This window comes from Nerophis ophidion, linkage group LG09 (assembly GCF_033978795.1).
Source record: "Nerophis ophidion isolate RoL-2023_Sa linkage group LG09, RoL_Noph_v1.0, whole genome shotgun sequence".
NCBI classification, from domain to species: domain Eukaryota; kingdom Metazoa; phylum Chordata; class Actinopteri; order Syngnathiformes; family Syngnathidae; genus Nerophis; species Nerophis ophidion.
Window position 1 is genome coordinate 35,303,759 of NC_084619.1, and position 72,089 is coordinate 35,375,847.

Here is a 72,089-nt window from a genome sequence, read left to right on the forward strand (position 1 = left end):
AAGAGGTCACTTTAAGTTTATGATTACTTTTATTTGTAAAAATCTTAATTTATAATTGAATCACTTGTTTATTTTTCCACAAATTTTTAGTTATTCTTATATCTTTTTTTTTCCAAATAGTTCAAGAAAGACCACTACAAATGAGCATTATTTTGCACTGTTATACAAACCCCGTTTCCATATGAGTTGGGAAAGAGTGTTAGATGTAAATATAAACGGAATACAATAATTTGCAAATCATTTTCAACCCATATTCAGTTGAATATTTGATGTTCAAACTGATCAACTTTTTTTTTTTTGCGAATAATCATTAACTTTAGAATTTGATGCCAGCAACACATGACAAAGAAGTTGGGAAAGGTGGCAATAAATACTGATAAGGTTGACGAATGCTTATCAAACACTTATATGGAACATCCCACAGGTGTGCAGGCTAATTGGGAACAGGTGGGTGCCATGATTAGGTATAAAAGCAGCTTCCATGAAATGCTAAGTAATTCACAGACAAAGATGGGGTGAGGGTCACCAGTTTATAAGCAAATTGTCAAACAGTTTTAGAACAACATTTCTCAACGAGCTATTGCAAGGAATTTAGGGATTTTGCCATCTACGGTCCTTAAAATCATCAAAAAGTTCAGAGAATCTGGAGAAATCCCTGCACGTAAGCGAGGATATTATGGACTTTTGATCCTTCATGCGGTATTGCATCAAAAACTGACATCAGTGTGTAAAGGATATCACCACACGGGCTTAGGAACACTTCATAAAACCACTGTCAGTAACTACAGTTGGTGGCTACATCTGTAAGTGCAAGTTAAAACTCTGCTATGCAAAGCCAAACCCATTTATCATCAATATCATGAAATGCCGCCGGCTTGGCTGGGCCCGAGCTCACCTAAGATGGACTGATGCAAAGTGGAATGGTGTTCTGTGGTCTGACGAGTCCACATTTCAAATTATATTTGGAAACAGAGGACATGGTATCCTCCAGAACAAAGAGGAAAACAAGCATTCGGATTGTTATAGGCGCAAAGTTCAAAAGCCAGCATCTGTGATGGTATGGGGGTGTATTAGTGCCCAAGGCATGGGTAACTTACACATTTGTGAAGGCACCAACAATGCTGAAAGGTCCGTACAGGTTTTGGAGCAACATCCAAGCAACGTTATGATGGACGTCCCTGCTTATTTCAGCAAAACAAGTGTTACAACAGCGTGGCTTCGTAGAAAAAAGAGTGCAGGTACTTTCCTGGCCCGCCTGCAGTCCAGACCTGTCTCCCATCGAAAATGTGTGGCGCATTATGAAGCGTAAAATACAACAATGGAGATCCCGGACTGTTGAACGACTGAAGCTCTACATTAAACAAGAATTAGAAAGAATTCCACTTTCAAAGCTTCAACAATTAGTTTCCTCAGTTCCCAAACGTTTATTGAGTGTTGTTAAAAAAAAAGGTGATACAACACAGTGGTGAACATGCCCTTTCCCAACTACTTTGGCACGTGTTGCAGCCATGAAATTCTAAGTTAATTATTATTTCCCAAAAAAAAAAAAGTTTTTGAGTTTGAAAACTAAATATATTGTCTTTGTAGTGCATTCAATTGAATATGGGTTGAAAAGGATTTGCAAATCATTGTATTCCGTTTATATTTACATCTAACACAATTTCCTAAAACATATAAAAACGTGGTTTGTTAGTGCTGTATTTTACTTCTTTATCTCTTTTTTCCATAATTGCCTCAAATTTCTGGCGTTTTGAGTCAGGGTTGCGTGTATTTTCAATGTACGTACAGGGTTAAGAATGAAACAAATTGTGAAGGTGTGCGCACGAAGCAACATTCGTGTTGATTGTCATCCAAGGTATACTTGATCAACAGCCATACAGGTCAAACTGAGGGTGTTCGTATAAACAATTTTAACACTGTTACAAATATACGCCACACTGTGAACCCACACCAAACAAGAATGACAAACACATTTCGGAAAAACATCCGCACCGTAACTCAACAGAACAAATATCCAGAAATCCTTGCAATGCTGAGTCTTCCGGGATGCTACAATATACACCCCCTGCTACCTCCTATTCCCCCGCCCCACCTCAACCCCGATTACGACAAATCAAATATTCCACTTTGAAAAATATTTTTGGTGGAAGATTTTGCATATTTTGTGTGTTTGCCATAAAAAACATAGTTTTGTTTGACAAAAAAGGGCGGAAAACAAACAAACAAAAAAACAACATAAAAAAACTAAAACATTTTGAAATGAGGATTAGATCGGAAGTTGATGTCGACTCCAGAGATTTAAGCATTAAATATAAAATGTATGTATGCCCTGGCACACCATTATCCTCATTTCATTACCGAAGCAAAACACTTTTTACACTTTTATACTGAAATAAAAACATAGAGATACATAGGCATTCAAATTTGTCATTTTTTATATATATATATATATATATATTTTTTTTTTATGAATTAAGTAACGTTTATGTCAACCTTTTTCCAAAACACAGTATATAATGTGAACTATAACAGGACAATGCATACGTTTATAATATGTTTTCAAAATGCTTACAAAAAAGTAGGACCCCATTTTTATGACTTGATGGGGTCCATGGTCCACTGCTGTCAACAAAGGAGAAAAAATTCTTTATTCAAATAAATATATTATTTATAAAGCAAGTTCGAGTATCATTGGCAAATTCTTACCGAGTCCCGGCCTTGGCATGCATATATGTGTCCTCTTTTTGGGATTTCACAATATGGTCAGCCTACTGTAGTCGTCATAAACTAATCTGACAAGAAGATGCCTCCTTTATGGCCTATCCCTTCCTGCTGACTCAATGCTTGCCATGAGGCGACTTTGCTCTCACAGAAATCTAACTGAGGGTATGATTATGAAACACATGAAAGGACACTGAGCCAAACCTCATTTACGAAATATGAGTGGGCAAGGTGGGGTCGAGGAGGGACAGTCCAGGTGAGTATCGCTAAACGGTGGGATCAAGTGATCTTTCAAGGGTGTATGGCTCAGCTCACATTAAATATAATATCCTGTTCAACACCACTATTGCTTTTAAAGGAGCATGCATGCTTGAGGGTTGGTGGAGGCACAGCCTAAAATTCATGCAAATCTAGTGCTTTTCCCGTTTATCCATCCATCCATCCATCTATTTTCTACCGCTTATTCCCTTTGGGGTGGCGGGGGGGCGCTGGTGCCTATCTCAGCTACAATCTGGCGGGAGGCGCTGTACACCCTGGACAAGTCGCCACTTCATCGCAGGTCTAAATGTGCAATATTTCATGTCTTTCAAGTACGATGTGACATATTAGTAACGTAAGTACAAGTTAATTTGTTTGGAAACTGTCAGAGTTATTTGGTGACGAACCCCAAGATGCAGAGATGGAGGCAGGCATGGAATGAGAAAAACATGATTTAATTAAATACTAATGCAAAAACAAAACCAAAAGGATACAAACACAAAGCGCGCGCGAGGCGGATAATCAAACAACAGGAGCTAGCCTGGGAGCTAGAAGATAACGAACAGGAACTTAGCGTGGAAACTAGCGGGTAGCGAACAGGCAAACAGAAGTCGTACTTGTATAATGAAAAATAAAACGAAAGCAGGGAACAAAAAAACAGTAAGCTACAAACATCAACTGAATATAGCTTACCGCTACGCTGCAAAGACAAGGTATGACACGACAGGAGCGATAACACATCACAAGAGCGACTAGACGTGACATCAACAAGACAATACAATGATCCAGCAACTGACACAAGACAAAGGAGGTACAAATAGGACCCGGCTGATTGGCAACAGGTGTGGCCAGATGCCAATCAGCCGCAGCTGAAGGGGAACGCAGCACTCAGGGAACAAGACAGGAAGTTGACAAAATAAGAGCACTAGACAGGAACTAAGGATAGGAAATACTAAACACACTGAGGAAGAACACAGCACTCAGGGAACAAGACAGGAAACTGACAAATTAAGAGCACTTGACAGGAACTATCCATCCATCCATCCATTTTCTACCGCTTATTCCCTTTCGGGGTCGCGGGGGGCGCTGGCGCCTATCTCAGCTACAATCGGGCGGAAGGCAGGGTACACCCTGGACAAGTCGCCACCTCATCGCAGGGCTAACACAGATAGACAACATTCACACTCACAGGAACTAAAAGACAGGAAATACTAAACACAGGAAACTGACAAATGCAGAGGAAAAAACTAAAACATACAAACTGTCAGGGGCAAGCCTGACAGAAACAGCGTTTTGGAGTCATTATATCTGAGCACTTTCTTCATAAATATTCACAAAGTTAGCTATGATTTATATGGCCTGGCTAGCACACACGCCAGGATTTATTACTTCAATTGTTAATTTTAGTTGTTTTAGTTTTTAGAACAATATGCACAAATTTAACAGCAGTTAGCATAATGCTTGTGGAGGTTTCCCTCCCCAGGGTTCCTCGGACCATCACACGACATGCCAGGCTCTTCCAGAGTTACAACAATGTTTTATCGTCAGAAATGTACAAAGTCTTCGAGTGCTTTTCAGCAATTGTCTTTCTGTCTCTCGTGAGTGCTCCAACTCCAACTACTTCTGCTTCCCGACTGCTGCCTTTAACAGAGCGACAGGTGATTAGAATAACACTTTCAGCTGTGTCATCCACTCACCTGTCACCAAATCACGAAGCCGGTCCTGCCACACCCCGCTTCGCTGCAGGCCACGCCCACCACAATGCTAATCCTTCTTATCTCAAAAATAAAGCTAGACTAAGCCGGATAACCCCTTAAACGAATAATTGATTAGCCTAAGCCTCGTTTCAGCCACACTAAACCAGCTTTCAAGGTCCCCCTGCTTGGATAATGTTTTACACAGGTAAGTGCGCCGTCTATTCTTGAATCTTCGACTCTTAGCTTTGCATCATTGATCGTTTACAAACTGAGTTCTGAGAGGAAGTGAGGCCAGAAAGGCCGCGCCCCACACAGGAAGTGACATAAGAAAGATGGAGGCAAGTCATCCAGACATGCCCGTGTCGAAATAACACATGAATACCTTAAAAGAAGCAAATGCGCGATTGCAGCTATTTCAGATACTACACATCTCAGACGGCAACATAGATGGTTGAGTGACGGTTTCGGATAAGACTTGGAAGAACGACAGCCTGGTGGGATATGTTTGTCACTGAGTGTGTTGTGCCAGCTGAACGGCAAGAGAACTTTAGAATGTCCAGGTCAGCTGTGATTCTACTTGGGGAAAAACTTTGTGCATTTGTCGAAGGGGTGACAACGACAGACTACGAAAAACATTGAATACATTTGGACTGGCAAAGCAGACTATTACTAGTTATTATCTGCAATGTATGTCGAGCGATTATTCAATGTCTAGTTTTGTACTCCATAACCATTGTGAAGCCATAAAGTGGTTGCTACCGTCAAGTACGACCGCCAATTTCAGCCTACAAGCACAGTGTCCTGACCAGATATCTATGATTGTTGTAAAATGTTCTTTATCACATTGTTTACTTCCACACGTCCATTAAAGATATGATTCATGTATGATGGGTCAGGTGTGATTCACTACAATATTCTAACACAGGGGTGTCAAACTCAAATACAGAGTGGGCCGAAATTTTAAACTGAACAAAGCCGCGGGCCAAGGTTGAACAAATTAACCTTTTAATAGGGACCCAAACAAGTTTTGCATTGAATATTGAACAAGCAAGGCTTATATAACTTTAGTGACATGCAAAATCCAGTTTCTAATAATAATAATAATAATTTAAAAAATATCAATGGTATATCAAATAAAATTTAAATACAAATTGAATGACTCTTTTCTAAAATTTAAATAAAAATTGAATGACTCTTTTCTATTTGCAGCCTTCTGAGGTAAATATCAAAATAAACTTCTTCCACGGGCTGATAATACATTTGAAAATAAAATAACAATAATGAATGAATCAAACATTCAAGCCTTGAAGTAGCAAGAGAAAGTGCATGAATAAATTGTTAATTATTGCTCAGTTTGCTCCACTGATTTGCTTTACCACTGAATATGGAACAAGCAATAATTATATAACTTAATAGTGCAAAATCAACTTAAAAAAAAAAAAAAAAACGAAAAAACATAAATGGTAAAATTAATAAAATGTAAATAAAACATTTAATGCCTCTTTTCTATTTTCAGCCTTCTGAGGTAACATTACATTTTCCCACAGGCTAATAAATCTAAAATATCAATGAGATGGTTGGGGTTGGGGTGGGGGGCGGGGTTAGGTGGTAGCGGGGTTGCATATTGTAGTGTCCCGGAAGAGTTAGTGCTGTGAGGGGTTGTGGGTATTTGTTCTGTTGTCTATGTTGTGCTGCGGTGCAGATGTTCCCCCGAAATGTGTTTGTCATTCTTGTTTGGTGTGGGTTCACAGTGCGGCGCATATTTGTAACAGTGTTAAAGTTGTTTATACGGCCACCCTCAGTCTGACCTGTATGGCTGTTGAGCAAGTATGCTGGCATTCATTTAAGTGTCTGTATAAGTCGCATATATTATGTGACACGCTGTTTGTATGGAGGAAAAGTGGACGTGACATATTGTAGACAAAGCTACAATATTGAGGGAAATATGATTTTACAATAAAAAAATGTGTAAGTGAAACCCACCATCATTCACCTAGTCAACGGCCTTGTCTGAGCAAGCAGTCATACATTTTGCACGCTGTAAAAAAACAGATTTTCCAAAATAAAAAGGGCAGCTCATTCGCCATAATTTATTTGTTATACTAAATGGTAGTTTTTCCATTTACCGTAATGCGCTGTCAAAATTGCCGTAGACTTTACCGTAAATAAATAAATAAATGGGTTGTACTTGTATAGCGCTTTTCTACCTTCAAGGTACTGAAAGCGCTTTGACACTACTTCCACATTCACCCATTCACACACTGATGGAGGGAGCTGCCATCCAAAGTGCTAACCAGCACCCATCAGGAGCAAGGGTGAAGTGTCTTGCTCAGGACTCAATGGACGTGACGAGGTGGTAAGTATTGGTGGTACAAAAAAAAAAAAGTAGGAGCACAGCTGCAAGAATTTTACTGTAAAAATAAAAGTGGTACTGTTTTTCCGTTTACCGTAATGCAGTGGCGGGCCGTGTGTTTCCCACCTAGGCCTTCAGTGATGTCCGACTTTAATGACTACCTCTCAAAATACCATCATTTATGTCACCACATGACCAATGCTGGAGAAATACTATACAGAAACACATTTACGCACTACTAGATATTGTACAAAACGGGTTATTTTCTGGCGCATTTAAAAATCAATAAACCCGCATCAACAATTAAGACATATCTTATGGGGCACTGTCAAAATCAAAATTTCCAAAAACCTATTAAACGTGAAAAAATAAAGACATAAAATTTGAACTCACAGTTTTTAGCACCCATTAGACGCCGTATAAGCTAGTGGTTAGTACCCCTCGTCGATTCGAGTGAAAATGGATGGCATTTCCCCTTTTCATTGCCGACATAATCTCACAAGATGTAGTTGAAAATGGCCTTGCAAATATATACTACGTGCCACCTAATCAACATTTTATTCTTCTTCTTTGTGGGTCAACACTTCCTGCTTTTTACTAAATAACAAGTGAGTATCCAATCACAGGATAGGGCAGATGTCATACAGCATGGCAACATAAGCTAGCTGAATTCTGATTGGATAAAAACTCCATAAACTAAAAACAACAGCGCTGGAAGGAGGATAATATGACATGGGGAGAATATGAATACTTTTAAAGTAAACAAAAACAATTATTTAATCTTTAATTATGATCATGATTGATCAAGATGGCGCAACTAAACGTGATAGTTGATACTGTTACCTGATTGGCTGTTAGTGTCTCACTCCCACTAATCAGTGATCCTGTTTTGCTCGGTTGCCAGAGTGAGCCTTTGTTCATGCAACCAACCTTCCTTCGAAACTTCCTGTTTCTTCCGACAGAGAAAAAAAATAATATATATATATATATATATATATATATATATATATATATATATATATATATATATATATATACAGCAGAGACGGCATTGCCGGCACTGACGGCACACCACTGCTGTAATGCTATAAAAGAACGGCTGTAGATTTTAAGGTAAAACAAATATACTGTCAACTCAGTCGCAAGAGTCACAGTAAAATGTATGCACTGTAATAATACCTGGATTTTACAGTAAAAAAAATAAAAATAAAAATAGCACAGCTGCCAGATTTGTACCATTAAAAAACAAGTGGTAGTTTTTCCGTTTACCGTAATGCACTGTAAAAATGGCCATAGATTTTAAAATAATAATAATAAAACAACACTTTGGCTGTAACTTTATTGCAAAAATACAAGTGATAATGTTTTGCTCAGTTTATCTCATTAATATTAATCCATCCATCAATTGTCTACCGCTTATTCACTTTCAGGGTCGCGGGGGGTGCTGGCCCCTTTCTCAGCTACAATCGGGCATTTATTGGCACAATTATGGATGTTTATGCATATATTCAGTAAAATATTGCCACAGCTGTGTATGACATTAACAAAAAGTGAAAATGAAATAAGTCCTTTAAACCAGTGATTCTCTAACTTTGGTATATGTACCAATCAGGGGCATCACTAGACCTAATACTGTACTGGGGCACACCTGGGGCACAAATAATTCATGTGAGCGTGCAAAGCGCGCAAGCAAAAACATTTTTAGCACTTATTTATCATAAAAAATACATAAATAGCGCTTTAAACTATGAAATCATATCAGATTATGTTGTATGGATCTTTGATTAACCACCTGAAATTAACTAATGCATTTGACCTACTTGTGCACTTTTTTACTCCAGACTTCTAAACTGCTACTGGTAAAAGCAAAAAGGAAGAGCAATAATTCTTTTTGAAATATATATTGCAGTAATCATCTACAAATTTAACATCTACAAAAGTAAAACAAAAATAAAGCACCCCTACATCTCTGAGTTATTTTATATCATTTAATTTCCATTTATGGCAATGTGGCTAATCCTATTTCAGATACACACAACTATAAAATATACACAAAACAATAAATCCACAGTAGTAGAAAAAAAGAACAACTGTTGTGTGTCTGTTCAGGGAATCATTTTCTGAGAAGTAAACTGTAACGTCTCGTTTTCATTTTTGCAAAGTGGTCAATCACGCTGGACAGACATGGATTTATTACAGCAACTGTTACACAGTTGACCAGTGGTTCCCAATTGGTGGGTCGTGACATAAAAGTTGATTGTGTGTCATTTTCAGTGAGTCGCAGTCAGATGTATGCATGAAAAAAAAAAAAGTTTAGGTAGAAAAAAAATCCAATTTTAGCCATTTTTCTAGTGACTATTAATGAGCATTTTAGCAAAAGGCAAACCGACTAACAAGTTGGCGGAGGACTCAGGACAGACATGGAAATATATTTAAAAAAAATCTAAAATGGGCAACAAAACCCAATATTTTCAGCCACCTTTCTGAAAACAAATACAGAAATGTTACTTTTTTTTCTGGAAACAAAACCAGATGCTTTAGTTGTAGCCATTTTTCTGGAGACAAAACAAGATTATTTTAGTCAAAGTCACACCGATTAACAAGACAAGTCTACTGTGCTATTTTTCAGTGAAATAAACTTGAATGATTTAAAAATTTGGCTCACAACTTGATATGGAAAAATGTTTTTCTTCCTGAAGATAAACCATTTGAGAAGCACTCAACTCACACATGCTTACTCCAAATCATCATTGATACAGAACCAGCAGACAATAACCAACATTATGTTTCATGTTCATTGGAATTTCCCCCGACAGCTCGTACAGCAAATGAATGTTTGTCTTGATACAAGGAATAACGTTAGCTAACTTAGCATCAACTTAAGACAATGATGTTGCCTAGCTAGCTAGGACTTCACTTACATCTCTCATTCCTCGCTGCTTCTTCCCTGCTGCGGGTGATAACTCTGATATCCATCTAGGAGTTACAGTTTTAGTCAAATCAAAATCAAAATAATATAATTAACAAATTGTTGTTGGCTAACGTTACCTACCTCAGCAGTGATTCCCATCCCCTCTCTCAACTGAAGTCTCGATCCACACGTGAATAAATTACCATATTAATTAGCCAGGTGCTCATTGTTACGTGGAGTGAATACAGTAGCAATCAATTATCATACTAAGTAGTATGTGTGCTGTTGTCTATGTTATGTAGACTTAAAACTCTGAAGCGTTTTTTTTTATTGGTGAAATTTTTACTGGGGCACTGCAGATCAACACTGGAGCACGTGCCCCAGTGAAATCTGTCTGGTGACGCCCCTGGTACCAATCTCCATCTAGTGGTACACTAAACAATCTCTTTATTAAATTACGATATTTTATTTCCCTACAATCAAACACAGTGTGTAATATTATAGTGGCCAAAAACATATATACTTGTTAAAAAAAGAAATGTTTTAATGAATACTTAGGCCTGCTGCACTACTGTATTTTAATGTTGGTCATGATGGTGGTAGTTGGAGGGCCAAGTGTTTTCTGAGATGGTACTTGGTGAAGAGTTAGGGAACCATAGCATTAAATTTTCCATTAATGGAAAATTGGTGAAACATTTCCCGACATGTGATAACGCTGATCTTGTCAAAGTAATCAATTCACAACATCACTGATATTGCTTGTATATTTTATTTTATGTACACGTAAAAAACAAAAACAAAAAAGAAAACAAAGTAGCCAATAACATTGACCAATATGGGCAACAGTTGATAGCCGTGTTGCACACACATAGGAAAATCCTCACACGCGTTTCCCCTTTTGGGCGTACATACATTTAGAATCTGTGTAAGGCTGCCTGGAAAACGAGCCGGGCTTGATGGCAGTCATAGCGCAGAGAACCAGAATGGTCGTCATCTGCTCCCCTTGGAAAAAAACTCAACAAAAAAAAAAGTCCCTCATTCTTCCGCCTTAATCACAAGCTAAGCGTTTGTGGCCAAGCGGATATTAGCCAGGCTGCTCGTCCGAGGGCGACTGTGTGCAGTTCTTTGATACAGGCTGGCCTGTGCTCAACACCAGTGGTCTCTGCTCCTGCCCCTCTCCCTTATTCAAACAGTGCGCCTTTCAACCCAAAAGCTCACTAAAAGGTCAGCGCTTCAGTTTGCTTTGCCGAATGACTCGATAACCGCGGGCTACGAGTAGTTGACTTCACAGTATTCTTCCAGCATGTTCTGTTGTTCTTCCAAAGTCGACCGTAAAGCTTGAACTGATACTGCATAGGGAAGGTTTACACGCATTTCACCCAGGTTTGTCCAATAGGAAATGTCACATGTGGGGTTTTTGTAGTGTGGTAGACGAGCTGAGAAAGAAACACACCCATGTGAGAATACAGTGTACGCAACCATCCAAAAAATGTTAGTCATATCTCCAAGGCCGTTGGATAGTCAACCACAAATGATTTCCTAGCTCCCCTGCTGCCTATCGGGCTGTAGCTCACGGTAATAGTGTTTCTGACAGTGAGCTTACAGCAGGCCACCGAGGTACAGATAAAGTGCTTTTTCTTAATGCTTTAAATAATTACAAGTGACGGGAAGAGAAGAGTGAGAAAGGGGCCGACGCCTCTCAAGTTCCAAATGAAATGTAGGAGAGACACAATGACTGAACATCAGTATCAACATGCACAAAGGGAACACTGGTCACTAGAAGAGCAGGTTACTACCACTCACTGGATGGAGCTGTTCACATTTTATAAACGTAGGTCTGTGGGCGGGGCGGGGCTGGGGGGGTGGACAAAAAGGGTAAGACTTTTTTAAACCCTTCCATCAAACTGTGCCGAATGACATTAGCACACTGGGAAGTTCAGAGACAAAACGTGGATTCTTAAACAATAAGAGAATAAATACATTCTGGTTCTTGTAGTGTTGGTCCGTTCTAGCCACTCCTAGAAAATTAAACAAGGAGGAACAGTCACAGCATACCATGGGGTGCATGGCCTTTTCCTTTTTTTTGCTCCCTTGTCCTCACCTTGGCAGCCATTTTACATCAGCCTTGTGAAAAAGAAATGAAAGAAGGGGGGGACAGCATATAAATAGTAGCCCAGGCAACCACACGTATTCCCTCCTGGGTCTTGATGACCGGGGTCTGAGAATTCACGAAAGAAGAAAAACCTCTGCGACCTCCTTTCTGCACCCAGCCTCCTATGGAAGACAAAAGACAAGCAAAAAACACAAAGTAAAGACAACGGGCAAACAAGACAGGTTTCATTGTTGCTTTGAGAGTTTCAATTCAGATGGTCACCATGCTTGTCATCACTGATTGCACTTACAGTATTCAGATACAATAGGAACTACCCTTATCTTCATTCATGGAATGTTTCCTCTCGGCAGTAGAGTTCGGCAAGGTACAGTTTGGAACACTAAACTTAGGAATGGCCATAACCGATTGTTGGAGATCTTCTGATTATGTGGAAATGATGAATCGTGTCTTTAAAAAGAGGTAAATGGGAGTGTTCCGTCAGCCTTCAATAACAAACAATACAAGCAATTGGTAATGCTTACCAATAACTTACTTCTGAAGAAAAACTAGTGAGTTGCACTTGGAATATGGAGAGGTTTTCTTCCTTTAAACACATTTAATGTGTAAGTGTTAAAAAAGGGTAGCAAAAAATATCAATGAAAAATATATGTAACTGTATGAATGTCAATTATTCACCAAAAAAAGGTATACAACACAGTAAAGGATACTTTTTACAAATAGTGTTTGCCCTGTTCCAGAGGTGACCAATCTCTGTGCATTAGTTTGGGATTAGGGATGTAACGATATGAAAATGTTATTTCAAAACTAGCATGGATATTATCGTTATCACAGGGTTGTTGCATGTGCTTATAAAAAACATATGTATATATTAAAAAAATAAATAAATAAACAACACAAACAACATATTTTCCTTTTCAGAAAAAAGACTAAGTAATATTTTGGCTTCTTAAGAGTCATATTATTGTTATTTGAGTGTTTTAATACATTCATAGTGTACTGTAGTGTTGTAAAGTACCAATATTTTGGTACCGGTACTAAAATTATTTCGATACTTTTCAGTACCTTTCTAAATAAAGGGGACAACAAAAAAAATTGCATTATTGGCTTTTTTTGAAGAAAAAATCTTAGGGTACATTAAACATATGTTTCTTAAATAAAATATTGAACATACAAGACAACTTGTCTTTTAGTAGTAAGTAAACAAACATAGGCTCCTAATTAGTCAGCTGATGTATACAGTAACATTGTGTGATTTATCATTCTATTATTTTGTCAACATTATTAAGGACAAGTGGTAGAACATTAATTATTAATCTGCTTGTTCATTTACTGTTAATATCTGCTTACATTCTCTTTTAACATATTATATCTACACTTCTATTAAAATGTAATAATCACTTACTCTTCTGTTTTTTGATACTTTACAATAGTTTTGGATGATACCACAAATATGGGTATCAATCCGATACCACGTAGTTACAGGATCATACATTGGTCCTATTCAAAGTCCTCATGTGTCCAGGGACATAATTCCTGAGATTATAAACATAATATACATTTTTATAAAACAAAATATGTTGTTGTGATGTCAAAAAATCTCTTAGTAGTATTGATTTGATACATGCCTGTACTTGATATCATTACAGTGGATGTTAGGCGTAGATACACCAATGGCGTTTGTTTACATTTTGATGCCGGTGAGCTACGGTGTCGTGAAGAATGTTTAGCTATTCCTCATCCAGCAGGGATGATACTTGTAAGAATCATACTTTATTTGTCACCATGGAGACGAGGATGAGTGATTTAGAAGTAGCTAAAACACTGCCGACGGCGGATGGATGTTAGCCGCTAGCTAGCTAGCCATGTCTTAAAGCATCTCTTCCTGAGGGCGTTTCAGTGTTATAACTTCACCTTTATTGTTAGATTTTAAGCCAAAATGCGTCCGTTCTCCCTTTTCTGTACACACACAGTGTCTGCTGCTTGTATGTACTCTGTGATTGTGTGCCGCCGAACATGCTTCTCTGCTCGTAAATTAGGGCTCGGGGGGGGTGCGGGACCGGTATGTTTCAGAGACTGTGTAGTACCGAAAATGATTCACTAGTATGGTGGTACTATACCAATACCGGTATAAAGTACAACCTTAGTGTACTGTTAAAATTTGTAAAAGATTTTAGAGTGCTTTTAAGTGATCAAGATAAAACAAACCACCACGATTTTCAGTCAGTCAGGATTTTTACCGCACATTATCATGACTGTTGGTTATCGAAAAATGATTAGTTGGGGTGCTGAAGAAAAGAAAAGAAAAAAAAAAAAAAAAATCACATATGAAACGCAATTCTTATTTATTTTGCTTCTAAATCGATTGATCATTTTCAAGAATCGAAAAAAAACCTTTTTATTTTTAAAAAATGAATAGAGTGTTTTTAGGTAATCGCTGCAGTTACTCATTGCTTGTATATATTTCATACATCAGCAGCCAAGAGGAGCTTTTGTAACCTGTAATCCATTTTGAAATATTTTTATTATATTTTTTCTACTATGTAATACACTGAAATATGTTTGGATTCCGAATGAAATTGAATAGCGAGTTATTGCATGATTCACATTACTCATGTGTAATAGTTCATGGTGAGTAAGTACAGTATTTATGAAGACTACTTTGATATTGAACTCCATGACTCAGTCTATCTATCTATTCTCTCCAATCTCATTTGGGGCTTTCACACTCACATTCATAATATAGAGCAGTGGTGTCCAAACTATGGCCTGCAGGCCAAATGCGGCCTGTTGAAGTATTTGAAGTTATGTGTTATTATTCAGTCAGTTTATTCAACGCAAACGTAAGTGTTATTTTGGTCCAAATGATTGTTGGAACGTCACAATTAACGCTCTGCTGAGTGGTGAAAAAAAGCGTTGAAACGTGTGTATTTGTGTATGTGTGTCTGTGTGTGTGAGAAAGTTTGAGAAACAAAAACAAGTTTGTTTCATCAGACAACATTAACCCTTAAGTCAAACAGACCAATGTGTATAAATATTAGACCCATTTAGCTGCAGCAATGGGTTAGGCATTGAAACCTTTCCCGATATATTCTGTTGAGTCCCGTTAACCATTAATGAACATACGCTAACAGTTTTTATATTATTCACACACATTATTGGGTTGTGGCAGTTTCCACGGGAGTGTATTGTCCCAGTGCAGCACACTACACCCTTTCTAAGTCATTGGAAAGGTTAGTTAGGATTTGGAGATCATGTGAGGATTTTCCAGTAAAAACATCCCTTTTAACCAAACATCCATACATTTGCAAGGATCCAATGTACAACTTTATGGAAAGAGGTCACACAAAAACATGGGGGAGGTTGAAGCATCAAAGAACTTAGTTAATCTTCACTTAAAGCAGTGGAAAGCTCCTAACTCCACTGTGGGTGGTAGTGTAGCCAAAAATTGTACTCAAGGTGACTTTTCCTGTCTTATCGACAATTTATTCACCCTCTGCAGTACTAATTTTAGTGCCACTTCTCATTCTGCACAGAATCAACCCCGGGACAGCAAGATGGCGCAACTAAACGTGATAGTTGATACTGTTACCTGATTGGCTGTTAGTGTCTCACTCCCACTAATCAGTGATCCTGTTTTGCTCGGTTACCAGAGAGTGCCTTTGTTCATGCAACCGATCTTCCTTCGAAACTTCCCGTTTCTTCCGACAGAGAAAAAAAAAAAAAATATATATATATATATATATATATATACATATTTCCAATGTCGTATTGATCACATTTTTATTGATACTGATTATGTGTCTATCGCGATTCATACTGATATTGTTTTATCACCCAGCCCTAGATTAAATGACACTTGTGGTTATTGTGATTGTCAAAGACATACAAAAAAATATCTATTTTGGTCAACTTTTTGACTGCAGCGAATTATTTTCAATCACTGGTTTACAAGTCAAAGACATTGCCAAAATGGTTGTATGGATGGACATTTAATTCTTACATCACTAAATAAAGTGTGAATAACGATTTTGTGGATGATTTGAATCAATAAGACCAATGCTGTCTTGAAGTTCTGTGATCAATGTGGTGTATTATTTGTGGTATACTGACTAACGAAACCTTTAAATTATTTACGCTGTATTAATTTCACTGTGTATACATAACTTAAGCTAGACAGTGGGGTTCTTGTTATATTTTTTGCTTTGAAAAATGTCACTGTGTCACACTGCAGCATGTGTGACATTATATTATGTCTGAATGCGAGTCAGACTGTGTTCACAGTAGAGTTCGCATTTTATATAATTTGAACGACTACATAAAAACATCAGATTTTACAAAAAAATCGGAATTTCACATCCTACTCTGCAGTGTGAACGTAGCCAAAAAATGTTACGGTGAGAAAGTTGCAAACAGCACCTTTGAGTAAATGTACTGTTACTACTCACTTCTGGTGGCAATAAAGTACATCCACAGGGATGAGTCAACATAATGAAAACTGTGATGTAAAGATATTAAAATCCATAGAGGGGTGCTGACTTATAACATTAGCAACTAGCACTAACTACTTTAACACCAAATGTCAAGGTAACTGTTAAGTTGCATTTTACTGATTTGACAGTGATTAACTTTTGACATGTGTGCCAATGTAAAGAAATTTTATGAGAGACAGATCTACTCTTAATTTCACCTTTTTTATAAACGAAAAAGAAAAATGTAAGTTAGGTGTGATTACAAAGTGTATTGTATTATGTACATTGGCACCACAACTTTAGGAATACCCCAACTTATAACAAGTGTATTTTGTGATACAAGCTGCCTCTAAACATTTTGTTATTAAGTTGCGAGCATCAATTTCAGTATGAATTTTTGAGTTATGAGCACAGTCGTGAAACCAATTGAGCTTGTAACTTGAGGTAACCCTGCTATGCAATGAATAACTTTTTAATAATGTTAATTAAAATACTGGCAGTAAAGTGAAAATGTTTTATAAAGGCAATAGACATTAGAAACTATCCAATCATATTAGTTTTCTTTTGAAAAAATATTTTGAAAGCAAAACAATTTGGAGGTCGACCAGCATCAGAGAACACATTGTGTTCCACTGTATGTTCAATTTGTACTATACAATGGTACCACAATTTTCATTTGTGAGCTGTCACAAAAGTTCCAACGAAAACCGAAGCAAATTTTTCCATAAGAAATAATGTGAATATAATCCATTTGTTCGAGACACCCAAAAACACCATTTTATAGATAATTATAATTTTACATGCAGCAAATGTGAAATACATATACTATTAAAGACTCTAGTTGGAAAAGATGACGATATGCGCAGAGGGAGGAGGGAAGAGTTGAAAGCCTTGTTTACACGGCAGGTCAATTCCGATTTATCGCTCCATATGAAACCTGTATCCGATTTTTTTCATGTTGATGTGAACAGTGCAATCAGTGCAATTCCGAATTTTTCAAATCCTACTCAGGCCTCTTTTGTATGTGGAAATAAAACAGAATGTATCGCTCATCCGAATAATATGTCATCAAAAAGCAATAAACGTTATTTCATAATTATTCGGCAATATCCATCCATTCATCCAATTTCTACCGCTTATTCCCTTTTGGGGTCACGGGGGGCGCTGGCGCCTATCTCAGCTACAATCGGTCGGAAGGCAGTGTACACCCTGGACAAGTCGCCACCTCATCGCAGGGCCAACATAGATAAACAGACAACATTCACACACTAGGGCCAATTTAGTGTTGCCAATCAACCTATCCCCAGGTGCATGTCTTTGGAGGTGGGAGGAAGCCGGAGAACCCACGCATTCATGGGGAAAACATGCACACTCCACACAGAAAGATCCCGAGCCTGGAACGCAGGACCTTCGTATTGTGAGGCAGACGCACTAACTCCTCTGCCACCGTGAAGCCCTATTCGGCAATATACTGTTACAAAATAAGTAGTTGACAGCAGAGGTCAAAGCAAATGCCCCACAAACTGCACAAGCCAGATTGCTTGCCCTCTTTCTTCCTAATCTTCTACGTGCAATATTTTGTTCCATAACATTTTTGAAATTGCCACAAATGCAACTGAGACCTACTCGAATTGGAGCCATGTTTACTTCTATCAATACTGCAGCGCGTCTGATGTAATGACATCATGTCTGCATGCCAAAATCAGAATTGTACATCCTACTCCACTTTGTGAACGTAGCCAAAAGGAATAGTGTTTCACACCTTCTTCATCAAAGTGCTGACATTACATCCTTCTTTGGCCCCATGGTGTCTTATTTTGCAGTCATTGTCAGTTAACAAAAAAAGCACAAGGACTGAGTGGCCAACATGTCAGACTTTTTTCTTGAGCACTCGATTCCACGGAGTTATACACAGGCTCGGGATGAAAGGATAAGCGGTATTAATGATAACCATGGTAAAACTCCTGACGGTTAGTAATACTGTTTTAAATTGAAATGATCAAAAAACGTGATTGATAACTGCACTTTGATAGACTAAGACTGAATGGTGACAGCTTGCTGGCTTTAATGCTAACATAAAAACAAGTGACATTGAGGTCTTTCTCCATTATGAGACGTCACACCTCGATCTAAATTTATATAAACACATTGCTGTCTGCAAATTGAACCAACAAGATGTGCTCTCTGAGCAGTGCACAGAGGGATCGTTCTATATACTAAAATACAAAACGAAATGTTTACGGTGTTTTCAAGGGCCTCTGAAAAGTGTAGAACACCACGTCTGCCAGAAATAACAGAGTTTGTTACGCAATTATCGCACATGCATCCTGTCTGACCGTTGGTCCATTCTACAGTGTGGGAAAATGTAATTGCGTTCCATTCCTGTTAAGCTACGAGCGGAGTTAAATAGCGAGCAGAAATGGAAAAATCAAAAAGGTACATCGTGGAAATCCCAGGTCCAAAGCCATGGGAAGTCGTTCCCCAGACAACTCAAAACTATTTTACTCAACGATCGCCAGGAGCCGTCATCACTGCAGCAAATGCCTGATGGCACACTTGCATTCAGAATGGTGGAGCTTCACTTCCGTGTTTGGATTACATTTTACTGCATTGATAACATGAAATGTAGATTGTTACTGTAACTGGTTTTGTAAAATGCAATAAAATCTCAGTAGAAAGGAAAACCGCTAGGCAGAAAATTTAGAGTCACTGCTTTAACAAAGACTTTCACGTCCTCAAAACATGTCAAGAAACCTCTTCTTAAACCAATCACACACTTGCAGCTTCACCGTGGAAGTGATATGCGTCACATTTGGTCTATCTACACTAACAAAATGAAAAAATTTCTTACATAACGATCATGGATAGTCGAAGAGGTTTTGTGATGTAATCTGTGATACAAATTAATACGAGTACATCAGTTGAGGAAAATGGGGAGGTGGGGGATTCTGTCAGGCTGAAAAATTGTGTATATTCTTTGACAACTGGTAGATAGTCCTCAATTAAAGAATGTTTAGCAGACTGAATATTACACTTCATTAATAAATAGAGAAGGTAAAGAAATCATGCAGTGATATGAATACCATTAACTTTTAAACCAAGTAATGTACAGAATATCAGAAGCATTTATTCAGGTAAAAAAAATATCACAAATTACATTCCCAAACATCTTTGACAATCAAAGCATCATCGTGACAGTCCACATTTTCTGTCGTTAACACGTGAAACTGGTATTTAAACATGGAAGTGTAGCTCCTCTTCTCTAAATGCAAGTGTTCTAACAGCAACAATACAGAATACAAATTATGTATTCCTACAAAACACAAAATCTCGCAAGACACCAACACAAGGCGGGTAATTTTCTTATTGTTTATGTCCATCTTGTGTTGAGCTATTTAAAAAAGTATATTGTTTAAAAAAACTAACATTTACTTAAAACTAAATGTTCAGTCATGGTCTGGAAAACTTGAACGTGATCATTTTGGTCAAGATAAGCATGATAGGAAATGTTCATATCGTTACATTCCCAACGCAAGCAAATTATCAAGATTGTTACGCATAATGTAATTGTGCGTAGTTGTAATTGTTACGCATGATAACTAAGTCGAAATATGAAAACGGGGGAAAATGTTTGCAACATTTTTTTATCAAAAACCGAATAATACAAAAAGTGGGGCATACAAAAACTAAGGGTACCCGCTCCGGCTGGGCGAGAAAACGATAAGTATATATCGCAATACACACATAATCGATAAAAATTGCGTTAAAAAAAACATTACTATAATTTTTTCGTCTTTATCGGAATAAGTCGGACGTTGCTCAGCAAGGTTGGTTGCCTTAACAAAGAACTCACGCTCTGATAATCGGGCAACCCAGAAAGTGATTACTGATCAATGGGAGTGACATGCCAACAGCCAATCCCTTAATTGTATCAACTATTAGGTTTGGTTGCGTCATCTTGTCTCGCAGTGAATTATTTGCATGGAGCTAGAAGAGACACTAAAAATGAATGCCGCGATAAGGATGGATACTAAATCTAGTACTTTTTTGGCACAGACCAAAACCACCGTCTCACATAAATCCAATGGTTCCATATTATAGTACCAGAGTTGTGCGGGACGTCACGCTCGTTTGTTGACTACAGCACTTGGCAATCGCTCCAGCAGCACTGACAGTGGGCTCGGCCAAACTATTTTTAGATAATGTTGCAATTTTAAATGCCAACAAGGAAATTGACACAAAAACGCTCCAACATAAATTAAGGCAGGCTCGACTTTTCCAAAAAAATGTACTAGCTTGATGCTAAAATACATTTGGTTTACTGCTAGCATCAGCGATTTCAATACCTCAAAATTTGTTAATGAAAACTACAACTACAATGAACGTTATAATCAAGCAACTGGTAAGTACAATACTTGCAGTATTAACACTTTTAGGGCCCAACAAAAACCACAAACTATTCATGACAACTATTTAACGTATTGGACTTAAAACTTAATAATTGTAATTGATAATAATAAAACAACATACAGCAACTGGATAGAAGTTATCATATTTTGCTCATTTTTTAAATTTTGCAATAAAAAATGACATTTTATTACCATATAACTAATATACTTTAAACAGACACAAAAGTACCAAAAATTGGTATTGTTGAGTAACCTGTATTGAAATTGGTACCGTTATGGTTGAAATGTGAACCATTTCTATGCTGCATCGAGCGAAGAATTGTCGATAAAACAGGAAACGTCCCCTCATTTTTATGGCAGTTCTTAATTTTTTTTATGTGGTTATTAACTATGCAAGGCAATTGTCCCCACCAACATCGGTAATACCACCACCTTTGCCGCGCTTCCTCTTGAGCACAGCCATAACTTCCGGGCACGAAAACTGCTCAAAATAGTTGTCGGGTTTCTCTGATTGCATTTTCACGCTTTGCACTGTTTTGTTACACTTCATTTAGCATTTCTTGCATTTTCCTTATTTTTGCACCTTATGTTTAAGAGGTTATTTTTAAGTGTTAAATGTAATTTAATGTTGTTTACATTGACTGACTTAGTGTTTCCCATGGTTGCATTGACATTTCATTTCCCTTATGCCTTGATAGCAGAGGGGGTTATAACCAGAGAAAGGTTGCATATTAAATAAAAAGGTTTTTAATTTTACAGATTTTTCTCCTGGTCCTTATTTTCAATAGGTAATTAAAAAAAAAAAAACAATTATCGATATCATCCGATATAAAACACATATGATATAGTTTCCCGCCATATTGCCCAACCCAAGTTACCACTGTACTGTACTTAAAATTGTTGCTGACAAAAATATCAGCTCACGTAGCCAACACAAAAATTTCTCTTTAAAATGGCAATAATCACTGCCTAAAAATAAATGCTTAGAAATGCTTTAAAATATTCCCTATGTCCTTAATTAATTCACTAATGTTTTGAGGTAATAATGGATCATTTACGACATGTATTCTGCTTTGAGCAACATAGTCCAGCATTCCACCTATATTTTCACAGCATCCCGCAAAAGACTTAACATATCCATCCATCCATCCATTTTCTTCCGCTTATCAGAGGTCGGGTCGTGAGGGCAGCAGCCTAAGCAGGGAAGCCCAGACTTTCCTCTCCCCAGCCACTTCGCCCAGCTCTACCCGGGGGATCCCGAGGCGTTCCCAGGCCAGCCGGGAGACATAGTCTTCCCAACGTGTCCTGGGTCTTCTCCGTGGCCTCCCTCCGGTTGGACGTGCCCTAAACACCTCCCTAGGGAGGCGTTCGGGTGGCATCCTGACCAGATGCCTGAACCACCTCATCTGGCTCCTCTCGATGTGGAGGTACAGCGGCTTTACTTTGAGCTCCTCCCGGATGGCAGAGCTTCTCATCCTATCTCTAAGGGAGAACCCCGCCACACGGCGGAGGAAACCCATTTCGGCCGCTTGTATCCGTGATCTTATCCTTTCGGTCATGACCCAAAGCTCATGACCATAGGTGAGGATGGAAACGTAGATCAACCGGTAAATTGAGATCTCTGACGTCCGGCTCAGCTCCTTCTTCACCACAACGGATCGATACAACGACCGCATTACTGAAGACGCTGCACCAGTCCGCCTGTCGATCTCACGATCCACTCTTCCCCCACTCGTGAACAAAACTCTGAGGTACTTAAACTCTTCCACCTGGGGCAGGGTCTCCTCCACATCCCGGAGATGGCATTTCACCCTTTTCCGGGCGAGAACCGTGGACTCGGACTTGGCGGTGGTGATTGTCATTCCGGTCGCTTCACACTCTGCTGCAAACCAATCCAGTGAGAGCTGAAGATCCCAGCCAGATGAAGCAATCAGGACCACATCATCTGCAAAAAGCAGACACCTAATCCTGCGGCCACCAAACCGGAACCCCTCAACGCCTTGACTGCGCCTAGAAATTCTGTCTATAAAAGTTATGAACAGAATCGGTGACGAAGGGCAGCCTTGGTGGAGTCTAACCCTCACTGGAAATGTGTTCGACTTGCTGCCGGCAATGCGGACCAAGCTCTGACACTGATCGTACAGGAAGCGGACCCCACAATAAGACCGTCTGATACCCCATTCTCTCTTAGCACTCCCCACAGGACTTCCCCAGGGACACGGACGAATGCCTTCTCCAAGTCCACAAAGCACATGTAGACTGGTTGGGCAAACTCCCATGCACCCTCAAGAACCCTACCGAGAGTATTGAGCTGGTCCACAGTTCCACGACCAGAACGAAAACCACACTGTTCCTCCTGAATCCGAGGTTTGACTATCCGGCGTAGCCTCCTCTCCTGTACACCTGAATAGACCTTACCGGGAAGGATGAGGAGTGTGATCCCACGATAGGTGGAACACACCCTCCGGTCCCCCTTCTTAAAGAGGGACCACCACCCCGGTCTGCCAATCCAGAAGTACCGCCCCCCAATGTCCAACCAACCAAGACGGCCCCACAGCATCCAGAGCCTTAAGGAACTCCGGGCGGGTCTCATCCACCCCCGGGGCCTTGCCACAGAGGAGCTTTTTAACTACCTCAGCCCCAGAAATATGAGAGCCCACCACAGATCCCCCAGGCACTGCTTCCTCATAGGAAGACGTGTTGGTGGGATTGAGGAGGTCTTCGAGTATTCCTTCCAGTGATCCACAACATCTGTAGTCGAGGTCAGCAGAACACCATCCACACCATACACGGTGTTGACAGTGCACTGCTTCCCCATCCTGAGGCGGCGGATGGTGGTCCAGAATCGCTTTGAACCCGCAAGTCGTTTTCCATGGCTTCTCCGCACTCTTCCCATGTCCGAGTTTTTGCCTCCACGACCGCTGAAGCTGCACACCGCTTGGCCTGTCGGTGCCTGTCCACTGCCTCTGCAGTCCTATGAGCCAAAAGAACCCGATAAGAGTCCTTCTTCAGCTTGACGGCATCCCTCACCAACGGGTTCGAGGATTAGCGCGACGACAGGCACCAACTACCTTGCGGCCACTGCTTCATTTAGCCGCCTCGACAATAGAGGTGCGGAACATGGTCCACTCAGATTCAATGTCCAGCACCTCCCTCGTGACATGTTCAAAGTTTTTCCAGAGGTGGGGTTTGAAACTCTCTCTGCCAGATGTTCCCAGCAAACCCTCACAATACGTTTGGGCCTGCCAGGTCCGTCCGGCATCTTCCCCCACCATCGCAGCCAACTCACCACCAGGTGGTGATAAGGTTGAAAGCTCCGCCCCTCTCTTCACCCGAGTGTTCAAAACAGGAGGCCGCAAATCCGATGACACAACTACAAAGACGATCATGGAACTGCGGCCTAGGATGTCCTGGTGCCAGGTGCACTTATGGACACCCTTATGTTTGAACATGGTGTTTGTTATGGACAGTCTGTGACGGGCACAAAAGTCCAATAACAAAACACCACTCGGGTTCAGACCCGGGCGGCCAATCTTCCTAATCACGTCGCTCCAGGTTTCACTGTCGTTGCCAACATGAGCGTTGAAGTCCCCCAGTAGGACAGGGGAATCACCCGGGGGAGAACTTTCCAGTACTCCCAGGAGCTTGAGCTAGTGCGCGAGGTAGAGAAGTTCCGGCTGGATATAGTCGGACTCACCTCGACGCACAGCAAGGGCTCCAGAACCACTTCTCTCGAGAGGGACTGGACTCTCTTCCACTCTGGCGTTGCCGGCAAGACTCAACAAAGTATTTTTCAAATAAATAGTTTCCCAAAGTTTAACATTATGGTTATAAAAACAGTCACACATAATGTAAAACTAACCTATGTGTCGCCATGGGAAAGTAGTGACGTAATCTCTGGGCTCATGTGTCCAACAGCCTTGGCTGCCTCCAGGATGGCTCTGCGGTACATCCCTTTCTTTTTACGATTGAAACGGGACCTGAAGAGCTCTCTGAAGGGTGAAAGTTTGGCAACAGAGAGTTGGGATGTTGTAGGAGAACCAAACCATGCCACCTTTGCCTGGGGCCACTGGGCCTCTGAAGTGGCAGTTTCCTCCTTGCGGGTGCCGCTGATACTGAGAACACGTGCAGGCCACCAGGGGAAGCCATGGATTTTCCCCCACACAATGTCCCCCACCGCCACAGCATGACCCTCTTCTGTCACACACTTTGTCATGCTGCGGGTGTGTAGCCGCACTGTGAGTGGGGGAACAGTCTTGCAATCGTCCCGTGATGGTAGTGAAGATGAGGTTACAGATAGATCCTCGCCAGGTGCCAAATCACACAGCTCTGGTGATGTGCCATCAGAACTGAAAGACTTGGATTCATCCAAGCTGTCACTGCTGCAAACTGACAGACTGGAGGAATCTGCTTTTCGCTTCCGGAAATTGATGAGAAGGGTAAGGTCATTGTGGCCGTGTTCCGCCTCCTCTCCAGAACTCGCTGACCACAACTCCAGAGAGTTCTTGCCTTCCCCAGAGTCTTCAGAGTGGGCGAGACAGGGTGCAGTTGCCCTTGGGCTTCGTCTCCTGGGATCTCCTACAAGTTCTGCCTCATATTCGACCACGCTCTCATTGCGCTGCCTCGGTGGGTGTTTCAAGCGGATCTTTGGAGATGGCAAATCCTGACAAACGGTGGTGAAAGGTCTCGTCAGTTTGAGTTTGGGAATGGATACAGTAAGACCAGACCGTCTAGCATCTAAAATGTGTCTTTGCTCCTTGGTAGGATTAGATGGAATCTTGCCGTTTGCAGTTAAGCCATTCTGCACTAGTTGCTTAGGACAGAATGGTTTTACTGAACCATGGACTCGCGAGGGGATCTTCATGACCTCTCCCTTGCCCTGTGGAGTGCTGTATGAAATCTTTATAACTGGACTGTGGGGGATAACGTCACTTCCAGAGAACTTCTCCCCTTCAGATTCCCCCTTTTTGTCTTTCCTGAGGCGTTTGCTGTCAATGCTGGTGCCGTTTTCCCGTCTCTTACTGTCCTTGGTTGCCACTACATCGTCTTTTTTTGAGAGCTTATTATTAGGTATATCTTTGTCATCTCCATCATCATCGCTCTGTAGTGTATTCTCTTTTCTCGAGGTCTTGGTATTGTTTATGCCATCTTTGCTGTCCTCATCGCTATTCAAGGTATTTTTGCACTTTTCACAAAGTACCTGCCGTGGCCGCAGACGAATGGTACTGATGGCCATGCGTCCCTGCTCTCGTGTCCGCCTCTTCCTCCTTTTAATTGGTCGTGGAGGGGGCTGTGGTACCCATTGACTGTAGCTGTGGCGCACCCATAAAGGTTGGGGGAAGGGGGCTCCTTCAAAATAAGGAGGGTATGGCATTTGCCCAGCTGGCACTGGTGTTGGAAGTGGACAAAGTGGTGGGGCAGCACCGTTTTCTGGGAGAGTATTTTCATCCTTTGGTCTGTGCGATGACTGGCTGGGAGATTTAAAATCTGGCTCGTCACCCTGCACTTCTGGGATTTCACAAGATGTCTTGGATATCGGGAAGTCCACTGGTTTTGTTGTGAAATCTGGTAAACAGAACAGTCCAGTCCTAAAAGAACATAGAGAGGGGGGAAAGATCAATAACTTAATCAAGCATCACATTTCACTCATCCAGTAATATTTCTACACTAATGTAAATGGCAGATTGTCATAACTAGTTTGCATTTTTAATGTTGTCTAAGGGCAAACAATAGAGGGCAGACTTTCAGTTTTTTGAATGTGTGGTATTTATTGAAAAGACATTTCTAAAACACGTGTCAAACAGAACAAATCAAAGAAACAACATTAACAACTATCAAAAGATTCAAAGCAAATATCTTCTCACTAAAACCAAGAAAATAAAGCATGTGCTTTTTGGCAGCATGTCTAAATGGTTTAAACAAAATGGCTTCCACATCTAACCCCTTCCCTTGTATTGGGCTTCCAATACTACCCAGAATGCCTGACTGTCACACACAGGTTGGCCTACAGACCAAACCTAACATTCCAAAACCTACAAAACAGTTTGATTAATTAAGGCTGTACGGTAAACAGATATATATTAGAAAGAGGTATGTATTTGTGATAATACCGCCATGAATATATATCTATTCTTTAATGTTTTGACACAGAAGTCTCTCTGCACTTTCTGTCTGCGCCGTGTGCTGTCTGCCTCCTCCAAGCAGTGTAGGAGCCACTGCTCACTTGACATAAACGATGAGTGTGAGGCATACCTGTCAACTTTCCTTTATTCACCGGGAAATCACATATTTTGTTCTCCTTTCATGGAATCTTGCCGTTCCCGTTTTTCATTTTGCTCTTAATAAATAAATAAAACTCAGCACTATTGTTGCCAGCAATCGGGTCTGTTTGACTGACTGGGGTAACACGCGTTCATGACAGCAGCGTGGCGAGTTGCAATCGACGTGATTCGATCAAATCAACCTTACGAGAGCGATGGATGGCACTTGAAAACCATGGAGAAGATATTTCTGCCAAAATATAAACTTTGTGGATATAGATTTGTTCCTGATTGATTGATTGATTGATTGAAACTTTTATTAGTAGATTGTATAGTACAGTACATATTCCGTACAATTGACCACTAAATGGTAACACCCGAATAAGTTTTTCAACTTGTTTAAGTAGGGGTCCACGTTAATCAATTCATGGTACAAATATATACTATCATCATAATACAGTCATCACACAAGTTAATCATCAGAGTATATACATTGAATTATTTACATTGTTTACAATCCAGGGGGTGGGGTAAGGACGGTTTGGTTGATATCAGCACTTCAGTCATCAACAATTGCATCATCAGAGAAATGGACTTTGAAACAGTATAGGTCTGACTTAGTAGGATATGTACAGCGAGCAGAGAACATAGTGAGTTCAGATAGCAGAAGAATGAGTATATACATTAGAAATACATTTGATTATTTACATTTGGTTATTTCCAATCCGGGGAGCTGGGATGTGGAGGTGGGAGGGTATAAGTAAAGGATTGAAGTTGCCTGGAGGTGTTGTTTTAGTGCGGTTTTGAAGATAGAGATGAACTTACCTTTACACCTGTTGTGAGTGCATTCCACATTGATGGGGCATAGAAGGAGAATGAGTTAAGACCTTTGTTTGATCGGAATCTGGGTTTAACGTGGTTTGTGGAGCTCCCCGTGGTGTTGTGGTTATGGCGGTCATTTATGTTAAGGAAGTAGTTTGACATGTACTTCGGTATCAGGGAGGTGTAGCGGATTTTATAGATTAAGCTCAGTGCAAGTTGTTTTACTCAGTCCTCCGCCCTGAGCCAGCCAACTTTGGAGAAGTGGGTAGGAGTGAGGTGTAATCTGGGGTGGAGGTCTAGAAGTAACCTGACTAGCTTGTTCTGGGATTTTTGGAGTCTTGATTTGAGGGTTTTGTATGTGCTGGGGTACCAAGAGGTGCAAGCGTAATCGAAAAAGGGTTGAACGAGAGTTCCCGCTAGAATCTTCAAGGTGCTTTTGTTGACCAGAGAGGAGATTCTGTAGAGAAATCTTGTTCTTTGGTTGACCTTTTTGATTACCTTGGTTGCCATTTTATCACAGGAAATATTAGCCTCTAGAATGGAACATTGGTAGGGGAGCTTATCTTTCGTAGTTGCAAATGTATGAAAAAACAGATTTAAAAAGCTGCCAGAAATAATTAATTTGTTATATGACCTTCCTTACCTGCCACAATTACTTTGCTCAAGAAACACTGTCACAACAAATGTACAGACAATCTGAAAGGATGTTTAACTGCAATGGCAATATTATGAGCTGCCAGACAGCATCCTCCAGTTGGCAGCTTGGTTTTCCTGGCTTAACATTTTTTAAAGGAACAAATGGTCTTCTAAAAATTTTGAGTAGAAAAAACACCATTGTTAATTATATATTTTTTTCAAGTTGCTGCTGATGTTTGAAATGTCCTCTTAAACCAGAGACTTATATACATATTAAGGTGGTTCCGATACCAATATTTTGGTAACAAGACCAAAATATTGGTCCCCTTTAGCTAAATAATATGGATCACAAAACAATAATAATTAGCTTTATTTGAAGACAAAATCTTACGGCACATCAAAAATATGTTTCTTATTGCAATCGAAGAACAATTTTGGCTTTAAATAAAATAGTGAACATACTAGACAACTTGTATTTTAGTAGTAAGTAAGCTAACAAAGGCTCCTAATTTGTCTGCTGACGTATGCAGTAAAATATTGTGTCATTTGACATTCTATTATTTTTGTCAAAATTATGAGGGACAAGCTGTAAAAATCTATTATTAATCTACTTGTTCATTTACTGTTAATATCTGATTATTTTCCATTTTAACATGTTCTCTCTACACTTATAAAAAATGTAATAATCACATTTTCTTTTGTTATTTGATACTTTACATTAGTTCTGGATGATACCACCAATTTAGGTATCGATCCCAGGGACGGCGTGGCGCGGTGAAAAAAAGTGGCCATGCGCAACCCGAGGGTCCCTGGTTCAATCCCCACTTAGTACCAACCCCCGTCACGTCTATTGTGTCTTTGAGCAAGACACTTGACCCTCGCTCCTGACGGGTGCTGGATAGCGCCTTGCATGGCAGCTCCCTCCATCAGTGTGTGAATGTGTTTGTGAATGGGTAAATGTGGAAGTAGTGTCAAAGCGCTTTGAGTACCTTGAAGGTAGAAAAAAGCGCTATTCAAGTACAACCCATTTATTTATCATTTATCTCATACCAAGTAGTTCCAGGATCATACAATGGTCATATTCAAAGTCCCTCATGTGTCCAGAGACGTACTTCCTGAGTTAATAAACATAATATGAATTTTTAGAAAAGAAAATTAGATTTTGTGACGATGAGGTGGCGACTTGTCCAGGGTGTACCCCGCCTTCCGCCCGATTGTAGCTGAGATAGGCGCCAGCGCCCCCCGCGACCCCCAAAAGGGAATAAGCGGTAGAAAATTGATGAATGGATGTTGTCTAGCGGCATTTTCTATACCACTTACCCTCATTAGGGTTGCAGGGTGGGGGATGGGGGGCTAAACTGGAGCCTATTCCAGCTGATTTCGGGCAAGAGGCTGGGTACACCCTAGACTGGTCGCCAGCCAATCGCAGGGCACATACATACATTGACAAACAATCATCCATACTCCCATTCATACATAAGGAAAATTTAATCTCTAAAGAACCTAACATGGATATTTTTGGGATGTGGGAGGAAGCTGGAGTACCTGGAGAAAACCCACACATACACAGGGAGAACAAACTCCACACCACAGAAATGAAAAAACTGAGTTTTTTGAAGACTCACACAGCGTTGACTAGAAATTACTGTCAATAGTTATGTCAAAATTAGGGTAGTTTTTGCAGGTTTGAACAAAAAATGCATTCATTAACTTGAAATACCTTCTTTTCATGAGTTTCTTTTGCATAGAGCCAACTCCATTCCGGGGTTGATCAGGTGTACGACCAGCTGTAGCATTTTATGTTGACAGATGACTCAGACGCACTTTGTTCAAAATAAAGCAGAAACATTTTTATGATATTTGAAATGTTTTGCAAACTAATCATGGCCAGTAGTGCGTATATTGGCTATATAATATTTAGCAATACTTACAATATGCCGTATAAGTTAAATTTGTTATCACGTTAAAAAAACAACACATTTTTAAAAGTGTCGCTCAGGGGTCGTCAACTCTGATGTGGCTCAGCTGCATACGTGCCGACCCCCCCCCGATTTTTCCGGGAGGATTCCGGATTTCAGTGCCTCTCCCAGAAATCTCCCAAGGATAATATTCTCAGATTTTCACCCGGACAACAATATTGTGGGCAAACCGTGATGGCAATGACTTTAACGTCCTCTAGAACATGTTGTTGCGTCCTCTTTTATACCATGCTATCTGAGTGCCGACCGGTCACATGTAGTGTGCGGCTGCTGTCAACACGCGTAAGTGACTGCAAGGCATACTTGCTCAACAGCCATACAGGTCACACTGAGGGTGTCCGTTTAAACAACTTTAACACTCTTACTAATATGCGCCACACTGTGAACCCACACCAAACAAGAATGACAAACCCATTTCGGGAGAAAATCCGCACTGTAACACAACATAACAAATACCCAGAATCCCATGCATCCCTAACTTTTCCGGGCTACATTATACACCCCCACTACAACCAACCCCTCGCCCCTACGTGCATCGGTTTGAGGTGGCCGGGGTTGGGGGGTGCGGGGGTATTGGTGGTAGCGGGGGTCTATAATGTAGGCCCGGAAGAGTTAGGGATGCACGGGATTCTGGGTAATTGTTCTGTTGTGTTTATGTTGTGTTACGGTGGGGATATTCTCCCGAAATGTGTTTGTCACTCCTGTTTGGTGTGGGTTCACATTAGTAAGAGTGTTAAAGTTGTTTAAACGGGCACCCTCAGTGTGACCTGTATAGTTGTTGAACAAGTATGCCTTGCAATGACTTACGTGTGTTTGCAGAGGCCATTTACAACATTAGAATGGGCTGGCAAGCTGATTGTTACGGTGATAGAGGGTGTTAAACGCATTGCCATCATAGCACGCTCGTATAATTATTGTTAGGGTGAAAATCAGCAAACATACGAGAGAATAGCTGCTCTGAAATTCGGGAGTCTCCCGGAAAAATTGGGATGGTTGGCAAAAGTGATGTTGTCCGGCGGCATTCAAATAAAACTCCCGGGCTGCACTAATATTAAATTTTTATATTAAGGTGCGGCCGCGTGTCTGGGACCCCCTGGTTTATTCATAGCACAAAGCAAAAAAAAAAAAACTTTGTATGCTATGTAATTTCATTTTAAATTTCAAAATACTTTTGTGGCTCCCATTGTTTTCTTAATTTTGTGAAACGAGTCAAAATGGCTCTTTGAGTGGTAAAGGTTGCCAACCACTGGTGTAGCTGCTTTTGTTTTGCTGTGGCGAGGCGCTACGATCAATTACATGTAGGGGAAACCTGAGTATTTTAGTATTGGTGTTCATTTTTTTTGTAATTTCTTTCTATCATGTTTGCTTATTTTATCAATAAAATGTTGCAGCTGTTTGCTTTTGATTGTGTAGGTTTCGAGTGGATTACATCAGATCTCTGTCATAGGCCATATTTAAATGATCAGATATTGTTTCTGTGATGCATTAATAATAATATTAATAATTAAATAATTATGGGCTTCACGGTGGAAGAGGGGTTAGTGCGTCTGCCTCACAATACGAAGGTCCTGAGTAGTCTGGGGTTCAATCCTGGGCTCGGGATCTTTCTGTTTGGAGTTTGCATGTCCGTGAATGCGTGGGTTCCCTCCGGGTACTCCGGCTTCCTCCCACTTCCAAAGACATGCACCTGGGGATAGGTTGATTGGCAACACTAAATTGGCCCTAGTGTGTGAATGTGAGTGTGAATGTTGTCTGTCCATCTGTGTTGGCCCTGCGATGAGGTGGCGACTTGTCCAGGGTGTACTCCGCCTTCCGCCCGATTGTAGCTGAGATACGCGCCAGCGCCCCCCGCCACCCCAAAGGGAATAAGCGGTAGAAAATGAATGGATGGATAATAATTATGGTTTAGTTTTATCTAGCGCATTAATTATTGTCTATTCTTGAGAAAAAAAAACACAGACTGAAATGTCCTCAATTATTGTTGTTGTCCAATCATTTAGCCAAACATGTTTTCAACTAATAATTTAAAGATATTGCCAGATCAACATCTGTAATGACAAACAGTGATTGCAGGTCATCAACTGTCATGTGGTAATTTCAACATTTCCCTGTTGCCTTACGACACTAATCTTGTAATTTCGCTATTTTACTTAACTTTTCTGTGTACTTTTAATGTTTCTTCAAACCAAAAATTAGTAACAGTGAGTAAACTCAGAGGTTTACCACATGTTTCATTTGACTGGCCAACCTAGCTGCACTCCTTGTCACCTGCATGTTGAAAATTCTTGACATGTGGGAGTTGGGAGCTTGTGAGCAAGCTTGCAGACATAAGACGTAGTCCCGTGTTTGCCACAGGACAGCGATCTCTTTGTGGTGGGGGACATTTTCGATTCCCAGATACATTATGATTCAGAAGTCTGCGATTTGGAATTAATTCTTAAACGTCTTCATTTCAATTATTTAAATCAGTTTAAAAAAGTGGTGTGATTTGAATGATTGATCAAGATAATTATTGTGATTAAGTTATTACAGTCATATCTAGCGTATTATGTACTTTATTCATAATAATCTATCTATCTTTCAATCGCCAACAGTACAATTTCTTAATGCCAGTCACCTTGTTTCTTATTGTGCTTGACCTATTGAGGGTGTAAAAAAGGGATGTAAGAATATGAAAATTTCCTATCACAGTTATTGTGAACATAATTATTATTGCAATAATGTTGAATGTGCTCATTACTTATACACACACTGAAATATTTTTACATAGTTTTATTTAATAAATAGAGACATTTTCTAGGCAGGCGAAACATTAAATGTTATTTTTAAGAGGAATATTTTTTATTTATATTTCAATGTTAAATGCAACCCCAGAGGGAATAAGCGGTAGGAAATGGATGGATGGAATATGTTTATCTTCTGCCAGTTTAGTTTGTAAAGGTTTTAGTTGTTTTTTAATGATAAAAAAACGGGTGTTTGGGTGCATCACTTTTAGTTTGTAACATCACGAGAGTTCACTTCCCGTTGTTTATTATTTCTTCTTCAAGTATGTAGATCGACAACTTTGTACAAAGAGAGTACAGCCTGTACGTCCAGTGTGCACAGTTGAATAGCTTATTTGCTCAGACAGCAATGTGTTGATACAAGTTTAGATAGGAGTATGTAGTTTCTCAATTGGGAAAGACGATGTCTCCTGTATTTATGTTAGCATTTACTCTAGCTAGTAGGAATAGCGTTCGCTTGCTTCTCCAGTAAAAGAGCGGTGTCCACAGTCAATAAGTTCATCAAAGTGTGGTTATCAATCACGGTTTTACAATAATTTTAATTTGTAATACTAACCGTCTGGAGTTTTACTGCAGTTTATCATTAGACCGTTTATAGTTACATCCCGAGTGTACTGTAACAACAATGGTAAGTCACTCCCTGAAATGGACATTGATTGGCTGTCATTGTGTTTGGGCTTGTTTAGCATAAGGCGATAAGCTCCCATTGCTGGTACACGTGACCTACAAGCACCTCTGGGTTGCACATGGACGATCGATTGTCCCATCAATTATTGCCGATAACCAATATTATTGTCAGCCTTCTTTTGAGACTAAATTGAGTACTAACTTATTCATAACTGATAACAATAATACTGCTTTAAGTAACCCTTTTTAATAGCAATAAACCTTTGTTTCTCATTTTTTGTTACCATTGTAATTGAATGGTCAAGAATTTTAATCATCAAAATAAGTACTGACTTTCAATCGTCGCAAAAATTGCACTTCAATAAATATTGAGCAACTTGCAACTATGAAACTTTTTTTTTTTTCAAATGATCATTTACTTAAAATTTAATGGCAGCAACACAATGCAAAAAAATTGGCACAGGGGCATTTTTACCACTGTGTTACATGGTCTTTCCTTTAAAAAACACTCAGTTAACTTTTGGGAACTGAAGAGACCAATTTTTTAAGCTTTTCAGTGGATTATTTCCCATTCTTGCTTGATGTACAGCTTAAGTTGTTCAACAGTCTGGGATCTCCGTTGTCATATTTTACACTTCATAATGCACCACACATTTTCAAATGGGAGACAGATCTGGACTACAGGCAGGCCAGTCTTGTACCCGCACTCTTTTACTACGAAGCCACGCTGTTGTAACACAAGCAGAATGTGGTTTGGCATTGTCTTGCTGAAATAAGCAGGGGCCATCCATCCATCCATCCATCATCTTCCGCTTATCAGAGGTCGGGTCGCGGGGGCAGCAGCCTAAGCAGGGAAGCCCAGACTTCCCTCTCACCAGCCACTTCGTCTAGCTCTTCCCGGGGGATCCCGAGGCGTTCCCAGGCCAGCCGGAGAGACATAGTCTTCCAACGTGTCCTGGGTCTTCGCCGTGGCCTCCTACCGGCTGGACGTGCCCTAAACACCTCCCTAGGGAGGGCGTTCGGGTGGAATCCTGACCAGATGCCCGAGCCACCTCATCTCGCTCCTCTCGATGTGGAAGAGCAGCGGCTTTACTTTGAGTTCCTCCCGGATGGCAGAGCTTCTCACCCTATCTCTAAGGGAGAGCCCCGCCACCCGGCGGAGGAAACTCATTTCGGCCGCTTGTACCCGTGATCTTATCCTTTCGGTCATGACCCAAAGCTCATGACCATAGGTGAGGATGGGAACTTAGATCGATCGGTAAATTAAGAGCTTTGCTTTCCGGCTCAGCTCCTTCTTCCCCACAACGGATCGATACAACGTTCGCATTACTGAAGACGCCGCACCGATCCGCCTGTCAATCTCACGATCCACTTTTCCCCCACTCGTGAACAAGACTCCTAGGTACTTGAACTCCTCCACTTGGGGCAGGGTCTCCTCCCAAACCCGGAGATGACACTCCACCCTTTTCCGGGCGAGAACCATGGACTCGGACTTGGAGGTGCTGATTCTCATTCCGGTCGCTTCACAATCGGCTGCGAACCGATCCAGCGAGAGCTGAAGATCCCGGCCAGATGAAGCCATCAGGACCACATAATCTGCAAAAAGCAGAGACCCAATCCCGCGGCCACCAAACCGGAACTCCTCAACGCCTTGGCTGCGCCTAGAAATTCTGTCCATAAAAGTTATGAACAGAATCGGTGACAAAGGACAGCCTTGGCGGAGTCCAACCCTCACTGGAACGTGTCCGACTTACTGCCAGCAATGCGGACCAAGCTCTGACACTGATCATACATCATAAGCAGGGGCGTCCATCAAAAAGACGTTGCTTGGATGGCAACATATGTTGCTCCAAAACGTGTATGTACCTTTCAGCATTAATGGTGCCTTCCCAGATGTGTAAGTTACCCATGCCTTGGACACGACACACCCCATAAAATTACAGATGCTGGCTTTTGAACTTTGCGCTTGTAATAGTCCAGATGGTTCTTTCCTCTTTGGTCCGGAGGACATGACGTCCACAGTTTCCCCAAAAATTTGAAATGTGGATTTGTCGAAGAGCAAAACACTGTTTCCACTTTGCAACAGTCTGTCTTAGATGAGCTTGGGCCCAGTGAAGCTGACGGTGTTTCTGTTGTTGATAAATGGCTTTGATTTGCATAGTAGAGTTTTAACTTGCACTTACAGATGTAGTGACAAACTGTAGTTACTGACAGCGGTTTTCTGAAGTGTTCCTGAACCCATGTGGTGATGTCCTTTACACACCGATTGTGCTTTTTGATCCAGTCACCCGCCTGAGGGATCGAAGAGTCACGGGCATTTAATGTTGGTTTTCAGGCTTGCCGCATACGTGCAGTGATTTCTCCAGATTCTCTCAACCTTCTGATTATTTTACAAACCGTAGATGGTGAAATCCCTAAATTCCTTGTAATGGCTTGTTGTGAAATGTTATTCTTAAAATGATCGACAATTTGCTCATACATTTGTTCACAACGTGGTGACCCTTGCCCTATCCTTGTTTGTGAATGATTATACCCAATGATGGCACCCACCTGTTCCCAATTAGCCTGCTCACCTGTGGGATGCACCAAATAAGTGTTTGATGAGCATTCCTCAACTTTCTCAGTCTTTTTTGCCACGTGTGCCAGTTTTTGGGAAACATGTGCAGGCATCAAATTCCAATCGAGCTAATAGTTGCAAAAAATAACAGTTAACCAGTTTCGAACAATAAGTATCTTGTCTTTGCAGTGTTAAAATTGAATATAGGTTGAAAAAGATTTGCAAATCTTTGTATTTTGTATTTATTTACGATTTACACTACGTGCAAACTTTATTTGGTTTTGGATTTTGTACGAGCCAGTCTGCCCCACAACAAGAGGATAGAGAAAAGAGGAAGCTTACTCACAACATTGTCAGACTACAATGGCGTACTCGCGCAAAGCACTTCAGGTAAATTTCTACCAAGTATGGAGATATTTAGTGACATCCAAGTTGGGAAATGGCATAATGAGGGCAAATTCCAAACGACTTGTTTGGAGGAAGTATGATGGAAGTATAAAGGAAGGCATTTTAGTTTTATAAACAGCTCCGTAATGCCTCCATTGTTTGATTTCTCATTTTCGGAACTAGAATAGATCCTAAAAACACAAAAAACAGCTACCAATAGGTAAGTAAGACAAGTAGGTTTTGCATAATAGCTCCTTTTTTAAAAGGTTTGAAAGCCAAAATACTGGCCAAAAATCATGAAAAAAATGTCAATTGCGATGGAGTGGATCCATACACTCTTAAATTGGGATGGGAATACCCTGGTTCCAAATCCACTTTTGATTCTGCTATACAATTTGGTTCCTTCATAGTTCTCTTATCGATTTTTTGGAAAAAAAATAATTGAAATGGTGAATTAGCTTGAGCGTTGTTCAGTTTGGAGGTAACATGACCTTACAAAGCCTACAGTGAAGTCTCAACAGCAATAACAAATTAATATTCTTCTGTAGAATGAAATCATGTGCAAATTACACAGGGATATTAGTAGCATGTGATATTAACTTATTACTACACTTAATGTGAGATATGTCAAGCCTTTATTGGTTATAATTTTGATGATTATGGTTTATAGTTTTCAAAAACTTTCAATTGAAAATCTTAGAAAATATAAAGTTTCAAAAACTGTAAGTCCATGATGATCAAAATTATAACAAAGGCTTGACAATACCAAGGTTCTGAGTAGTCCTGAGTTCAAACCCGGGCTGGTAACCTTCTGTGTGGAGTTTGCATGTTCTCTCCGTGACTTCGTGGGTTCCCTCTGGGTACTCCGGCTTCCTCCCACCTCCAAAGACATGCACCTGGGGATAGGTTGATTGACAACACTAAATTGGCCCTAGTGTGTGAATGTGAGTGTGAATGTTGTCTGTCTATCTGTTTTGGCCCTGCAATGAGATGGCGACTTGTCCAGGTTGTACCCCGCCTTTCGCCCGAATGCAGCTAAGATAGGCTCCAGCACCCCCGCGACCCCAAACGGGACGAGCGGTAGAAAATGGATGGATGGGCTTGACATATCTCACTTTGCATGGAATGAGTTATTATCACAGATTAGTTTCAAATTTGAAGTTAATTCCTGACATGAATAGACTTTTACAATACATTCTAATGTTACGAGTTTCAGCTGTATAATACAATGACTGAAAGAAAATAAGTTTGCGGGAAAACATGTGAACTGGGGCTGTTGCCTCAGAGCCAGTCAGTCTGTCGTCATGCTCATCTAAATGAGACGGCATTCATTTGCATTTAACAAATAATAGCGCTAACATGATAGGAGGTGTTAGTTAGTACATGTTGTATTCAGATGACGTGCTCGCATTACTGCTGCTGGGAATCAGATAGAAGCAGTTAAAACGTGACTTTCATTTTTATTATTGAATTCTGAGTACAAATGTTTCAGCTTATTGCTTGTATGTCCTCCTCTTGATGAACTAGTTACTAGGGCTGGGCAATATGGCATTTTTTTAATATTGCGATATTTTATGCCGTATCGCGATACACCATATAAATGTCGATATTTTTGCCATAGCCTTGAATGAACACTTGATGCATATAATCACAGCAGTATGATGACTCTGTGTCTACATTAAAACATGTAAAACAAAAAACATTCTTGTTCATATTGCAATACTATATGCTCATTTTAAACTTTCATGCAGAGAAGGAAATCACAACGTAAAAAAATCACTATTTTTTTCATACGGTGTTGATCTGGAAATGTTTGCCTCTGCATTTTGATGGTGTGGGCGTGTTGCACCGAATGGAGATGTTGACATGCGGAGTAACCACTCTTCATTCTCTAGCAGGTGACTTTTCAAATGATGCTACATATTAGCAGTAATGCTACTTTTTCTAGCAACTCTTTTGCCCCACACTTGACAAATTACGGTTGTCTGTTCAACATATTCCCACTTGAAGCGAAACCACCGCCAGATGATGGACCCCCTGTTGTTTTTCTTGGGAATTAATTCTTCCTTCATTTGTTTCCAGATTCGCACCTTCTCTCTCTCTCTTGTACAAACCCTGTTTCCATATGAGTTGGGAAATTGTGTTAGATGTAAATATAAACAGGATACAATGATTTGCAAATCATTTTCAACTCATATTCAATTGAATATGCTACAAAGACAACATATTTGAAGTTAAAACTAATAAACATTTTTTTTTTTTGCAAATAATGATTAACTTTAGAATTTGATCCCAACAACACATGACAAAGAAGTTGGGAAAGGTGGCAATAAATACTGATAAAGTTGAGGAATGCTCATCAAACACCTACTTGGAACATCCCACAGGTGTGCAGGCTAATTGGGAACAGGTGGGTGCCATGATTGGGTATAAAAGCAGCTTCCATGAAATACTAAGTAATTCACAAACAAGGATGGGGCGAGGGTCACCAATTTGTAAGCAAATTGTCGAACAGTTTTACAACAACATTTCTCAACAAGCTATTGCAAGGAATTTAGGGATATTACCATCTACGGTCCGTAAAATCATCAAAAAGTTCAGAGAATCTGGAGAAATCACTGCACGTAAGCGTTGATATTACGGACGTTTGATGCCTCAGGCGGTACTGCATCAAAAACCGACATCGGTGTGTAAAGGATATCACCATATGGGCTCAGGAACACTTCATAAAACCACTGTCAGTAACTACAGTTGGTCACTACATCTGTAAGTGCAAGTTAAAACTCTACTATGCAAAGCGAAAGCCATTTATCAACAACACCAAGGAACGCCGCCGGCTCCGCTGGGCCCGAGCTCATCTAAGATGGACTGATGCAAAGTGGAAAAGTGTTCTGTGGTCTGACGACTCCACATTTCAAATTATATTTGGAAACTGTGGACGTGGTGTCTTCCGGAACAAAGAGGAAAATAACCATCCGATTTGTTATAGGCGCAAAGTTCAAAAGCCAGCATCTGTGATGGTATGGGGGTGTATTAGTGCCCAAGGCATGGGTAACTTACTCATCTGTGAAGGCACCATTAATAATGAAAGGTACGTACAGCTTTTGGAGCAACATATGCTGCCATCCAAGCAACGTTATCATGGATGCCCCTGCTTATTTCAGCAAAACAGAGCCAAACCATGTGTTACAACAGCGTAGCTTCGTAGTAAAAGAGTGAGTGTAGTTTCCTGGCCCGCCTGCAGTCTAGACATGTCTCCCATCAAAAATGTTTGGCGCATTATGAAGCGCAAAATACGACACCAAACACCTCGGACTTTTGAATGACTAAAGCTCTACATAAAACAAGAATGGGAAATAATTCCACTTTCAAAGCTTCAACAATTAGTTTCCTCAGTTCCCAAACATATATTGAGTGTTGTTAAAAGAAAATGTGATGTGACACAGTGGTGAACATGCTCTTTCCCAAATACAAAACAACATGTTGTTGAGGTTTGTGCAGCCCTTTGAGGCACTTGTGAATTAGGGCTGTATAAATAAACATTTATTGATTGATTGATTGATAGCTGTGATGCTAGCAGAGCCGTGCGAGTGGTAATACGAGAGAAAGAAGGTGCAAATGAAAAAATAATTAATTCCCAAGAAAAACAGCTGGGGGTCCATCCTCTGGCGGTGGTTTGGCTTCAAGTGGGAATATGTCGAACAGACAACCATAGTTTGTCAAGTGTTGGCCAAAAGCATTGCTACAAAAAATAGCATTACTGCTGATATGTAGCATCATTTGAAAAGTCACATGCTAGAGAATGAAGAGTGATTACTCCGCATGTCAACATCTCTGTTCGGTGCCACACGCCCACACCATCAAAATGCCGAGGCAAACATTTCCAGATCAACACTATGAAAAAAATAGTCAACAACAGAATTTAATAACGTCCGTAGTAACCTACCACATAGCGAATGACGAACACTATTTGATTTCCTATCATACAGCTTATTTTTATTTGACACTTAAAATGTCTCTGACAATTTTGCACTTTCTGTTTTGGAAATGACATGAATGTTTGTGCCGTTGCTTAGTAACTGTTTAATAAATACAGTTTTGGTCAACTGACTTAGTTGTGATTTCCTTCTTTGCATGAAAGTTTAAAATGAGAATATATAAATGCAGTATGAACAAGAATATTTTAATGTAGACACATAGAATCATAATACTGCTGTGATTTTATGAATCACGTGTTAATTCATGGCCAAGGCAAAATATCGAGATATATATTATGTATCGTGATATGGCCTAAAAATATCGAGATATTAAAAAAGGCCATATCGCCCAGCCCTAAGCAGAATACTTTATTTTTCCTGTAAATACGTTTAGAAGAGTTGTCCGTCCAACTCTTGTAGCTTAGCATATTGAAATCAATTCGTAAAAAAAAAGAAAATTAACAGGTTTAAACACCATACAAGTTTTAAAACTATACGCCTGAGCAAAAACACTGGAAGATAGTTCCACTAAGCAGCGGTCTGCAGCACACAAATATCACACTCAAGTTCCTGCACGTTGAACGTTTCTTATTTTCTTTTTTCTCTCTTTTATGTCAAATATTTTGTAATAGAATTGCACAAGAAATAAGAAAACAAAAAGGTTGCTGAAAATAGTTCCTGAAACACTAAATCTACCCGAATATGTGTAGCAAGAGCTGCACAATTAATCAAATTTTAATCAAAATCACACAGTTGGAAGCTACAATTAAACATAGGTGCCACAAGCCGGACGCTCACTATATTGTTAAAATGATACCACAGTGGTTGTCTAGCAACCCGAAGCTATCCAGCAAGACAGAGTTTGGACATATTCAAAGCGTTTCAGATCACGCAAAGTGATCTCTTAGAAGAGCTCACATAGCTTTGAACGGCTGAAGTACGACAATTGTGGAAATAAACTCGTCAGAAGTGCCGTTAGCCTCGATGCTCTTCGAATTGGCTGTGCCAGTGTGTTCAGGATGTAGACAGGATGTGACATAGGGGTCCCGCCTCTTCAAAATGTATGTGCTTGCGTGTACAGGAAGTGATGTCATCAAAATGGCAGCTCCCATAGGGCTTCCAGTGGCACACAAAATGAATGAAGCGTTTGGAAACAGAGACATGGTCCACACGCAGAGGCATAATTGGCGCGATGTAAATGTTCGTAACCCGCTAAGGACGCAGATACAGGCGTTCATAACAATAAATATATGCTGTATATAATATATGGAAATCTCCAAATATGGTAGGGATTTACCAGAAGAGCTTTGCGTGAGTCCGCCATTGTAGTGTAATTAGCTTCTTCTTTTACTTTATCCTCTTGTTGTGGGGCAGACTGGCTCATACATGCACATGCATCATCCATTGTTGCCATTACTGTTACAAAGTAGCATAGTGTTCTAACTTACATATGTCAGGAGACTGGCTATGGATGCCCAAGGCATGGGAAACTACAACCTGACTGACGACAAAAAGAAGCTGTCGAAGTGGAGGCATGTAAATAAGATGGAGCATCCCGACAAGACAGTCAGAAGGCGGTTTGAAGATGATCTGTTAAACATAATCTAAGCAACATTTTGACCAAGGAAATACCATTACTGTACATGTTGTGAATGTAGAAAGGCAATCATAATATCATCCCTTTAAGAAACAGAATTACCTAACAGGCTAATATAGTATTCCAAATCTCTTTGTGAAGGGCCGCGAGAAATAAATGAATGTATGGATAGGGCTGGGCGATATATCGTGGGTTTGTCTCCGTGCGATATAGAAAATGATATCCGAGTATACGTTCTCACGCAGTTGCATTTAGCTGCGGGCATTACACTACAGGCTCTTCTCGCTCTTTCCTGTCTCTCCTTCTCACAGACAAGCGCACCTTTTAACACACGTCACATACTGTCACGTCATACATCACATACGTATACGCCCTCGCGGAGCAGAGAGGTAGCAGCATGGGTAACGTTAGCTGGGATGCTAGCAGAGCTGTGAGAGTGGTAATACGAGAGAGAAAAGGTGCAAATGAAGGAAGAATTAATTCCCAAAAAAAACAGCTGGGGGTCCATCGTCTGGCGGTGGTTTGGCTTCAAGTGGAAATATGTCGAACAGACAACCGTATTTTGTCAAGTGTGGGCCAACAGTGTTACAACACAAAGTAGCATTACTGCTAATATGTAGCATTTGAAAAGTCCCCTGCTAGAGAATGAAGAGTGAATGAAACGCCACATGTCAACATCTCCGTTTGGTGCCACACGCCCACACCATCAAAATGCCGAGGCAAACATTTCAAGATCAACACCGTATGAAAAAAATAGTCAACAACAGAATTTAATAACATCCGTAGTAACCTACCACATAGCAAAGGATGAACACTATTTGATTTCCTATTATGCAGCTCATTTTTATTTGACACTTAAAATGTCTCTGACAATCTTGCACTTTCTGTTTTGGAAATGACATGAACGTTTGTGCCATTGCTTAATAACTATTTAATAAATACAGTTTTGGTCAACTGACTTAGATGTGATTTCCTTCTCAGGATGAAAGTTTAAAATGATCGTATATTAATGCAGTATGAACAAGAATGTTTTAATGTAGACACATAGAATCATCATACTGCTGTGATTATATGCATCAAGTTAATTCAAGGCCAAGGCAAAATATCGAGATATATGAAGTGTATCGCGATATGGCCAAATAATATCGAAAAAGGCCATATCCCCCATTCCTAGTAGTGGATAACTTTAGTCTTTGTTGTTGTTAACTGTGATTCAGGTTGGCCTAAAAGTTATATTCATGTATTACAGTGACTGGTAAGCAACACTTTTGTCTGTGTTGCTTTCATCCGTTTTAGCAGACAAAGACACTGGATACCCCCACCTTCCTGTTCCTTTGGCCTTTGATTGGAGCAAATAAACATGGATCACATGGGATTCTGAGGCCTACTCTTGGTAGGGACTCAGGAGTCAGGAGATTTCTATTTATTTACACATCCCCGTCTACTTTGGCTGTATGTGTGGTGAGATTATTAATTAGTGCACATTTAGGGGACCACTGGAGAACAGTCACCTCCGAAATAGTCTCCTGATGAGGCTTCTTCAACTCCCCTTACGGAAATGTGCCCCTAAGGAACCGGATTATTCACCTTTGCAGGGACTGGCTGCCTGTGACATGGAACAGGCAGGGCCGGTCAAGCATACTAGGACACAGCGTATGACTCAATGCAATGTCCTTTTATTGAGTATCCAGACGCAAGCTTAAATCAAAGGTTTAAAATGATGACCTGAAAACAAGTATTGTAATTAACCTAGGGAGGCGAAGGCTACATATTTGAATATCCAAAGTTGAGGCCTGTTTAAAATGACTCCAGTGCCAAATGAAAAGCAATCCACATACTTAGGAAGCAACACTCAGTCCAATCTGATTCTGCTCAGCTATTTATAGTAGGGGGAAAAAAACTTACACAAGGTTTATAGTGTACATGTGACACATGCAGTGTTACATTGATACATGTGTGCCTTTAAGGCCTTCACACAATCAACTAGGATGACTTTAAAACATTCAAATATACCTCTTTGAAGAGAAAACTGAGTTTAGTAGTTCCCTTTGTATCTGCAAATTCTACTAAAAAATGGCTGTTTTTCAGCACAGCTCCTTTAGTTCAGTTATTTTGCAAGGGATATGATTTTTGAAAAGTCAATCCACAACCAACGCATAAGTATAAATACAGTGGGATAGGAACATATTGACAAGATGTCGAATAATTATTTCGAGTATTAAAATACGTGATTGCTGATCTGTATGATGTGGCTAACAATAAGCTAGAGAGATGAACCCACTGACATTAGCTATTGTTCACATCAAGGCATTTTTATCTCAGAAAAAGTGACAAGTATGTCGCCACACATGCCTCTCTTGGAATAAAACGACGCATTTAAGTCCGTTTACGGGTCCTTTAAAAGGTAAGAGTTATTGGCCAGGATGCTAGCTATCACTGTCAGCTACAATAAGCCATGTCTTTTGTATTGAGGCCCAGGCGGCTAACTAGCTAGCCGTTAGCAGCGAGCTAAGTGACATTTAAAAGCGGCAGAAACGATCAAAGTGAAAGTGAAAAAAATGACACTCACTTTTTGTTACAGTCGAGTAAAATCCCCGTGAAGCTCCGTTCTCGATAGGTCAGCGTCACCAGCAGCGTATCGTTAACTATTTGATCGATTGTGACAGGTACCCGAGAGCCGGCCAGCAGCTCCTCGGCCGCAGCCTCCATGTTTCCCGTGGCGAGGTGTCCGGCTCGGCGGTGCTCGATCCGGGCGAAGGGAGCCACGGCCGCGTCCGCTAAAGCTCCGTCTCCCCCCTTTTCGCTATTGAAGCAGGAGGCTACAGCAGGGCATAAAATGACGCCATCACCCCAGCAAGTCAATTACACCGACACTGCCGCCGCTGACATCACACTGAAGCACAAGTCTCCCAAGACAAGGCCTTCCCTTCCTCAACCCCACTTGGACTCCATCGCCTTCATTATTCCAGCCTTCTTCCTCGGGAATGTCTCCGCTTTTTCGACACCATCAACCGAGAAGCAACATTTAGATGGATTTATTCGCGACGATGTAACAACATCAACGCGCGTTATTTTTTTATTATTAGTACTATTATTAGTAGTGATATTATTATTATTAAATGATGTATGGTAGTATAGTCACACGACAAACAGCACCAACTACATATATTTATTTAGCAATATTAGACACAATTTAAGTATGTCTTTGGCAATATTCAATTCAGACATTTGGAAATTAAATGACAAATAATGCAAATAACTTATCTGGTTCATTACAAAGCAAAACAAAAACCCACTCCATCTTTTTTTTTTTTTTTTTATCGAATTCTGCTTCAGAAAAAAGTACTACACCACCACAATGACCAACTTTAAAATACAGTAGCAAAATAGGCGTAAGTTTTCATTAAAGGCCTACTGAAATGAGATTTTCTTCCTTAAACGGGGATAGCAGGTCCATTCTATGTGTCATACTTGATCATTTTGCGATATTGCCATATTTTTGCTGAAAGGATTTAGTAGAGAACATCCACGCTAAAGTTCACAACATGTTGATGGCTTCTCACATCTTCACATTGTTTTTCATGGGAGCCTCCAACAAAAACAGCTATTCGGACTGAGAAAACAACAATTTCCCCATTAATTTGAGCGAGGATGAAAGATTCGTGTTTGAGGGTATTGATAGCGACGGACTAGAAAAAAAAAAGTTTAAAAAAAAGGCGATTGCATTGGGACGGATTCCGATGTTTTTAGACACATTTACTAGGATAATCATGGGAAATCCCTTATCTTTCTATTGTGTTGGTGGTGTTTTAGTGAGTTAAATAGTACCTGATAGTCGGGGGGGTGAGGGGGTGTCCACGGGTGTGTTGACGCGCAGTGTCTCAGGGAAGTCGACAGCAGCTTAATGGGCGGCACAAGCTCAACTGATCTCCGGTAAGTGGCGACTTTTTACCACAATTTTCTCACTGAAACCTGCTGGTTGACATTCGGTCGGGATCCATGTTCGCTGTGATCCATAGTAAAGTTTCACCTCCGTGAATTTTAAACAAGGAATCACCGTGTGTTTGTGTGGCTAAAGGCTAAAGCTTCCCAACTCCATCTTTCTAATTTGACTTCTCCAATATTAATTGAACAAATTGCAAAAGATTCAGCAACACAGATCTCCAAAATACTGTGTAATTATGCCGTTAAATCAGACGACTTTTAGCTCTGTGTGTGTGCAGCGCTCATATTTCCTAACAGCCAGTGACGTCAAGCGTACACGTCATCATTACATGACGTTTTTAAGAAGAAACTACCGGGAAATTTAAAATTGTAATTTAGTAAACTAAAAAGGCTGTATTGGCATGTGTTGCAATGTTAATATTTCATCATTGATATATAAACTATCAGACTGCGTAGTGGGTTTCAGTAGGCCTTTAAAACAAAGCAGGGTATATTTAATATTTTGACTATTATTTAACATTACACAAAACATTAACAATGTGTTGAATATAGGAAAATTTCATTTTTTTAATTTATCTCCTTCATTGATGTGCATCTTTGATCGATAGACAATTATACCTCAATTATACAATTTTACATTTACACACCATTTCCTGAGAAGGAGCAGGATGAAGAAACATCTTGCATCTTCCTGCCCCCTTCAACATAATACGTAGTCTCACTTCATGGATATCACACAAACCAACAAATACATCCAAATGTAATGAAAACAAACAAAAAACACAACAAGTGCAAAACTTCATGAAGTACAAACCGAACAAAAAATAATAATAGTAATAATATACACCTCACAGAATTATACAAAACCAGACAAAAAAAATAAGTAAAATGATCAATTAAAAGCAGAATGTAAACACTTATGGCTGTCCATATGATCCAATTGTTCTGTCTTTATATATTTTTTTCAATTGGAATATATGTTTACAGTCCTTTATCTCATTGTAAAGAGAATTCCATAGTTGAACCCCCACCACACATTTGTTTTAAAGTTGTCCTTGAATACTGATGTTTGAAATGACCTTTTCTTCTATGCTCTGTATTCTCAGAAGTGATGACAAACATTTTTTGTAAATTTGCTGGTAATGTTTCACTTTTAGCCTTACACATGACATACAATGTCTGTAGCTTTACTAGCTCCTGTAGTTTCAATAAACCAGAATTATTAGTGTTCTAAGTAATCGACTTTATGAATAATCCTTATAGCTTTTTTCTGTAACTGATACAATGCTTTTATGTTACTCTTATATGTGTTCGCCCACACTTCCACACAGTAGCTGATATATGGCAGTATACAGTAAGTGCACAATACAATATACCATATTTTTCAGATTATAAATCACAGTTTTTTTCATAGGGGGTGCGACATGTACTCCGGAGCGATTTATGCGTGAAATTATTAACACAATACCGTAAAATATTAAATAATATTATTTATTTCATTTGCGGAAGAGACGAAGAAAATGTCAGCAATCGTCACACACACGTCAACCAATAAAAATTTGGCGGGGGAGGGTCATGGCAGAAGTGCATTGTGGGTCATGGGATGCTAACTGCTATATGCTACTGCCGCAGCTATTAAAATGGATCATTTCATCGTTGGCGGTAACTTATAAAAACTGAGAAGGGCTGAACAAAAATGGCATCGAAAAGGAAATCATGTACTGCAGATTACAAGCTGGACGTAGTGAAATATGCATCAGAAAACGACGAGAGGAAGCGGTGCATACCTTTGGAGTTGGCAGAGTTTTTTAGAAGCGACATCGAGGAAGAAGATTTCATGGGATTTATCAATTAGGAGTGACAGATTGTTTGGTAAACATATAGCATGTTCTATATGTTAGAGTTATTTGAATGACTCTTACCATAATATGTTACGTTAACATACCAGGCACCTCCTCAGTTGGTTATTTATGCATCTTATAACGTACACTTATTCAGCCTGTTGTTCGCTATTCTTTATTTGTTTTAAATTGCCTTTCACATTTCTATTCTTGGTGTTGGATTTCATCAAATAAATTTTCCCCAAAAATGTGACTTATACTCCAGTGCGACGTATATATGTTTTTTTTCCTTCTTTATTATGCATTTTCGGCCGGTGCGACGTATACTCCGCAGCGACTTGTAATCCGAAAAATACGGTACGCATTGCCCTATAATCTAACACATATTTTACCTTGTTTAATATAAAAATACCCGTAGACATCTTTTTCCGCATATGTGCAATATGAGATTTCCATGTCAGACCGTCATCCAGTATCACTCCTAAAAATCTAAGTTCAGAAACCTTTTCAATATCACTTCCATCTATTGACAGTTTGATCGTTTCCTCCCCTGTCCTCTTACAAAAAAATAATAAACTTTGTTTGTTTTACATTTAATGATAATTTTTTGACATCAAGGATGAGCCATGAAACGCCAAACTCTAATCAAGTGATTCTTTGGCGTACCACTAGGTAGAGCCCAATGGCAGAGTCATTTATGTACAGCAGGGGTGTCCAAACTTTTCCCACTTAGACCCGCAGACTGAAAAATCAAAGCAAGCGGAGGCCATTTTTGCATTTTTTTATTTTAAAAACCAATACAATATATGTATAACCAATATACATTCAGGCCTCCACTCTAGCTAGATCCCGGGGACCCCAAAGGGTTTTGGTCATAAAAATATAAAAAATGTGTCATTATTCAGTATTATTTTGTTTTAATATTATTCAAGTTTTAAATCTCCATATCGACATTAGGTCCATCAGTCAATATAATGATTTTAGAGATTTAAGTTGTATGCTCTTTTTGTCAAAGAAAACCCTGTTTTTAGATTGAAAAAAAAAAACACAAAATATGCAATATTATCACCCAATATTTTTTATGTGGAATATTTGAGATTATATAATAATTGGAACCTTAAAAAGGTCATTAACTCATGACACAACTGATTTTAATTCATTATTATTTTTTGAGCAATGGCACTTAAAAACAAATCACACTAAAATGATTGGGGATCCAAAAGGGTCCTACTCATGAATTTGTTAGAAAATAAATTATAATTTTTTTTACTGTTTAATTTTAACACAATAATTTCGACTTCAGATATATCCGTCAATTATACGTTTTATTGTTGTTCATGTTTTTCGGTTGTTCATTTTAGGCCCTTCTTTAAAAAAACAGCTCAGTTTTTACTAGTTTTTTAACGTAAAAACATTAGTTTTTACGGACTACGTTAAGGTAACATGTGGAGTTCCGCAAGGTTCGGTCCTTGGCCCTGCACTCTTCAGCATCTGCATGCTGCCGCTAGGTGACATCATATGCAAATACGGTGTTAGCTTTCACTGTTATGCTGATGACACCCAACTCTACATGCCCCTAAAGCTGACCAACATGCCGGATTGTAGTCAGCTGGAGGCGTGTCTTAATGAAATTAAACGATGGATTTGCAACTCAACGCCAAAAAAACGGAAATGCTGATTATCGGTCCTGCTAGACACCGACCTCTATTTAATAATACAACTTCAACATTTGACAACCAAACAATTAAACAAGGAAAATTGGTAAAGAATCTGGGTATTATCTTCGACCCAACTCTCTCCTTTGAGCCACACATTAAAAGCGTTACTAAAACGGCTTTCTTTCATCTCCGTAATATTGCTAAAATTCGCTCCATTTTTTCCACTAAAGACGCTGAGATCATTATCCATGCGTTTGTTACGTCTTGTCTCGATTACTGTTACGTATTATTTTCGGGTCTCCCCATGTCCAGCATTAAAAGATTACAGTTGGTACAAAATGCGGCTGCTAGACTTTTGACAAGAACAAGAAAGTTTGATCACATTACGCCTATACTGGCTCACCTGCACTGGCTTCCTATGCACTTAAGATGTGACTTTAAGGTTTTTCTACTTACTTATAAAATACTACCCGGTCTAGCTCCAGCCTATCTTGCCGATTGTATTGTAAAATATGTCCAGGCAAGAAGTCTGCGTTCAAAGGACTCCGGCTTATTAGTGATTCCCAAAGCCCAAAAAAAGTCTGCGGGCTATAGAGCGTTTTCATTTCGGGCTCCAGTACTCTGGAATGCCCTCCCCGGTAACAGTTCGAGTTGCCACCTCAGTAGAAGCATTTAAGTCTCACCTTAAAACTAATTTGTATACTCTAGCCTTCAAATAGACTCTCTTTTTAGACCAGTTGATCTGCCATTTCTTTTCTTTTTCTCCTATGTCCCACTCTCCCTTGTGGAGGGGGTCCGGTCTGATCCGATGGCCATGGATGACATACTGGCTGTCCAGAGTAGGGACCCAGAATGGACCGCTCGTCCAGAGTCGGGACCCAGGATGGACCGCTCGCCTGTGTATCGGCTTGGGACATCCCTGCGCTGCTGATCCGCCTCCGCTTGGGATGGTTTCCTGCTGGCTCCGCTGTGAACGGGACTCTTGCTGCTGTGTTGGATACGCTTTGGACTGGACTTTTGCGGCTGTGTTGGATCCACTATGAATTGAACTTTCACAGTATCATGTTAGACCCGCTCGACATCCATTGCTTTCGTTCTTTCCAAGGTTCTCATAGTCATTATTGTCACCGACGTCCCACTGGGTGTGAGTTTTCCTTGCCCTTATGTGGGCTTACCGAGGATGTCGTAGTGGTTTGTGCAGCCCTTTGATACACTAGTGATTTTGGGCTGTATAAGTAAACATTGATTGATTGATATATGGCAAACACAAAATATGCAACATTTTCCCCCAAAAAAATCTCAAAGTGGAAAATTTTACGTGACGTAATTGGAGCTTTGAATTGGTCAATAATTCATACTGACATTGATTTTGATACTTTTTTTTTGTTTGTTTAAGAAAGAAACAGCCTGCATGGCAGCTTTGTGTTATTAGAGTAAACATTGCAACATGTTCTTGTTCCATTTCACCCGTTTGCTCTTTTATATCACTTTTTACGTTTTAAAAATGTTTCAATCGTATTTTTAAAATGTGCCGTGGGGCCGCAAATGGCCCCCAGGCCGCACTTTGGACACCCCTGATGTACAGGGTATGGACAATACAAGGAGAGGCACCATGACTGCTACCAGGGACATTTCTGAAAGCCTGCAATTGCCGTTGTTTTAATGTTAGTTTTTCTGACAAAAATAAACCAAAACCCTCCATCCATCCATTTTTTACCTCTTGTCCCTTGCGGAGGTGCTGGAGCCTATCCCAGCTGCATTCGGGCAGAAGGTGTTGTACACCTTGTACACACACGACGTAACAGCATCAAATACATTTATTTAGCAAAATTAGATATATGTTAATTTTGTCTTTGGCAATATTTAATTCAGACATTTGGAAATAAAATGACAATAATGAAAGTCACAAAGCAAAAAAAAAACCTACTCCAGTGGTTTTCCCGTCTTTTATATATATATTTTTTTTTACCAAATACTACTTTAAAAAAACTTCTCCAAGTACTTAACCCACCACAACCACCAACCGTAAAGTACAATAGCATAATAGGCGTAAGTATTCATTAAAACAAGGCAGAGGTTTATTTTAACAAGTATATTTAACATGTTGGTCATCTTGACATGACACAAAAAAGTAACACTGTTTTGAATATAGGAAAATTAAACGCTGAACTCGCTATCCACTTGATCAGGGGTGTCAAACCTACGGCCGGATCAGGCCAGCGAACAGGTTTTATCCAGCCCGCGGAATGAGTTTGCTAAGTAAAAAAATGAGCCGAAATTTTTGAATGCAAGAAACTGCTGTTGCCAATCTGTGTGAATGTGAATGTGAATGTTGTCTGTCTATCTGTGTTGGCCCTGTGTTGGGTGTACCCCGCCTTCCGCCCGATTGTAGCTGAGATAGGCGCCAGCGCCCCCCGCGACCCCAAAAGGGAATAAGCGGTACAAAATGGATGGATGGATGGAAACTGCTGTTGTAAATGTGTCCACTAGATGTCACAATAGCAATTATTTGAATCTATATAGATGATGCTACATATGTAAAAAAATAAACCACATGATGTTAGTGCACCAGTTGAGGAAAATGAGCAAACTACAAAAATAACATCCTGTATCTTGATTTTGATATCATTTTTTATCTTGATAGATTGAAAATGAGCACCAATGAGTTGATTGATGAACATTATCACATAATTTATTCACAAAGTACAAATTATGTAAAACAAAGATAGAATACTATAAACTGCAACATGTAAGTGTAAAAAAAAAATACATTAGGATTTGTACAATTTCAGAATGTGCTTGTTCTATTTTTAAACAAAGAAAACAATCTGAAGTTGTCTTTATTTTGAAGTTATCGTGTTGTGGTTTCACCAGTCCAACCCACTTGGGAGTAGATTTTCCTCCATGTGGCCCCTGATCTAAAATGAGTTTGACACCTGTGAGATAGAGCCTGCGTACCACTAATGACAGAGTTGTTTATGTAGAGGGTATGGACAATAAAAGGAGAGGCGCCATGACTGCTACCAAGGACATGTCTGAAAGCCTGCAATTGCCCTTGTTTTGATGTTAGTTTTTCTGATGAAATAAACCAAAACCCTCCATCTATCCATCCATCCATTTCCTACCCCCCTTGTGGGGTCACAGGGTTTTTATCTCAGCTGCATTCAGGTGGAAGGAGGGGTACACCCTGGACAAATCGCCACCTCATCACAGGGCCAACACAGATAGACAGACAACATTCACACTCACATTCACACATAACCCACCTCTACTTAAATGTAACCTTGTATATGCATGTCCCAAATACATATGGATCTTTCATCTTGAGGAGCCAGTCCTTCCAAAGAGCCATTCAAAAGACTGGTTTGTTGTTATAGTTCTTTTTTAACATTTTTTTCTATCAAGGAAACATTAAAATGCAGCAGTTATAAGATAAGATGTATATCAGAATAAGTTAACCAATATTCCTCTATTTGGGGTGATTAATCAGAAACTGTATTTTTATTTTTGTTGTTATTTTTTTTCCCATTCAATTTTTTTCATGATATCTGGCTGGTATATTTGTCTCAAAACTTTTAAAGCGGACTTATTATAAAAAAACTTCTCTGATCTATTGGTACCTGCTAGGGTTGTACGGAAAAACGGTATTAGTATAGTAATGCGATATTAATTAATCGTATTCGGTACTATACCGCCTCTGAAAAACTAAAGATAAAGGTTAAACGCCCACAGGAAGAGGTGCTTTAAGACATGGCTAGCTAGCTAGCGGCTAAAGTCCATCCGCAGTCTGCAGTGTTTTAGCTACTTCTAAATCACTAATCCTCGCCTCCATGGTGACAAATAAAGTAAGATTCTTACAAGTATCATCCCTGCTGGACGAGGAATAGCTAAACATGTTTCACGACACACTGAATCTCACCAGCATCAAAATGTAAACAAATGCCATGGGTGGATCTTGGTAATGATACCAAGTACAGTAGGGTATTTAGTTGATACTACTATGATTACGTCGATACTTTTTTGGCATCACAAAATCTTTGTTTTGCTTTTGTTTGAATTTATTTTATATTAAAATATAATATATTGCATTTATATTATATTATCTCCTTTCATTTAAAAAAAAATGTATATTATGTTTATAAACTCAGGAAATATGTCCCTGGACACATGAGGACTGTGAATCTGACCAATGTATGATCCTGTAACTACTTGGTATCGGATTGATATCCAAATTTGTGGTATCATCCAAAACTAATGTAAAGCATACAAACTACAGAAGAATAAATGATTATTACATTTGAACAGAAGTGTAGATAGAACATGTTAAAAGAGAAAGTAAGCAGATATTAACAGTAAATGAACAAGTAGATTGATAATTCATTTTCCACCACTTGTCCTTAATATTGTTGACAAAATAATGGAATGGAAAATGACACAATATGTTACTGCATATGTCAGCAGCTAAATTAGGAGTCTTTGTTTGTTTACTTACTACTAAAAGACAAGTTGTCTTGTATGTTCACTATTTTATTTAAGGACAAACCTGCAATGATAAACATATGTTTAATGTACCCTAAGATTGTTTGTTAAAATAAAGTCAATAATGCCCTTTTTTGTGGTCCCCTTTATTTAGAAAAGTATCGAAAAAGTATGGAAATAATTTTGGATACCAAAATATTGGTATCGGGACAACACTAATGGGCACTCATCTGCCATTCCAGATGTTTCTCAGTGGCGCTATAAGGCCTAAAAAGGAGTCAAAAAGCCAACACGTAGAGTAAATCATTGACTGTAGATGTGTATGGAAATAGTATAAGTATTTATGGATGGAACAAGATGTCCTTCATGTGTGATTTGTCCATCATCAAACATTGAAAGATCAGACACAATGGGACGTAATCTTCTCTCAAAACCATAAAAAACTAAGTGAATTGGAACAAAGCAAAATGCAGATTTCCTTCTGCAGGTGTGACAATGTCCACTAGGAGTCTCTAGTCTGCTTTAGAGCAGGGGGGTATCCACAGCACTGCACTTTCCACCATCAAATTCATTTTATGAAACGTGCTCATAAATCAATCAATCAATCAATGTTTACTTATCTAGCCCTAAATCACTAGTGTCTCAAAGGGCTGCACAAACCACAACACAAACCACAACGACATCCTCGGTAGGCCCACATAAGGGCAAGGAAAACTCACACCCAGTGGGACGTCGGTGACAATGATGACTATGAGAACCTGTTGGTCAAGATATACCAAATAATGAATAAATAAATACCAGATGTGTGTTATATTTTACAAAGCAAATGTTGTCAGCATGAGTATCCTGGTGGAAAAGTGCGTATTTTAAGTGTCCCAGACACATAATCTTTAGTATATCAGTATGTGGAATTCAATTATGGAATGGATTAACCAAAGAAATCAAACAAAGCATCAATATGATGACTGTTCAAACTGTTCAAATTGTGCACATAACAGGAATTATGATGAACATAATTTATTATTTATTTGTTCACTGTTCTGTTACAGAGAAGAAGGAAATGGGATAACATTGCTATGGTATGAAAAGGGGTAGGATTAAATAAGCTCTGCTTCTTCCTACTCCTTTTTGGACATGCTGAAATGAAACAACTGGAAATATGTGATGCACTACATTGTATTGTTCAAGTACCTAGGAGTCTTGTTCACGAGTAGGGGAGGAGTGGATCGTGAGATCGACAGGCGGATCCGTGCGGCGTCTTCAGTAATGCGGACGTTGTATCGATCTGTTGTGGTGAAGAAGGAGCTGAGCCGGAAGGCAAAGCTCTCAATTTACCGGTCGATCTACGTTCCCATCCTCACCTATGGTCATCGACTTTGGGTCATGACCGAAAGGATAAGATCACGGGTACAAGCGGCAGAAATTAGTTTCCTCCGCCGGGTGGCGGGGCTCTCCCTTAGAGATACGGTGAGAAGCTCTGTCATCCGGGAGGAACTCAAAGTAAAGCCGCTCCTCCTCCACATCGAGAGGAGCCAGATGAGGTGGTTCGGGCATCTGGTCAGGATGCCACCCGAACGCCTCCCTAGGGAGGTGTTTAGGGCAGGTCCAACCGGTAGGAGGCCACGGGGAAGACCCAGGACACGTTGGGAAGACTATGTCTCCCGGCTGGCCTGGAAACGCCTCGGGATCCCCCGGGAAGAGCTAGACAAAGTGGCTGGGGAGAGGGAGGTCTGGGCTTCCTTGCTTAGGCTGCTGCCCCCGCGACCCGACCTCGGATAAGCGGAGGATAATGGATGGATGGATGGATACATTATATTGTATACATGTTTGAAATAAACCGAAACTGAACTGAACTGAACACATTATTAGCATATTGATATAATTTGCACCTGTCAACAGGTCCACTTGACACCATAGCCAAAGTTCTTCATAGCAGGAGGCGTGAACATTAAAAAAAAACGTAGTTAAAGTTAAAGTACCAATGATTGTCACACACATACTAGATGTGGCGAAGTTATTCTCTGCATTTGACCCGTCACCCTTGATCACCCCCTGGGAGGTGAGGGGAGCAGTGGGCAGTAGCGGTGCCGCGCCCAGGAATCATTTATGGTGATTTAACCCCCAATTCCAACTCTTAATGCTGAGTGCCAAGTAGGGAGGTAATGGGTCCCATTTTAATAGTCTTTGGTATGAGTCGGCCGGGATTTGAACTCCCGACCTACCGATCTCAGGGCGGACACTCTAACCACTAGGCCACTGAGTATTACTAGTACTATAGTTCTTATGTTACCTAGCTCAAAACATCACTATATATATCTGCCTTAGGCCATCTAGAAGGCCTTACTGACAACAACTCATGATCTGATTGGCTATTGCAACTGTCCGTCAAATCTATGGCTCCGTTCACTTACAGAGCACGGACGCCCGCATTTTTGATTCTGAAGGCCACGGGCAGATTTGGTAGAGCATGGCAACATAAGCTAGCTGAATTCTGATTGGATAAAAACTCTTTAAACTAAAAACAACAGCGCTGGAAGGAGCATAATATGACATGAAGAGAATATGAATACTTTTAGATATTTAGAAGAAGTAAATTAAAAATGACTTTTATCTTTAAATATGATCATGATTTGTGGTTATGTTAAGCCAACAGAGAAGACCTTGGTGGCCCTGACGGCACACCACTGCTACCAAGGTCATGTGCGGCTGTGCCCAGATGCATGCGTTGGCTCTCATTTTGATGTTAGTCTTTCCGACTAAATAAACCAAAAATAATAAGTCTATATATAGTTCTAAACATACTTCAGCTCATAAACATACAGTAAAATATGTTTTTATTTCGTCAAAGTATAAATTTGCGGCGTATTTGACGCACTCACTTCTTGACCAGCAGGCATAGCTTATTATCCTCATTTGATCAAAATCTTCATTAGTTTTGGACCAACAGTCACAGAGAAATTGTGACTTTTGTGTGAAGTTTGTCAATTGTGGTTTTCCCCTCCAATGTACTTGTAATCACTATATGTATCACTCGTTATGTAATATTCGGATCTTTCTTATTTGTAACATGCTAAATATACTTTTGTGGTTATTTCCCCTTTTTTCTGCGTAATATCTCAGATATGGTAACACTGGCAAGCAGTTGAGAATATGGAGTGATTTTTTTGTCCAGAATATATTTAGCTTTATTTATTAGTGATGTATTCCTTGCCACTTTATGTTGTATATGTGAAAACTGTATGGCATAACGATGACGGATTTGTTCCTCCGAGGATGCGTCGAGCAAGAACACAGCGTGAAGGTAAGATATAAAGTATTTATTTAACGGATAAAAAGACTAAGGAACAAAAACATTGGTGCTAACAGAAAGGTAAACAAATGAAAATGTAATTTTGTTTATAACTTATATGCAATCTGTTGTTTCCCTAATTTTTGTTTTTGTACATGGATGCGGGTGTGTGTTGCTGAGCCCGACTTGGACATTTTCTGGACTGGACCTGGTTTTAAAAACCTTTTAGACAAGTCTAATTTCATTAACAACCTGGTCTGGTGAGATAAGGTTTTTTTTATTTATTTTATAAATAAAATAAACTGAGATTTTAAAAAAAAGAAAAAAAAACATTTTCTTGGATAAAAAAGAAAGAAAATCATATAAAACAATTATATTAAAAATAGTAATTAATGATAGTGTTAGTAGACCGGCGACACACACAATCATGTGTGTTTCAGGGACTGTGTCCCTTGCAGACTGTGTTATATATGTTGTGGGAACCAGAATTTTGGTAGCAGAAAGAAACAACCCTTTTTTGTGTGAGTGGGTGTGGCTGGGTGTGAATGGGGGAGGGAGGGGTTTTCTTTGGGGGGGTTGATGCACTAATGGAAAGTGTGTCTTGTGTATTTTTATGTTGATTTAATAAAAACAATTTAAAAAAACAAAAACAAAAAAAACAACAACAAAAAACAAATGGCGCTAGCATGGAGGCTAGGAATATGAACAGAAACACTATACTTGGCACGAAGGCACAAAAAGGGAAAAAAAAACAACTAGCATGAAAGCTAGAAATAAAATAAAGCTTAGCGTGAAAGCTAGCGAGGAAGAGCATGAAAAAACAAGTCATCAGCAGTTGCGTGAAAGCAAACTAGAGTCTGACAATGAATGACGAAAAGGGGCGAGCTTAAATAAGGGAGGTGATAACGAGAAACAGGTGTGCGTAGAAAGCAAGGGGAAGGAGAACTAATAAGCTACCATGGTGACAGAATAAACAGGAAATAAGGAAGTCCAAACAACAGAATGTGATACAATAACGCAACAAAACATAAATATGGAATGATCCGGATATCGGATCACAACAGTATATTTTTTATGAGATTTTCTCCTCCACAATTACACCCAAAATTATTCTCCTGAACAAAACGCAGACATGTCATGTGTTTACCCCGCACAAGACACTGTAATTGGTGGTTCTCCACTCCTTATACTTACCTTCTTTCCGCATTGCGGGGCAAGCGATGTCAAAGCTTTCCACAATTCTCGCTGGTGGAGCAGCCTCATGTTGCACAACAGGACATTTTTACACGTCGAAAAACATAGGAGGAAGCGCCCTGCAAACACATAACATCAGCTCAAAGTTGGTAGCAGTCATGGCGCCCTGTAGTCATATGAGGGCCTCTTAAACCAATCATTGAGGAGATGATCGTCTGAAACCGAGTTTACCATGTTCTCTTTATACTTGACTCTGACTAGTTGTACACGTACCACAGTTGGAGAGTCACTGTCTTTCCTGCGGCACCAAAGATGTACACATTAGAGACATGTTTCATCTGTACAATAAGGTTATTTCTTTGTCGTCCAGGACAGTAAAGGAAGAAATATAAAAAAAGGAAGCATTTAAGATATATACTGCAGATATGGTTCTCGCCCGGGAAAGGGTCAAGTGCCATCTCCGAGTTTGGGAGGAGATCTTGCCCCATGTGGGGGAGTACAAGTACCTCTGAGTCTTGTTCACGAGTGAGGGAAGAGTGGATCGTGAGATCGACAGGCAGATCAGTACAGCGTCTTCAGAATGCGGACACTGTATCAATCCGTTGTGGTGAAGAAGGAGTTGAGCCAGAAGGAAAAGCTCTCAATTTATCGGTCGATCTATGTTACCATCCTAACCTATGGTCATGAGCTTTGGGTTATGACAGAAAGGACAAAATCTTTGGTGAGCTCAAAGTAAAGCCGCTGCTCCTCCACATCGAGAGGAGCCAGATGAGGTGGTTCGGGCATCTGGTCAGGATGCCACCTGGACGCCTCCTTAGGGAGGTGTTCAGGGCACGTCCGACCAGTAGGAGGCCACGCGGAAGACCCAGGATACGTTGGGAAGACTATGTCTCCCGGCTGGCCTGGGAACGCCTTGGAATCCCTGGACGAAGTGGCTGGGGAGAGGGAAGCCTGGGCTTCTGTACTTAGGCTGCTGCCCCTGCGACCTGACCTCAGATAAGTGGAAGAAAATGGATGGATGGATGGATGGATGGATGGATATATATCTTCTGCAAATAAAATGGTAGCCTAAAGTCCACCGTTTTTGTTGATAACCTCTTTATAAAGGATTCATTGTGTTACTTGTCCAACTTCCAAGCTGCATAATATTGGAAAGCTGTTATGTACAGTAAGTGGTCCGAACAAGTTGACTACTTACACAACACAAGAACTGTATGTAAAAGTTTGCCTTAACATTTTTTTCATTGTGGCCGTAGTTAGCAGCGATGTGGAATTACACTGCATCATCCTGAGACTCATTTATCTGCCAATGATTTGCTGGAACGTCAGTTTGATGTTGCATCGAGACAAAAGTATTCAGCCATTAATGCGTTATCGAATCAATTTTAAACTCCTTCTATTTGCTTTTAAATGTCTAAACAACCTCGCGCCAACATATCTCTCCGACCTCCTTCAGCCTTACTGCCCCACTCGATCCCTAAGATCAGCCGATCAGCTGCTACTGACGGTCCCTGACACAAGGCTGAAGCTTAGAGGTGACAGAGCTTTCGCTGCTGCTCCCAAGCTCTGGAACGACCTACCTCTGAGTGTTAGACAAGCCTCCTCTCTTCCTGTTTTTAAATCTCTCTTAAAAACATACTTTTATTCCTTGGCTTTTAACATTAAGTGATATCCATCCTGCAATGGCGCCCCATTATACACCTGCTGTGAACCTGTTTTTATGTTTTATTTATTTATTTTTTTGTCATGTTCTGTTTTTGTTGTGTTGTTTGCTCGGTCCTCGTATTATCTTTTAACCTGTCCATTGTACAGCACTTTGGCTACCCCTGTGGTAAATTTTAAATGTGCTCTATAAATAAAGTTGATTTGATTTGATTTGAAATCATTCTACCTGAAATGGAAAAAGAAGACAAACATAGTCCTCATTTTGTAGTATGTTTTTTGTCCATTCATTCATAGGTCACTGATGTCGGACTATTTCTGTTCTAAGGTCCTTTTCCACCGTAGGAACTTTCCTACTTACCCGCTTAAGTAAAGTTCCCCCTGTGTTTCCCCAAAAAATTACCCGTGTTGATTTAGTTCTTCAGGAACCTTTCTGAGTTTTTCCTAGCGAGGTGTGCTGCCGAACACTGAGTTGTTGAACACCGTTGAGGGTGTTCCTAAAATAGATTTTTCATACACACGACCGCCATTGCGTAGTATGCGAGGATGACTTGTTCATTTATTATTACTTGTGTAGTTGTATTACAACAAACTTAACAACGAAGAGAAAGAACAATGAAATGAACTTTTGAAATGCAGGAACTTGTGTTGTGTCTTTGTGTTGAAGAACGCTGATCAGTGGAACTATCTTGCAGTGTTTTTACTCAGCCATAGTCTTTAAACTATATCTATGCAGTTTATTGTTGTTTATTATTTTTACAAACTTCATACCAATACAGGAAGCTTTGAGAATTGGACTGACTCTTTGAAAGCCAGACTCAAAGCTACAACCTCAGCTGCTTACTACTCGGACTTCATTGAATTAATGTGAAATAAAGGAGGCAGTACACAAGTGGAAAGAGGGTGAATAACATCAAGTATTAACCATTTTCTTTAGTATATGTTATTAAAGTAGTCAGTAACACTCCATTTGTGTAGTTATTAGCCTCAACCCGAGTGAACGAAATGCTAATGCTAACAAGCTAACACTATAGCCCAGTGGTTCTCTACTTTTTTTCAGTGATGTACCCCCTGTGAACATTTTTTTTAATTCAAGTACCCCCTAATTAAAGCAAACAATTTTTGGTTGAAAAAAAGAGATAAAGAAGTAAAATACAGCATTATGTCATCAGTTTATGATTTATTAAATTGTATAACAGTGCAAAATATTGCTCATTTGTAGTGGTCTTTCTTGAACTATTTGGAAAAAAAGATATAAAAATAACTAAAAACTTGTTGAAAAAGTGATTCAATTATAAATAAAGATTTCTAGACATAGAAGTAATCATCAACTTAAAATACCCTCTTTAGGGATTGTAATAGAGATCCATCTGGATTCATGAACTTAATTCTAAACATTTCTTCACAAAAAAAGAAATCTTTAATATTGATGGAACATGTCCACAAAAACATCTAGCTGTCAACACTGAATATTGCATTGTTGCAATTCTTTTCACAGTTTATGAACTTACATTCATATTTTGTTGAAGTATTATTCAATAAATATATTTATAAAGGATTTTTGTTAATTGTTGTCATTTTCAGTATATATCCCAAAAAAATCTCACGTACCCTTTGGCATACCTTCAAGTACCCCCAGGGGTACGCATACCCCCATTTGAGAACCACTGCTATAGCCGATGTGTTTGTGTTGTCGGCGTGAGATAAAAAGTGACATTTATTATTTATAGATTGTTATTTACATATGAAATTGACCATAAGGAATCCCCTTACCCTCAGGAATTCATCATTTACTGTTGAACATTGCAGACAAAAGCCTGACATTCTACAAACAATTCGGTACGCTTTTTTAAATGATTGCTTTGTATTTAATTTACTTACTTTTTAGTAAAAAAAACTGTGACCTAATATTGTCTATTTATTTACATGGCATCAGTGAAGAAATATATGAAACACTCTTCCATACGTGATTTGTATAAACTACCCTAAACTGTGAAATGCAGTCGAAACACAAACAACACTTAAACAAGAACTTCTAGCAAGAGGTTCCAAGAACCAGCAATTCCTGGAATTTTGGTGGAAAAAGGCCTTTAGTTCCACTTCCACAGCAGACAGATCCATTGCTAATATCTTGCTTTTTGCCCTGGGCACAATCATGCTGAAACAGAAAATTGCTGCTGCAAAGTTGGAGGTGTAAAATTGTCCGAAACAATGAAGATTCTGGGAGAGATAAGGAACTAGCCCAACTCCTTGAATAATTAACTGATTGATACTTGTGTCTTTATAATGGTGTTCATTGTTTAGGTCTAGTCTGGCTGAGGTGGTGTTCTTCTGCCCCCTAGTGGTGGAAATGTTGTCAACTAGTTGACAGTTCCTTACATTTGTCTTTCTTGCTCCATCCATCCATCCATCCATTTTTCTACCGCTTGTCCTTTTTTTCAGGGTAGCGGGGGGTGCTGGAGCCTCTCAGCTGCATTACGGAGGAAGGCGGCGTATACCATGGACACATCACCACCTCATCACAGGGCCAATAGACAGACAACATTCAGTTGTTTTTTATTTTGCATTGCTTTTGGGTTTTAAAGACCAAGTTAAAGTTCTTCTTTGACATAGACGGATACAATAGTATAATGGCAGAAAATACGTATGTCATGTTAGGGAGCTTGTGAATGTTGAGTGTTCTTTTCATGCTGACATACTAATACTAATAATAATAATAATAATAATAATAATAATAATAAGTCTGAAGAAGACATCACTTTCAGATGATACAGCAGTGTCTGTCACCAGGCTGTCAACAGCATGGACAAATAACATACTGAAGGTCCTTCAAGGTGTCCTTTACCACTTTAAAATCATATTAGATTCCAGAAAGCAATATAGTAAGTTTCTTTGAATGAAATACAAGGTTTGTGCAGGATAAATCTACACTCTTTGCCTACTTTGTTGTGATTGGTCATAGAAACGCACCCCTTGACATAGTAATAGTTATTGTCGAAAATGTAATAAAAATTTGGATCTTGGATATAATTCGATAAATATTGAAGAATCTGGCATCAAGCTGTATTTTTTTTTAACAATAGGTGGTAAGAGCAGTGGAGCAGTGACTGTGAGGTAGGTCTTAAAGGCCTACTGAAACCCACTACTACCCGCCACGCAGTCTGATAGTTTATATATCAATGATGAAATATTAACATTGCAGCACATGCCAATACGGCCTTTTTAGTTTACTAAATTACAATTTTAAATTTCCCGGGAGTTTCGTCTTGGAAACGTTGTGTAATGATGACGTGTACGCAAGACGTCACAGGTTTTTAGGAAGTATGAGCGCTGCGCACACACAGAGCTAAAAGTCATCTGCTTTAACGGCATAATTACACAGTATTTTGGAGATCTGTGTTGCTGAATCTTTTGGAATTTGTTCAATTAATATTGGAGAAGTCACAGTAGAAAGATGGAGTTGGGAAGCTTTGGCCTTTAGCCACACAAACACACGGTGATTCCTTGTTTAAAATTCACGGAGGTGAAACATTCCTATGGATCAGAGCGGACATGGATCCCGACTACATGTCAACCAGCAGGTTTCGGCAAGAAAATTGTGGTTAAAAGTCGCCATTTACCGGATATCAGCTGAGCTACTGCCTCCCGTACAGCTGCCGTCGACTCCCCCGAGACACTGCGTGTGGACGTACACTTCCGACTATCAGGTACTGTTAAACTCACTAAAACACCAGCAACACAATAGAAAGATAAGGGATTTTCCAGAATTATCCTCGTAAATGTGTCTAAAAACATATGAATCCGTCTCAATGCAACGCGAATGCAATGGCGTTTTTTTGTTTTTTTTTCTAATCCGTCGCTATCAATATCCTCAAACACGAATCTTTCATCCACGCTCAAATTAATGGGGAAATTGTCGTTTTCTCGGTCCGAACAGCACTTTTTGTTGGAGGCTCCCATTAAAATCAATGTGAATATGTGAGGGGCCATCAACATGTGACGTCATCGTCTGCGACTTCCGGTAGAGGCAGGGCTTTTCTCCAGTTGCAAACTTTATCGTGGATGTTCTCTACTAAATCCTTTCAGCAAAAATATGGCAATATCGCGAAATGATCAAGTATGACACATAGAATGGACCTGCTATCCCCGTTTAAATAAGAAAATCTCATTTCAGTAAGCCTTTAAAGGTGAACAACACTATTTTATTTATTTTGCCTACTGCAAATCGCATTTATATAGTGCGTTCCTATAGAGACTCAAAGCGCTTTACTCAGTGAAACCCTTTATATTCATCTTTAATCGTTCACAGTTCATATGTAAGACAACAACACATATGGTTTTTTTTTAATGCATTCTAAATTGTAAATAAATGCCATCAAAAGTCCGCTTAAAACGAGCCTATGGCAGCCGCTTTATTCTGCCAACAAAGCCCTTCAGAGAACATCCAAACACCTCTATTAGGTTTTATCTACATGCTGTTAGTATAAATGTTCATGTTTCTGCCGCACATGTATACAATGTCAGCATGTTACATCACATATCACACATTTCCATTTCCCATTACAACTTTTCATTTGCTTCTTACTCCAAACAGGAGTAAGAAGCAAAGTGTTTTTAGTCCTAATCCACTTCATAACAATTTATAATACATGCATTCATTCCTTCTTCTCAAATTTTAACACAATTTAAATCAAAGCATTCGAAGTACAACGATTCACATAAGAGAACAACTCATTTTAAATAAAGATCAAGATGTTTATCACATGTCTTCTTCCTTGTTTCTTTTTCCTCGAACTTTGTAAACACTTGTAGTTGGAACAGTTTCTTAAAGTGGACCATATTAGTAAATTGTTTGACTTCTTTGCTTAATCCATTCCATAATTGAATTCCACATACTGGTATACTAAAGGTCTTAAGTGTCATACGTGCATACAAATGTTTTAAATTATACTTTTCTCAGAGGTTGTATTTCTCCTATTTTGTTGAGAATTGATGTATAGTCTTGGGCAGCAGGTTATAGTTTGCTTTGTACATAATTTTAGCTGTTTACAAATTTACTATTGTTGAATTTGGAGACCCTGCCCCAAGTGGAGGAGTTCAAGTACCTAGGAGTCTTGTTCACGAGTGGGGGAAGAGTGGATCGTGAGATCGACAGGCGGATCGGTGCGGCGTCTTCAGTAATGCGGACGTTGTATCGATCCGTTGTGGTGAAGAAGGAGCTGAGCCGGAAGGCAAAGCTCTCAATTTACCGGTCGATCTACGTTCCCATCCTCACCTATGGTCATGAGCTTTGGGTCATGACCAAAAGGATAAGATCACGGGTACAAGCGGCCGAAATGAGTTTCCTCCGCCGGGTGGCGGGGCTCTCCCTTAGAGATAGGGTGAGAAGCTCTGCCATCCGGGAGGAGCTCAACGTAAAGCCGCTGCTCCTCCACATCGAGAGGAGCCAGATGAGGTGGTTCGGGCATCTGGTCAGGATGCCACCCGAACGCCTCCCTAGGGATGTGTTTAGGGCACGTCCAGCTGGTAGGAGGCCACGGGGAAGACCCAGGACACGTTGGAAAGACTATGTCTCCCGGCTGGCCTGGGAACGCCTCGGGATCCCCCGGGAAGAGCTAGACGAAGTGGCTGGAGATAGGGAAGTCTGGGCTTCCCTGCTTAGGCTGCTGCCCCCGCGACCCGACCTCGGATAAGCGGAAGATGATGGATGGATGGATGGATGGATATTGTTGAATTTAAATATTTTCAATTCAATTAATAAAGGGTTTAAAATGTTCTCAAATCCAACATGTAATTAATTGGTCTTTTTTTCTAACACGATTCATGAACTAACTATACTTTTGTAGTTATTTCCCCATATTTCTACACTATAACTCAGATATGGTAACACCGGTAAGGAGTAGAGAATATGAAGTGAGTTTTTGTCCAGTGCATTCATAATTGAAATATTTACTGTTATTTTATGTCATATTTTTACATCAGATGTCCAGTTAATTTTATCTTCTATTATTACACCCAAAAATTAATTATTTTTTTTTCCATGTCTATTTGTATTTGTGTTCGACTTTCCCTTCTACTCTTACCGAATAGCATTATTTTAGTCTTACTGAGTTTTAAGGACTGTCTGTTTTTGTCAAACCATCTGTTGTGTTTTTGTTATTTCCCTGTCTTCTCTTTGTTGCCTTTGGTGTCAGTTTCTCCTCTATCCATTAGTCCCAGCGAGGCACACCTGCAACTAATCGCTACCCGGCAGTATATACTGTAAGTTCATCACAGCCAGCTGCTCCTTGCCGGTTATTGACACCTGTACATTCCTTGTGCTCATGCCTGAATCGCATCCTCCAACTTGGTACGTTGTCTCTACTTTTTTTTATCATTATTCCTTACCTCTTTGTTTTTGCTCCATAGTTCCTCTGTAGTAGTGAGAAGTTTTTCGTTGGAACCTTTTGCCGACCACCGAGGGTCCTCTTTCTGTTTGTACTTCCAAGGTGTGCATGTCTGCCCCATCGCCTTTAGTTAATCCCTTTTTGGACTCATTAAAGATAACTTTATTTTTGTGATTCAACCTTGCCTTCCGTCTCTGCATCCTGGGGTCAAATCCTTGCTCGAAACCCAACACCATCTTTTCAATTTGTTAATTTCCTCTGTTCTTATTTATATTAGCTTCTGTGTGTTCTCTCCTGAACAAAACACAGTTGTTTTGTCTGCCAATAAAACTAACTTTAAGTCCTTTGTAACTTTAAAAATATTGTTCATATAAAGATTAAACAATTTTAGTCCCAGTATAAATCCCTGGATTTTGCCACAAGATATATTTAACTTGGTTGATGTATGTTCACCTAACTTCACGTGTTGCTTCCTGTTGCTTAAAGACCTACTGAAACCCACTACTACCGACCACGCAGTCTGATAGTTTATATATCAATGATGAAATATTAACATTGCAACACGTGCCAATACGGCCGGTTTAGTTTACTAAATTGTAATTTCAAATTTCCCGCGAAGTATCCTGTTGAAAATGTCGCGGAATGATGATGCGTGCGCGTGACGTCACGGACTGTAGAGGACATATAAACACAGCACCATTTGCGGCTAAAAGTCGTCTCTTTTCATCACGCAATAAACAGTATTATGGACATCTGTGTTGCTGAATCTTTTGCAATTTGTTCAACTAATAATGGAGAAATCAAAGTACAAAGATGGAGTTGGGAAGCTTTAGCCTTTAGCCACACAAACACACGTTGATTCCTTGTTTAAAATTCCCGGAGGTGAAGCTTTACTATGGAACAGAGTGGTCAAGCGAACATAGTTCCCGACCACTTGTCAACCGGCAGGTTTCGGTGAGAAAATTGTGTTAAAAAGTCGCCTCTTACCTTGGATCAGCTGAGCTTGCGCCGTCCATACAGCTGCCGTCGCCTTCCCTCAGAGACTGGCCTCAAGACACCCGTGGACACACCCCTCCGACTATCAGGTACTATTTAATCTCACTAAAACACTAGCAACACAATAGAAAGATAAGGGATTTCCCAGAATTATCCTAGTAAATGTGTCTAAAAACATCTGCTTCCGTCCCAATGCAATCACCTTTTTTTTTTAACTTTATTTTTTATTTATTTATTTTTTCTAGTCCTTCGCTATCAATATCATCATCCACAAATTTTTCATCCTCGCTCAAATTAATGGGTAGAATTATCGTTTTCTCGGTCCGAATAGCTCTTGCTGCTGGAGGCTCCCAGTATAAATAAGGAGAGGACGTGGAGAGCCCTCACCCTTGTGACGTCATCGTCTGCGACTTCCGGTAAAGGCAAGGCTTTTTTATCAGCACCAAAAATGGGTAACTTTATCGTCGATGTTCTCTACTAAATCCTTTCAGCAAAAATATGGCAATATCGCGAAATGATCAAGTATGACACATAGAATGGACCTGCTATCCCCGTTTAAATAAAAAATACCTAATTTCAGTAGGCCTTTAAGTAGCTCTTTATCCAGTCACGCAGCAACAGACACGTTTAATAACTTTTAATATTTACATATTTTGCTAATTTTTAGCATACGCGGCACATTTTATTTTAATAAACGCATTACAAGGTTCGCTACATTTTTTCAACAACATCCCTGATTATTACTCACTTCTGACTTCATGAGCGCCAATAAACATAATAAAATGTCTCTTACTGTACAAGGTCTGCTGTCCCGGTTCTAAATTTGCTGTCAGATAGTACCAATTTGTCGGATTACATCCCCGTGCTTCAACTATCCAGGTGAGAGGCATGATTTAAGATCTACTTCCAGGATCAGGGAAGCAAAGAAACAGCTCACTACTCAAAGATGTATCATAGGGACACACGCTACTGATCACGTGCCGCTATAAATAGTTTGTCTGTGTTAGCGCTTATAATAACAATATCACTTATACTTGATTAATATTCAAGTCGCAAAATGTAAATGGAGTGTTGTTGACGCCTTTTGGATGTTTTTTTTATTGGAGTTTATGGGCGGAATAGAGGACCTCTCATTCGCTCCACTGTAAGCATAGTTTTATTTACGTGTTAGAATGCATTAAAAAAAAAAAAATCCTTTGTCATGTCTTTCATAATGATTGTGAACGATTGGCAAAATTTCCCCAAAAATTGTCATCCCCAAAAAATATATTTTTCCATTCCTGTCCTACTCTGGTTTAGATCTTCAATTCTCATATTCAAAAAACTACTTTCTGGCTGCCCTTTTTCAAGAGAAAACGGTACTGAGCAGCGGCCACCGATTACCACTGGGCAAGCAGCACGTTATCACACGTTGACTTTCTAAAGTTAAATATTCTGAATATCTTGTGGAATTCAAGTGCAATTCTTGTACCCGACCACTCACAAGATTTAGGTTTGGCACACAATAAAAGCCTACATATAAGTACATTTGTATAACAGGTATGGGCAACAATAATATAATTTGCCGCAGCGGCTGGACAAGTCAGAGTTAACTAAAAAAACAACAAAAGAACAAAACTAACAAACAAAACAAAACACACAAAAAATATATAAATGTATATATTTACATATACCGTATATTACCAAATAGTAGCCCGGACGTTTATTTCACAAAATCGATTTTGCAGACAGGCGTTTAAAAGAAGCAGGAGGTTATTTGCACAAGGCTTTTATTTATTTTTGCACCAGCCTGCACCAGGCCATTATTTGGTTACAATGGTATCTTCTCGATGGGAGCGTGCTTCTGTGCAACAGTTGTTCTCCTCCTAAGGCAGGGGTCGGGAACCTTTTTGGCTGAGAGAGCCATGGAAGCCAAATATTTTAAAATGTATTTCCGTGAGAGCCATATAATGTTTTTTAAACACTGAATACAACTAAATGTGTGCATTTTTATGTAAAACCAACATTAGGGTAAAACATGTATGTTATTCTTTTTATTAAAATGTTTATTCTGAAGCTAACTTACAATGAATAAAATACTTCTTACCATTCTTGACTTCTTGAACAGGTGCGGTAGAACAGTCTTTTTCAACCACTGTGCTGTGAGATACAGTCTGGTGTGCCGTGGGAGATTATCTAATTTCACCTATATGGGTTGAAATTGTTTTTTGCAAACCAGTAATTACAGTCTGAAAATGATGTGGTGTTGTTGATTGGTCGGTGCTGTCTAGAGCTAATTGCTTTGTAGATGTCGGAAACAGCGGGAGGCAGGGTGCAGGTAAAAAAAAAGGTGTCTAATGCTTAAAACATAAATAAACAAAAGGTGAGTGCCCCTAAGAAAAGGCATTAAAGCTTAGGGTAGGCTATGCAGAGCAAAACTAAAAATGAACTGGTTACAAAGTAAACAAAAAAACAGAATGCTGGACGACAGCAAAGACTTACTGTGGAGCAAAGACAATGTACATCCGAACATGACATGACAATCAACAATGTCCCCACAAAGAAGGATAAAAACGACTTAAATATTCTTGAATGCTAAAACAAAGTAGATGCGGGAAGCAGCGCTCAAAGGAAGACATGAAACTGCTACAGGAAAATACCCAAAAAAGAGAAAAAGCAACCAAAATAGGAGCACAAGACAAGAACTAAAACACTACACGCAGGAAAACAGCAAACAACTCAAAATAAGTCACGACGTGATGTGACAGGTGGTGACAGTACGTCTACTTTGAGACAAGAGCCATATTGATGCATGCTTGGTTATGCTTTAAAGTCATATCCAGCGATTGCGACAACAACTTTTTACTGTCAACCGAGTTTCGTTTTTGAATGACTTCTGCTGGTGGTGAGCCTCCGCATTTATTCAACGCAAAGAATGTGCCTCGGCTCAAAAAAGGTTGAAAAACACTGCGGTAGAAAACGGATGGAGGGATAAAAATGCATGAGAATTTTTTACATTTTGAATGTTATTTTTAACACTGATTACCAGGGGAATTATTCATTACTTATTGTGTTAAGCAATGTAAAATAAGATTAATCTGAGAGCCAGCTGCAGTCATCAAAAGAGCCACATCTGGCTCTAGAGCCATAGGTTCCCTACCCCTGTCCTAAGAGTAAAATTGTGCCGACGCAGGAATCGATTAAGTCAGCCACTCTTTGCACCAAACACCACCCCGGTGTCTCTCGTGTCACTCGCGGTGTCATAATGTCAATGAGGGATTTTTAATCACTGCTATGCTGAAATTGTAACTAATATTGATACTGTTGTTGATAATATTAATTTTTGTTTCACTACTTTTGGTTTGTTCTGTGTCGTGTTTGTGTCTCCTCTCAATTGCTCTGTTTATTGCAGTTCTGAGTGTTGCTGGGTCAGGTTTGGTTTTGGAATTGGATTTCATTGTTATGGTATTGTTGTGTATTGTTTTGTTGGATTGATAAAAATAAAAAAATTGATTTTTTAAAAAATGAGAATCGATTCTGAATCGCACAACGTGAGAATTGCGATTTAAATTTGAATTGATTTGTTCCCACAGCCCTACTATCCATCTATCTATCTATCTATCTATCTATCCATCTATCTATCTATCTATCCATCTATCTATCTATCTATCTATCTATCTATCTATCTATCTGTCTGTCTGTCTGTCTATCTATCTACCTATCCATCTATCTATCCATCTATCTATCTATCTATCTATCTATCTATCTATCTATCTATCTATCTATCCATCCATCCATCCATCCATCCATCTATCTATCTATCTATCTACCTACCAATTGGCATAGCGCGGTTGGTAGAGTGGCCGTGCCATCAACTTGAGGGTTGCAAGTTCGATTCCCGCTTCCGCCATCCTAGTCACTGCCGTTGTGTCCTTGGGCAAGACACTTTACCCACCTGCTCCCAGTGCCACCCACACTGGTTTAAATGTAACTTAGATATTGGGTTTCACTATGTAAAGCGCTTTGAGTCACTCGAGAAAAGCGCTATATAATATAATATATAATTCAAAATGTAATTCACTATCTATCCATCCATCCATCTAT

General features: G+C 39.7%; 1 protein-coding gene across 6 annotated transcripts; it reads right to left on the reverse strand.

The window, feature by feature from the left end:
- Positions 1-10,690: 10,690 nt before the first annotated feature.
- pwwp2b (PWWP domain containing 2B) lies at positions 10,691-45,577 on the reverse strand. Of its 6 annotated transcripts, none has more exons than XR_009808133.1 (5): positions 45,126-45,577; positions 24,794-26,519; positions 12,586-12,636; positions 12,343-12,500; positions 10,691-12,214 (listed from the first exon to the last, which is right to left on the reverse strand). XR_009808133.1 is itself a non-coding variant. In XM_061910887.1 (3 exons), exons 1-2 carry the CDS (start codon positions 45,263-45,265, stop codon positions 24,794-24,796), a joined length of 1,866 nt encoding a protein of 621 aa, XP_061766871.1. In that variant the 5' UTR covers positions 45,266-45,576; the 3' UTR covers positions 10,691-12,214. The 6 variants fall into 6 exon arrangements, 1 of the variants encoding a protein (XP_061766871.1); XR_009808134.1 differs by having other exon boundaries at positions 12,575-12,636; XR_009808137.1 differs by lacking the exons at positions 12,343-12,500; positions 12,586-12,636 and having other exon boundaries at positions 10,691-11,376; positions 12,042-12,214; positions 45,126-45,576.
- Positions 45,578-72,089: the final 26,512 nt, after the last annotated feature.

Excerpts from the sequence above, each read along its gene's own strand:
- pwwp2b (XM_061910887.1), bottom strand. The coding sequence starts at position 45,265 with ATGGAGGCTGCGGCCGAGGAGCTGCTGGCCGGCTCTCGGGTACCTGTC. Across the intron at positions 26,520-45,125 it reads TTACTCGACTGTAACAAAAA|GACTGGACTGTTCTGTTTAC; the intron begins GTGAGTGTCATT and ends ATGTTCTTTTAG.